Source organism: Panicum virgatum, chromosome 9K (genome assembly GCF_016808335.1).
Source record: "Panicum virgatum strain AP13 chromosome 9K, P.virgatum_v5, whole genome shotgun sequence".
Taxonomy (NCBI): Eukaryota; Viridiplantae; Streptophyta; class Magnoliopsida; order Poales; family Poaceae; genus Panicum; species Panicum virgatum.
This window is the reverse complement of record NC_053144.1, coordinates 69095510-69164580: the sequence shown is the minus strand read 5'-3', so window position 1 is coordinate 69164580 and position 69071 is coordinate 69095510. Positions and strand designations below refer to the sequence as shown.

The following is a 69071-nucleotide window of genomic DNA, read 5'->3' as shown; positions in this document are numbered from 1 at the left end:
TCGCTCGGTCCTGTGTGTTTCTCATGCGCATGTGTACGAGATACTATGATCGAGCTGATGATCGGTGCGTCGTCGTGTGCATGACCGTGGAAAATTCCTACAGAATCTAGGTAGCTCTAGCAATAGCTCTCGCTGAAGAATAAACTAAAGGTGGCTGTTGGAGCCTGCCTGCTGTTCGGTTCGTGGCCTCAAGGATTTGGGCTTTGAATTTAGGTAGAAAAGGAGCTTCAGCCTCTATGATATGCAGGGAAAAGCTAATCGCAGCTGATTTCTCCTTTTGTCTCGGGAACACCAAAAGGCTACGAGCCATGCATGCATAATTTAAAGGAGGAGCGAAATCTGTCACATGATAGATGGTGGTAGTGTATATATCAAGAGCAGCCAGGCATGATGATGATGATGATGGAGATCAGGGAGGTGACAAGTCGATCGTATCACCTTAACCCTAACTACACACGTATTGATTGGTTTGTGCATATGTATTGTTATGCTCCCTCCTACCTAAAATAATTATTTGCTTAGCATTCAAATTTTATGCACAAAGAGTGTTTTTTAGATTGTAGTAAAGTCCATCTAATTAAAGAGATATCAAATACCAACTACTATATGGTAATTTTCTGATTCCAATGCATTTGCATGTATTGAGGATATATATGGAACCAAATTAAATAAACAATGCAGTCTTCAATGACAACCGCTATAGTTAATTAGGGATAATAATATTGTCATTTTCCACCACTAATAATATGTTTGAAATTTTCAAAAAGAACATTTATTTTTATTTTGAAATGGAGGAAATAAATAAAATTTGTTTCATACGATAGAGATAGCTCTAGATCTCTGACCGAATCCCTGGTACTTAAAAGCTATAGGGATCGAGCATAACCGCGGATGATATCAGCAGAGTGGGTGCAGAAGTAAGGGTAGGTTCAGAGAGGGAATTTATTTTCTGGTCACGTCGTGGCAGCAGGACGCAGGAGGACAAGGGAACAATCAGAGATTAATGGCGCGTAAATAAAACCTTTTGAAACCCGGCCTGAAGCTGCTGATCCATGGGGATCGGCAGGATCGGAGGTCAGGTCCCCCCCCCCCCCCCCCCCACCCCCACCCCCACCCGTATGCTGCGTGCACGTACGACATGCGAGCCCGGCCGATAAATCCGACGGCCAAGATGCATATATTTTTCTGGGCTCACACAAGAAGTTATATGTGCCGGTCAAATCGTAGCACCCATTTGCTCCTCTTCGTTCCGCTCCCACAAGGTATCTTTTTTTGGGCTCACACAAGATATATGTGCTGTCGTTTGATGTGAGAGAAAAATACTAGAGTGAAATGGGTTTCAATTCTGTTTTTCTTTTCTGTCAGCGACGATAAAAAATCGGTCAAACATTTATTTAGCCGTCCAACCAAGGTTACTTGTGGTAAAAGGAAAAAAAAACTCGTGCTAGAGAAAAAGAAAAGGTTTGGAATGAAGACACGTATATTGCAGAAAGGGGAGAGTTGACAAGATAGATGTGGATCGATGCACGCACGGCCGGGCACGGCGCATGGCACAAAGGATCGGGGGCGCCGGGTTGGGCGGGCATCATGAGCCGTATGATCCGCTTGTTTTCGCCTTGCATGCAATGATGTCGCTGCTGGGCACTTGAGCTCGCTGCATGCCTTCTGCAGTTTCTGTGCGTCGCTGTTCCCCTCCTCTACTCCTCCCACCGCTGCTGCATGTCTCTGCGCTCGCGTGTGTCTATGCGCGTTTGGAACGTACACTCATGAGATGAGCCGCCTCCTCCTCCTCCTGCTCTGCCTGCAGTGGATCCGTTCCCTCCCTCTGGTCTCCTCTCCTCTCGTGCCGGACCAGATCCATCGGCATGCATGCCGATTAACGGGCGCTAGCTGAAGCGCAGTAGCATCACTGCGCGTGACACGTAACGTCACAAAGACCATTGTACAGTGTGTATATATATATGGATATATATATACATGTAACAGCCCTATGTTGATTAGCTAGTTAAACATGTCATCATGTGCATCATTAAACATTAAGCATAATTAACTCACACTTAAGGAGTGAATCAACACTTAGGATAATCCACTGACTATAGTAGTGGCGGACAGTCCGCCCCTATACGGCGGACGGTCCGTGACCTTGCCACGTGGCCGACCACGGTTCACCTTGGACTCATCGACTTCACTGACACGTCACCCCACCCGCGGACAGTCCGCGACTCACTCGCGAACGGTCCGCTAGTGCATCTCCGCTGCGTGTCATGCGCGCAGAGTCTGGGCGCCACGTCCCACCCTCGGGCCCACTCGTCAGCCCGAGCTCTCCACCTCCCCAGCACCCCTCTGCTCTCTCTCCCCCTCCCACTCTCCCCAAACACCCTCTCTCTAGCAAAGCCATGTAGGAGCTCCCCTTCCTCCACTCTCACCATTGAAGCTCCACCTCGCCGGAGCACCATCGGAGGACGCCGGAGAACGACGCCGACGAGATGCACCACCCCAATCTCCTCTTCTTCCTTGGGGAGGAGCTTTCCCCAACGAGTTCTTCTTCTACTCCATCTCCTCCTTCAAGCCCCAAGTAAGGAAGACGACCTCGAGCTACTCTAAGCCTCCCCCGACGACTTGAAGCCCTTGCCGGTATCCTACTCGACGCCGGTGAGTGTTTCCACTCCCCGATCCATCCCCCATTGTCCTAGGATTGAAGCCAAGGACTCACCTAGAGCCCAATCACCATTGTTGACCTAGAGCTTTGAGATCCTAATGCATGTGTGGTTTAGCTACCAAAGTAAACTCTCTAGGCTCCCAGGAACCTCTAGGATCAAACCCCACCCCAAACCGTGGCCGGAATCGCCGGCGGCGAACTCGCCGGTGAGCCTCGGCCGTGTCGCGGACAGTCCGCCCGACATGGCCGGACGGTCCGCCAGCTCCTGACCAAATCAACAGAGCTTCTGCACGATTCTTAGCCTTTCACAAATTGAGAGGCGGACAGTCCGCTCATCCCACGCGGACGGTCCGCGAGTTAGTCAGAGAGCATGTTTTCACCCAACACGGTCCGCACCTGACCTGCGGACGGTCCGCCAAATGGTCCGCCGTTTAGAGCCGGACGGTCCGCTGCTCCCAAGCCGGACGGTCCGCATTTAGTTGTTCTTTACCCTTACACTTAGCTACGATTAATCCACATATGTACTACATGTCTAGCCCCTTTTATCATAGTTTTGTAATGTTAAATCATACCTTCTCATACCATTTGCATACCATGTCAATCATTCATGACATATTTATTTATCATGCATCATTGCACTCGTGTAGAGACCGCGATGCCGGAGCAAGAGGAGCTTGAACCGGAGATCGTTGGAGACTCTATCCCCGTCGAGACTCAAGGCAGGCCCCTAAGCATTTCTTACACCATATTTTGGATCAATGAAGTATATGTGTCTTGTTTGCGCATGAGTTACTATATATATATATCATTGATTGCGTAGAACCTATTTGATGCATTATCAACCTTGATTAGGATATCATCTTTAGATGAGTATGCTTGAATAGGTATCACGAACTATATGCTTAGCCATGCTTAGCTACGGTACAAGACGAGAGGTGGCAAGGTCACCACCACTCGTGAGCTATAGGATGTTTGATTAATTTACATGATTAGTCAAGAATGGATAAGAGTTGAGCAAATATGAAAGATGATTCGGACTTGGGCAAGTATGATAGGGTCATGTTGGGATGGAGCTCACATGGTTAGTCTTGCTTGAGTTGATTAAGGACCGATGCGTAATCGCTTTGATACTTGAGCACCTTTCCGTACAAACCACATACTATATAATGGTACGGCAAGCCAACTAACATAAGTCACACCTTGCCTTGATCGGATTCGGTGCGAGTTGTGATGGAGTGCGATCGGCGTTTCCGGTGCACTTGTCCTTCTCGACCGTTCGCTTATAGTCGGTTGTGTTTGTGCGAAAGGTTGAGGTATGAATCAACACTTATCCTTGGCCGTTGGTCTTGTTCTCGTGTGGAAAAAGTTGTACACCCCTGCAGGGTTTTCAATCTATTGCAATAGCCGCGCTCTCAGACATTGAGCACGCTCTTGTACTTTGACTTTAACATAGACTTACCGAGGAAGTTCATGAAAGATTGAGCTTATGATTTATAAACACTTTACTTATGCAATGGTTGATGCATGCTTTAGAGATCATAGATGCTTTGTCTTTTGCTTATTACAACTTGATCAAAGTTAGATGCTTTTATGCAAAAGTTAAATACCGTACTCTATCCTTGCTACTAACCAAATGCATTCTCCTTGAGGTCGGTATATTATATACTCATATTGGGTAAGCCCTGCGAGTACCTTTTGTACTCATGGTGCTGCCGTTAAGTTGATGCAGGTGAGGCGCAGCCGGAGGCCGTGTTCGGCTATTTCTACCCCGCGGACGGAGGTGCGGGTGAGGAGTAGATGGCCGGTGGCTTAAGAAGGGCACTATCGGCATATAGTGTTTACCTTCTATTTTGCGTTATGTATGGAGTGCTTATGTCGTAGACTTTCCGCTGCAAATTATAAAAAGACTTGGTGTATTGTATCTTGAACTTCTGTTGTAATATAACTTGTGCGTTGGACGTGCCTATGTGATGGTGTTACTGTTGTGCTAATGGAGTGTGTTTAAATCCTGGGCGGTGCTTATGACACATTCCAAGGACTACCGGGGTTGGTTCCCTCTAATCAAGTTGATCAATGGACGATGACTCGATTAGGCGGGATCAACTTGGGCTGGTTCCTTACAATATATGTAGCCACGTCTTTTCTTTGCTCAAGGGGAAAAAACAACGTACTGGGTAATTAAAAAGCACTTCGAAGCTTCATAGTTTCACGCGTGCATGGAGGGAGCGAGGTGAAAGGAAGAACAGGGGGTCATTCTGTTGGTGTGAACGGTGATCACCAGTCTAAACTGGTGAGCCGTTATTTTTGACCAACAATTAATAGGGGCTTGATTGGAGCCCCCCAGAATTCTCCAGGGGTGTCCCCCCAGTGTATGGTGCTCAAATATATAAGGGGATGAAACCCCAGGGCAGAGACACGACACATAGACTGCCCTAAGCCTCTGCCCCTAAAAACCCAATCCACTGAGCACTACAAGCACTGGGAAGGGCTCTCCCGTGCCCTAAGGTGGCTAGAAGAAGGAAGAGAAGAAGAACAGAGGAATAAGAGGCGATGGGAGCTCAAGATCGATGGTATGAGATCCTAATCCGAGCCCTGTTTGTGGTTCTCTCTTAGGCTAGTGATCCTAGAAGTCTAACAATGGCACCAGAGCCATCTAGACCTAAGATTGAACCCTCTAAGTTTCAATTTCACTTTTCTGTTCATGTTCTTGCCCCAAGAACAAGCCCAAATCATACTGTCCGGCCGTAAGCATAAGAAAAGAGCTAGGGTTTCTGAATTAAAGCATGAAGGAGGAGGGGAATTGAATCAATTAAGCACTAATCCTAAGAAATTCCCCAAATCCCCAAAATCGGGAACCCTAGCTACAGTGAAATCCTCAAATCCCCACTGCACAAACCCTAACCCTAAAGAAAATCCCCAAATCCTAAGGAACTCTAACCCTAAGATGTAAAGTAAGATGTAAAGTGAATGGCGGGGACTTACCTAAAGGGCTGTCATGGCCGCCACCATGGCCGTCGGTAAAGGCGAGGGAGCGCTCGGGAGTTCGTCCCGAGCGGCCTCGCAGGCCCCGAACCGGCCGGCGCCGACCCCACGCGCGTGCCACGAGGCCGCGGTGGCCGGCCGCCAACCGGATCTGACGCCGCCGTGCCGCTGCTCGCCGTCAAAGCCGCGGATCCGGGGATCTTGCGCACGTGGGAGGCGGGGCCTTAGGGCACCGCGAGCCATGCTCGACGGAGCTGCGCGCCGGCCACGGCCGCGCGCACCTCCGGCGAGCAAAGCTCGGCGGCGCCGCTGCCTCTCTCCGCGCCGGCGAGCGCTCCACGCCGCCGTCGCCTTCTCGCTCGCTGCCGCCGCGCTATCGGGTGAGGAGAGAGAGAGGGAGGAGAGAAATGAGGGTTAGGGTTCGCGGGGGACGCGGCCGGCCGCGGTTTTGATCGCGACGCGCGCGATGACGGCCGTCGGATGCGTATCCGACGGCGCGCGCGCGTCGGCCGCCGCCCGGGCCGTAACAGGCCGGCGGGGAGGCCACTTTACCGGCCCAAGCCCAGGTTTTTGGGCCTGGAGCCCGGGAGAAGAGGCGGTTCGGCTAAATGGGCCGGGCCGAAAGATGATGGGCCAAAAAAAAATAATGGGCCAAATTTATTTGTTATTTTTTCTGAAAAATTAAGATATAGATATTGGGCTGCATAGTGTCGGGCCTAAAATACTTATGGGCTGAAATAATGTTGGTTTAGGTTATAAATATTGTTTTATTTTTAAAGTTTAAAGATATATCTTTTGGCAAACAATAACAAGAATTATGATTAGAATTGTTAAGTAATGAAATTTTCTCATGTTTATTGACATTTACATTATGACTATTACTTGAAGTTATTGTTATAAGTGATATTTTTATATAATAAGGCCAAAATTATGTAAAATTATGGTAAATTTATGTAATTATGAATAATTAAGTTTTGCCTAAATAATATTGTTTTGGGCCAAACCTTATGGAAATTTTCTCCATTAATGATTAAGTATTTTCCTTATGTTTATGATTAAGTATTATCATTATATTTTAATGCTTCACTTTATTTCTAAGGCATTATATATATATATATATGTTTTGCCTTATTGCAATTTATGTTATCACTAAAAATTATGAAATACTCTCCAATTAAATTGGGATTATTTTTTGTGAAATTTTAGATTTAGTTTTAAGTCTATTTGAAGTATTATTTGAAATATTTATGATCCAATTATGATGATGAATTATTTTCATTATGAAATTAAGTTATCTGCCACATACTTATGTGCCACTTGAATTGAGGCTTAATTATGAAGCATCGTATGTCCCATAAATATTATCAATTATGTGAGCATATTATACTCACAAAATTGATATGCCCATAAGTGAATCATAAAGTTGACCCATTTTGGGAAAAACTCAGATAATGACATCTTTCAATGGCCAATTTTCTAAGAAATTAAATAATGGGCCGTATTTGTTTGATGTCATTAACACTTTTGTTTACGTTTGGAAAATGTGCATTCCATTAATAACACCACTAAGGAATTATCTATTATAATGATTGGAATGCACAAATTCCAATAATTAAGTGGCTTTAACTTATAATTATCTCATATTGGAATCAATCCAACGGGATATTTTGATTCGAGATCAAAATTTTAATGGTGATTCGTGGTTATATTCTAACCAAAGTTGTTTACAATCATGGATTATCATGATTTAATTCATTAATAAAGTATATTATTCTTAAGCCAGACATACTTAATGAGTCCAATTTTGGACATAAATCTTAATAGCTGGTTTTTTGAATATTTTCTTAGTTGAGCCACAAATAACGTTGATAAGAATGTCAGGGAAATACTAAGTTTTCTCTGATAAGTGGGAATTTGCTCAAAAGAGTTTTGGCATAACGTAACCGATTATATGACTTGTGACTATACATGTCATTCTTATCCTGAAGATTATGATTAATTTTGTGACTCATGACTATATTCTAACCAAAGTTGTTTATGGTCATGTGTCGCTAAGGTTGGTTGAGTAACTAAGTTGTCAGCTCTTGAGCAATATTGGGCATAATTATAAAGTAAGTTTTATCAGATTAAGCTAATGCTGAATGATATGAATAATGAGAAATTATGTCAATGCATATGGGTTATTTTCAATAAAATTTCCGCTGCAAAAGGAATAACACTCTGATTAAGTGTAGCTTACATTCATCATTCTGGCCAAAGCTAATTGATGAGTGTGTGACTACAAAATTTTGTTATTCCGGTTCATCTTCTGGCCAAAGCTGATTTTGAATCGGAATAATGAAAAGAGTTCATATCTAAAACTAAGTGTGGCTTGTGATTATCATTCTGGCCAAAGCTGATTGATAAATACATGTCCACAATATTTTTGTTGGTCTTAATCCACTTCTGGCCAAAGCTGATTTGGGTTATGATTCAACAAAAGAAGTTTTTTGTACATGATATTAAGTGTGGCTTGTACCTATTCTTCTGGCCAAAGCTGATGAATAAGTACTAGTTCATAAAATTCTATTGTTCTTTTCCATTCCTGGCCAAAGCTGATTTGGACTGGTTCAATAGAAGAAGTTTGTGCTGATGCTTGCTAAAATATTATATAAAGCATCACATGCCTCTAAAGATCAAAACTAATGAGTGGCACTAAGCAATTACATGAAAGTATCTATACCTCATGGAAAGAACATCCATTTATGAATGTAAAATCAAACTTATGAATTATCCCTATTGATGATAAGTATTAATTAAGTCATAAGTTCCTAAGATTATTTAAGATATCACTATCAAATGTGAAGTGGTTTTATCTGCACCTCATTAGTTCTTAAGATCATAACTAAGACGGCACATACAAGTGTCATAAGAGGTGCAGTTCCCATTAGAAAAGTTCAATATTAAGGATATTAATGAGAAATTAATGATTTTATTGATCATCAATACCTAATGGGAAAATATTAAGATAAGTCACTTATGGACAAATATCAGAATAAAGGGAAGCAATCCCTCAATTCTAGATAAATGTAAGAATCAGGGGGAGTGATCCCCAAGATAAGTATTTATTAAAGCACATTTGATATTAGTGGTGAATTGTTTCCTTCATTTCAATGAAGGTAAGATAATATGATGTGCATCAAGTCATGATTAAGCTCAAAGGAAATAAGACTAAGCTAAGGTAATAAGATGAGTCTCTAAGTAATAAAGTTTTAAAGAATTGTATTTATGAAAAGGAGGATAGCGTCATTAGATTCTATTAGTATAAAATTATGTTTATTTCTAATGTATACATTCATGTTACTTTTATATGTTGTAACAAGGATAAACAAACAAATAAATAAAGGTTCTTCGAAATATGGTCCTATTGCATAGACCACATTTCGAGGGGGAGAGTGGAACCTTCACTAAGAAAATTTTTTCCACCTCTTTATGTCAGGTAAAGAATTAAATATTGAGAAAAATATAAAGATAAGGTTATCATGTGTTATTTTCTTATGTGTCATTTAATTGACGTTATTCTTATTATGAGCTATATGCTAGCCTTAGAACTAAATATTATTTCAGTATCATATCTCACCACTAATGTGGCTAAGTTGAGAATTAGATGGGAGCTTTAAAGCAAGGAAAAATAATGTTAAAAAAATAAGCTAAGCTCATTTATGAATACTTGCTTTAGCTCCTTGTGGTGCTTTTGTGCCCACATGAAGATCTTTGATCAATCCTACTTAAAGTGAAAAGGAATATATATAAGGAAAAGGGATTGATTATGTTATATAAGATATAAAGAATTAATGATATGTGTTGCTCATCATTTGAAAAACTATTGAAGTCCATAAGTGATACATAAGTACAATGAGAAATAAGTTATTTAATTAAGTTTTAAACAATAGGGATATTGTGTACATAAAATCCAGACTTTCTTTTATCTGGATACTAAGATTGTCTTGGTGATATTTCTTAAGTTTTGAACAATAATGTTCACCAAGATAAAGGTCCAGGAAATGGGTTGATTCCCATTAAGGGCAATAAATTTGCTTATGTTATGACAGACGTAAGCATTATGTATTTAATTAAGTTATAAGATTGCCCTAAATATCCTTAAAGAACCGGGATATCTGGGAAATAAGTCCAGGTCTGGACCCCTGGAAAAATCAATTTAGAACACTTCGCCTTATTGGCATAAGTGTAAAAGGTGTTATGTTACATGCCCACAAATAAGGAGTCCAATATTTTGGACAATTATGTTACAAGAAGTGTTGATACTGAGAAATTCCACATAAAGTATTATCAACACTCTTGTGGGAGAAGTCATATGTGGAAGGCTTCAACCAATACTTTTCATAAAGGCGTCATTAAAGATGCAAGTTAAATTGTGGCATGTTTTGAATTAAACACCGTCAAATATGGATTTGTGTCCCTGATCCATATCATTTTAAAAGATAAGAAATTGCTTTAAGCAATTTATCCCGGAATTTATTAAATGAAAGAGTGCAATTTTGGATCGAGTAACATGTCGAGAGGTATTCCCAGACCTAAGACATTGTGAAAGATTGAATCCAGAATCAAATATGAATATTCAAGGCCTACATAAACTCTGTTTAAGACTAAGTGGTGCTTGACAAATTAAGTATGTCATAAGTGTTGAGCATCAAATAAGTTCTAAGATTTTGGTGCTCAATATGTAAGCATTAAGTGATGTGACATAAGTTTTTAAAGATTGAGCATCATGTTTAGAGGCTTGCCTAATAAATTGCCGGCATAAGAAATAAAAGGCAGCCTATTAATTAAGGGACAAGATATGATTCTGGAAATACGTTGTTTTCTTCCTCCTTTAAAAGGTGCATGCACATAAGAATAAATGTGTGAGGACAAAATATATGTTTAATGTATATAAAGGAAAACCAACTGCACTCAGAGACTATAATAACCCCATCTCCCCATAATCCTAAGTGGAATCACTTTGATTTTGAATGGGAACCATGATCACTTAGTCCTGTGGTACTTAATTGACTGCAGTGATTGATTGATCTGGTGTACCATCTTTTGAGAAGTGAGTCCGTAAGTTTTACATAAGCATAAGGAATAAGTTTTGGAGCTGCTAAGTTAAAGAAGTTCATTTGATATAAGATGTCGTACTATAGCAACTGGGTTCAATGATATGTATAATTCACCATTGTAATCCTTTTGTCTTGGTACGTCATTTCATTGAAAAGTGAACTTATAAGTTTAGCCTGATGATCAAGGGGGAGAATGTTGGTGTGAACGGTGATCACCAGTCTAAACTGGTGAGCCGTTATTTTTGACCAACAATTAATAGGGGCTTGATTGGAGCCCCCCAGAATTCTCCAGGGGTGTCCCCCCAGTGTATGGTGCTCAAATATATAAGGGGATGAAACCCCAGGGCAGAGACACGACACATAGACTGCCCTAAGCCTCTGCCCCTAAAAACCCAATCCACTGAGCACTACAAGCACTGGGAAGGGCTCTCCCGTGCCCTAAGGTGGCTAGAAGAAGGAAGAGAAGAAGAACAGAGGAATAAGAGGCGATGGGAGCTCAAGATCGATGGTATGAGATCCTAATCCGAGCCCTGTTTGTGGTTCTCTCTTAGGCTAGTGATCCTAGAAGTCTAACACATTCTTCATCAGAGTGGTGGGATCTGTGGTCTGCCCCAATCATGAACGTTGACTCCTCTTCACCACAACCAGTCGCTATCGTTAAAATTAAATAGGCGAGCAACGGTCAAAGTTGGTTGGGATCCAAAAGCCATTTTGGTGCATGGGTGATCATGTAAAGTCGTTGCAAAGGAAGAGAGCATCTTGACGACCTAGCGGAAAGTGGGGGCAGATAGATAGAGCTAGCGGAGGAATGATCGAGAAGATGAGGCGAGACGAAGCACTACAGCAGCAGCAGCAACTGCAGGATGAAGGAGAGGGAGCATCATTGCACGGGGGGCGCGGAGGCCTGACCGCCTCAGGACTAGGCGAGCCGAGCCGAGACGGTGGATATTAACGCGCGCGCCCCAGCCTGGTCGTCTCTTCCGGCCGGCGAGCGGCGAGCCCCCTGCCGCTGCCGCTGCCGCTGCCGCTGCCAGTGCCATGCCGTGCCCCCACGACCATGATTCTGTCTCCCCCAACTTTAATTTCGTCGCTCGCGCACGGTGGTGGACCGCCCGAGACGGCGAGACCTGCCGGCCGGCCGGAATAGCGCCTGACATTTTCGTCATGGAGCTAGCTAGCCCCTGGAATGGAACAGTAGAATCAAATAGAGGAGGAGGAGGATCTCTGTTAGTTTTCGCCGTGCCCATCATCATTCCGCTCTGCCAGCCCTAATACAACTTTGGGCGCGCCACACACGTCGCTGCCCGGCGCCTGCCTCTTCTGCCTCTGCCTCCTCGCTAGTAGCGTAACCAGCCACCCGGCCGGCCGGAACAAGGAAAGAAAAACGAGCCCGGCCGGCGCATGCATGCCATGCGCGATCGCACATGCGGCGCTCGCCTCGCTGCCGCTGCCCGCGGCCCGGGCGGGCAGGTGCACGGACCCCGGCCGCGCTGCCGAAATCTTTGGCGACGTACGCGCCCCTTCTCCTGCCCGCGTGCCTCCTCGCCACGGGCAGCGCGCCGTCGTCATTGCGCTGCGGCGCTCGGCTCGTCCGCCGCCGGCGCCGGCGCCGTCGTTTGGCCTCTCGCAGCGCGCGCGCGCGCGCACAGTTCACGACTGTTCGCCAATCACCGGCGCATACGGCTCCGCGCGCGTGGACAGGATCGGATACTATGGAGAGTCCAACAGGGATACACGCGCGTATGGCGACAAAGGTAAATCGACTCCTGGGCGTAAACACAGTCAGGATGAACAGTATCGGCGACAAACCACCAAGGGATCCAATGTTAGCTTCGAAAACAGATTCGCTACTACATGCCATCTCGAACTGTGTGGGTAGTACTGGAAGACCGTTCGAGGAGCTTGAATCGGTTTCTGTCGGGTCACTTGTTTTCCCTGAGTCAGAGATGCTCCTACTCAAACAGGCAAGCACTGCCACCTTCGGCTTTGAGCCACATATACAAATGTAGTCAGATCCATGGTACACACGCGGACGAAATTTGGCCCAAAGCGTTGAAAACCAAACGATGGCATAGACATAACTGGAGCGATAGATCAATGCAACATGGCACGATGATGACACGTACACGTAACACAAAACTAGCAAGGTGCCCCACGCAAATAGTGTGGGTAGCTAGCGTTTTTTTTTGCCAACATTTCAGCCTCTTTTTACTTGAAAATAAATTATTTAAATAATCTAGTTTTGTTTTTCATGATAATGGTTTCTCCATAATTATCATTTGTCACGTCTTTCGCTGTTTAACGCGGGGAGTTTTTAATCCATGTAGATGAACATGATGATTTATTTATTTATTTCAAAATTAATGTACTAAAAAATAAGGTATGAGTATAATAGTTTTACTTTAATATATATATATATTAACATATTATACATGGTCTCTTTATTTAATTAATACGCTTTTTCTAAATATCAGTTTAAACAAAAATACATTTTCATTTGTTTCTCAAATTTAGTTATTGATTATTAGTTGATTTTGACACGAATTATTTATTTTGCTATTTCGGTTCCAATTTAATATAGATTACTGCTAATCTACCAACTATTTTAATTCTAAATTTAGTTATTCATGATTTATCAATTGTATTTATCATGTATTCTTAGATAAACCATTAGATTATCATAAAAATTAATGGTTTATTTTTTCATTATTATTATGTTAATTATAAGTCCTAATTCAAAATTTATCTATTAATATATCATATTATACATTGTCTATTTATGCAAGTAATTAGCTACCCAATCTAAATGGAATTTAAAAGATAATTTTTATTTTAAAATTCCAAATCTTAATCATTCATTAAGTGTATGTGCTGGACCCTTTATTTAGCAATTTTACTTCCCAATTTGCATCAAATGACCTAATAAATTTTTATTTCAAATTTTGATATTTATTAATTGCATTAAATTTGGACTCTTTGTTCTACTAACATTTTTCTTTCTCTAATTCCAAATGTATTTGTTTGTTAATTGGACTCGACATTGCTTCTTTGGATTTTTTAGACCACTGAGTCATCATAAAACTTAGTAGTGCTTATTTAATAATACTTTTTACTGAAATTGTAAAAATATATTTCTAGGCTTTGCACATGAGATTGGTATTCTTTGTATACTACAAATCGGTATTCTTCAGCATTGTCACAATACTATCTAGTCGGACTGTTTTATTTCTTGCAACTTAACCGGAGGAGTTTTGATCCCATGGATTCAGAAAGAATTGTTTCTCTCCATGTGCATAACCTGAAACTTCCTTTCCTATTTTCACAATGAAACAAAGCTGCTCACCAAAGAGAACCCTTTCATCTAATCTATCATCTTTCCTCGCCGCTCAATCTACGTGACCTGCCACTCCACTACAACACACTTACCAATATGAAAGAGCTTGCGTCTAAGTATACCAAGCCCACCGGGTACAACCATCTTAATGCACGGCTTGTCACATCGACAGTTTCCTTTCATGATTCACTGTTTTCGGTTAGTGGCTGTGCTTGGGCGTGTTGAATACTAATTCAGCGTGCAGCATGTTAAATAACACACCCTATATGTTTTATTTAGCGGAATACATTGGCATTTTTTCCCACTTTGGTTACTGTAATTTTTTATTTATTTTTAGCCCATTTGACTGACTAATGCATAAATTGGTCCACTTCAGACTTTTGTCATCTTGTCGATGTATAGCTCCAAGCATATCTTTGTTTTTGTTTCTAACTCTTTCCTTTGACTTCATTTTTCTGAGCTATTTAGGCCGATTTCTTTGTCTTTAATTTTTCCCTCCATATATTTAAAATTAATTAGTGTGTTTTGTATTCGGTGCACCTAATGGAGAAGTTCCCTGTTTAGTTCAACTCAATTGCTAAGTTTAGATTATGCCTTAGAGCTTGCTATATTGTCTGAGCGAAGAGGAACAATGGCAGCCACTGGTTTGAATCATTTATTATGTATCATAGGCTATCGACTTAGGGCTAGTTTGGCGGGCTCTAGCGGTGGCTGAAACAACTCTGGCTGTAGCTCCTCTAATGGAGTGACTTCTCTAATGGAGATGGAGCCGTTTTGAAAAATATTTGATGGAATGACTTCTACTTTTTTAATGATTACTAGGTTCGTGCCCGTGCGTTGCTACGGCCTACGGACAATAAAAATCATAGATAAATAGTATTATAATTTTCTTGGAAAGCAAACAATTCAGTAAATAATGTAATTACACTTAGACTATAACTGATGCATGGCATTATGAGGAATATGTGCAACGCATCTAATTTTGTTCATGAACGGTACAATGCATCTCATATTCATTCATATTGCGGGTTAAAAAAAAGCCCTCAAGGGGAGTCATCCACTAAGTTATAAAAGGGGTTCCCCATTGCCATGGAATTTTTATGTAGAGTGTTGCGGTGCAATTCTCCACGTGCTTTGTATTGGTCCTTTTTTGCTTGCTTTTGTTTGGGCTCCATATTATTACAAGCATTTTGATGATCACATATTATATTGCTTACCTCTGCTTAGGTGTTATATTTGCATACGGTGCCCTATCTTTTGCATGTCTTGTTTCGATTTGCTCAGCTGTTAGTTTTTATCTCTGGTCTACTGGCTTGTTAGCATGAAAGCACTGCATCGGGGGCAACCATTTTCCCTAGAATGACAAATTTTCATGAAAATGTTTTAGTTGTTACTATAAGACTGATCGAATTATAAAAATATAGTAAAACAAACTATGGCAATGTAGTAATAGATATTCATAGCAGCTTGCAATCGAAAAGAAAATTTGCTTCATCAATACTCCCTCCGTTCCAAATTATAAGTCATTCCAAGAATTTTGGAGAGTCAAATTTTTTCAAGTTTGACTAAATATATATAACAAGATAATAACATTTATGATACCAGCTAAGTACCATTACACTGTTTGCTAGCTATATTTTCATAGTATATCTATTTGATTTCATAAATCTTTGTATTTCTCTCTATAATTTTGGTTAAACTTTGAGATAGTTTGACTCTCCAAGATTCTTGGATTGACTTATAATTTGGAACGGAGGCACGCAAAATAGTCTTCTCCAGATTGTGCCTATGATGCATTTCATTCGTAGATAGCCAAATATTATTTTTATCAGAAGCAATATTTCATTCGCTTCCCATCATACTATGAGCCTACGAGGATCGAATAGATAGATGATGGGAAGCGAACCTTGCCGAAGTCTGCGCACTGTGCGGCGTGGCGAGCGGCACCGTGAGTTTGGTGTCAGGGACATGCAAGTTGGCTAGCACGGGCGAAGGGCACCCTGCGTACCAGCGACGTATCCGACTTCTTGCGCAGCGCTGAGGCAGACATGCTGTTCTCAGTGACGCCGTCTGGGCACTCGCTGAGTCCCCGTGCCGTCCGCACCGCACCGCACCGCACGCAGGATGCCAGCGTCCAACGAGTGCTTCCTCACGATCCCGGCTCCATGCTGAACATCCTTGTGTCACAAGCCGATGATGAACAAGATGGCACCGGCACCGCTGCGTTGCGGCTCGCTATGCCTATTTGGGAGTCGCTGGTGTGAGATGGACGAGCTATAATCTAGAAGGTGATGCATATAAGGGAGGAGCGCTGGATTCACGGAGAGGAAAAAGGAACGCTGGTTTCACGGAGAGAAAAACAGATTCTACGGAGAGAAGAGAAGAGATCTAAGAATGATCAGAATGCATCACGCGGCAGCAAAGCGAGACGGAATGACTATCGGACGGATGAAATGGTCGCATGGCAGAGCCACCACGGGAGAAGGGCTAGGGTCGCACCAAGGTTTTTGCTCCCAATCGTCCTTTTTAGTAGCAGAGATAGAGATAAGGAAGATGTCAAATGTCCGTTGCACTGCTAACTATATGACTCGTTATACAGATGAATTTATAATTTTCCTACAATTTATGTCATATAATGATATAATTATAAAATAATCATTTATTTACTGATAAGGGTGAGCATATTTGGGTCAGCTCGATCAGAACCTGATCAACCTGACTTTGATTTGGTAAAAAAAATAGGCATGGCCTTTTTTATATTTCCTCTTTTATTTGCACCTAATTAGGAACGAATCGGTTAGATCACCTTTCCTTTTTTTTTCATTTAAACCTGACGGGAGACATATTACGGAAAGGAAGAGTCCAGTTCTTTTTACGTTAGAAAAACTAATAAAGTCTACTTCTAATAGGAAATACCAAATTAATATCAACATACTATTTGGAATAATATAGACCATTAGATTTTTATAAAATCTGACGATGCAGATCTTTTTCTTTTTTAAATTAATGTGGGAATTTCTATACCCTCTCGACGAACATGGTGGTTTTTTTAACACTATTGTATTAAAATAATAGATAATAGATAGATTGCTGCACAGCCACAGCCCAGGTAAAGCGGCTATGTCTACATGACCTACAGCACAAATTAAGTAGGTCTGCCTACATATCAAGGGTCCACGAATTGCATTCAAAACTTCAAGGCGTCATTCAGTCATCAAGCGTAAGACAGTAGGTTTCGTTATTCCATCAAATGAAACTTGAAGATGCCCATCAAGGAGAAAAGGTGGAGGGGGAGAAGACAACAGTTAACTTTATGCCAAATTCAACAGATGTTTGTTCATACAACAAACATTCAGGATTCTTGCACAATGCCTCTGCACGCTGTGATAACCAGCAGACCTGTACATTCCAAAACGAATTCAACTGGTCAATACAACTGAACAATAAGCATGAATCACTGAAAACTAAAATCAAAGCGAGTTTCAGCACTGCCATCAGGGGAACAAACAAGACAGCAAAATTATCCCAGACGAAACATAGTGAAACAGTGTTATGTTTGGACGCTGCTTCAGACCAAAAGAAATAATAATAATGCACAAAAGCACCTGAGCCACCTAATAGGCTGATGGGATGAAGATTTTTGCTCATCATCTGGCATGGCCCCCATGGGCAAGGTATCAAAGGTCATAGTGATGCATTCACATGGGAGACAAACAAACCAAAGGGTCCATATAATCAAAGTCATGAAGACTATGGTTTCAGATTCCAAAATAAAAACAAACTTCTATGCCTACTCAAACTGTAGCTCAAAAACAAGAGATGTAGCTATGTAGCTCCAGCTAAGATGTGCGGCAACACCATTATTTCTCACTCCGACTATGATATATGAACAACCTAAAGGAACATATTGGTTTCATCATACAGTGCCAGCTTTGAAAAATATGGTAGTTGCCAAAAGGTTCACCAAAGAGGGTCATAATTCGTAACTCTGAAGATGTACTTCATAAGCTAAGTGTAGGGAGTCCCTCCAAGCAAATATCAACAAAACAAATAAATATCATCGAGCCAAAAGGGACTAGTTGCACTACTGCTACGATAATTATGTCGTGTGTTTCATGTTGTTTGTTGTCACAGCTTACAGGCTACAAACAGAATTATCAGACAAGACTTCAGAAAAGCTAACAAGACATGCTTTACAGTGGAAAGCTTGTGACCATATGATCCAGACCATACCCAAAAGATTCCTTAAATATCACATCCGATGTTTTTCAACCTATCATGCATCAGATGTGAGATGTGCATGGGGTAAACCTGCTGACTGACAGCAGCTATTGCTCACATACTTACAGTCCCTATGCCCTGGTTTTCATAACAAATGCTAGTGTTCGTCAGATGAGTTACTGAAACTACACTGAATGAACTTGTAGACGGTCACAAGACAAGGAAAGCTAAATAGTAAAAGAAATAGAACTAATAATTAGTTATGTGTAGAAGATGGAAATAAAACATGTACCAGCACTTATCCACTTAACCAACCACACTATGCTTGTAACTAAAAACCCCATTACAATGAACAAGTTCAACCAGTCATGCAGTTACTACCTTAAGCTTGTTAGCCTTTTTAGTGTATGTGTGTGAATTAGATACAATGGTGATGAATTTAGGGTGAAAGCTCAATTTCCACTACAAGATTAATGATTTCACTGGCTTTCAGGATTTCCCCAGCTTACTACTGGAGGGATAGCTGCCAATAGTCAAGGTAAGCCCAGCAGCTAGCCCTCTACAATAGGAACATGTAAAATACAGCAAATGAATTTATGTTGCTCATATAGGAACAGCGAGTGTGGTATATTATATGATATGATCATATGTGCGCTTGTTGCGGCCCACAGAAAATTCAGCATTATGCAGCTAGCTCAGTTTTAAACATGAGATTACATTTTCCTGCTATGTTATGGCAGCAGGCTGGGCCTGTATGGGCTGAGTAGAGCTCAAAAAGGAGGCCCCCGGCCAGGCATTCCAATCTTCCTGATCTAGTCAATCCATAACAGTTATGCTATGAGAAATGGACCCAAAAGAAATATAAAACTTAAGGCATTTTTCATATTGGCAGATGCTCTGTTGCTTTTAACCTGATTAAATTGAAAGAACAGGGAACTAGTACATAGTATTCAAGATCGAACGCTACGAAGTACAAGCAGCCTGTTCAAGACTTGCACTCAAAGGGGCTGGAGATGCTGACCCTAGACCCTAACCATTGGCACTATCAAGCTTAATGTCTAACAGTATGGAAGCTTTTTTTCCCCCTTTGATGCGGCCTAGCGTGCACCCCTGAAGACCATAGGCTTACCCTCATCCACCCAAACGACATAACATTCTGGAAAGAGCTGCCTAAGGTGCTAGGTGGTGTTACATTTAAAAAAGAACATTGTGATTATGAAATGGTATCTCCATTTATTTAATAGATATGACACCTCAATACATTATAAATGGAATCTCGGCAGGTTCCTTCAAATTCAACATTGTCTGCAGCAATCTGTAGCCGGTAGATATATCCTATACAATATGCTGCACATTGGCATAGGAAAGCTCACATGACATTTATTATTGCAGATTTTGATTGAATTTGACGCTTCAATGCAATTAATGTGTTTTCACGCCCAAGTAGCTAAACTAACCTGCTGGCCCAGTAAATTGTCTGCCATAGTCAGACAGCTTCAGATTTCAAAATCGGTCGTATAAACCAAAATCTAGGCCTTGATAAAGTACTGTTCCTTCCAATGGCTGAAGGAGCTGTGAGCCAGAATGTGAGTTCCCATTCCAATATAACCAAACAGACCATGAGCAAATTTCAGGTTGTTTTGCAGCTGCAAAAATTCAGATTGCAAGGCGGACATCATGAATTCAAATTATGTTGCCTACTAACTAGATTGGTCTCTGAACATTTTAGCACTGTTTTATGCTCATGATTCATGAACATCACAATTGGGGATATAGGAACCTACAGATTTACAGCATAAACTTTGGAACTGCAGTAAGCACGGGGCAACAAGGAAATGACATCAGGAGTGATCTGAGATGTCCGTGTACATAAACATATTGTGTTTCATGTCGAAGTCTCAAATATTCACAGCAAGCTTGCATAATGTTACCTTCAATCAAAGTCACATTTCTACATTTTACCCCAAATCAGTACTCCTGAGAACAATAAATATTCATTGAGCAGCTTATTACTATCGAGTGCCCACAAATTAACCCAATGTCCACGCAAAAACTGAGTAATTACCCGATCAGTGTTGCTTCCCCTAACAAAAGGGCGCATGATTCGACACACACGCAATTAAAATTCCTAGGGACCTAAGACGAACGTCAAAATCCAGAACAAATTCGAAACGGCGTGACGGGATCGGAGCTCACCTAAATCAACCGGATCGGAGCGGGGCCGGATCAGGCGAGCTTGGCGGTGGCCGGGATGAGGCCTATGGAGGCGCCGCCCTTGACCTTGGCCTCCTGCGCCTCGCGGATCCTCTGCATCTGGAGCATCCGCTCCATGACGAGCTCGTACTGGCACTTCTCGTAGGCGTGGCGCTCGGGCTCGCACTTCCATGGGAGGTAGAACTCGGAGACGCGGCACTTGTTGAGCGGGATGAGGAGGTGCGCGCACTGGTCGCGGTAGGCGAGCGGCACCCGGGCCTCCGCCATCTCCTCCTGCGTGGCGATCTGGGGCTTGGAGGAGCCGAGCTGCACGCCGGCCGCTGCCGCTGCCGCTGCCGCCGCCGCCTCCATCTGTCACTGTCTCCCCTTCTCTCTCGCCGGCGACGTCGTCTCGTCGATGGACGGGCGCTGCGGGTTTGGTGCGGCTTGTGGTCGGGCGAATGGCGAGGTGACTAGTGTGCTTTGGATTTGGGGGCTTTGGGTATGGGCTGAGCTGGGCCCTCTTCTGGTAGCTTCTTCTGGCCCATGGTTGTGTGGTTACGGGAGTCCGCCAATCCTATATATCTTCCGGTAGATTTTTTCTTCCACGTCTTCTAGTGTTTGAGATTCGTGCAACCCTTTGCAACCGTTGGATCGACACAACCAAACCCTAACTCTCACCCTCTCTCACTCAGGGTTTTATTTCCCAACCGGTTTCTGGTAACCGCCGGGCTCCGGTTCCGGTTTACCGGACCGGTTTGACCGGTTACCGGTGGAAACCGGTTGAATTCAAATCTAAATTCAAATAAATTCAAATTTTCCCGTGCAACCGGTTCCGACCGGTTTACCGGCCGATTTGACCGGTTTACCGGCCGGTTTTACCGGTTTACCGGTCGGTTTGACCGGTTTGAAATTCAAAAGCTCCCGTGCAACCGGTTTACCGGCCGGTTTTACCGGTTTACCGACCGGTTTGACCGGTTTACCGGCCGGTTTGACCGGTTTGATCGGTGGGCCTTCATGGGCCGGTCCATTTTTTTTCTTTTTCTTTTTTGATTTAACTTTAAATTCCCACAAACTATACTAAATGAATGAATTTTTGAGAAAATTTGACACCATTAGATTCATCACACCTTGAAGTATTTTTAGGAATTTTTTGGGAATTTTTCATTTTTTGAATTCAAATTTAAAATTTGAATTTTGGCCGGTTGGGTACCGGCCGGAACCGGAACCGGACCGGTTTGACCGGTAACCGGTCAAACCGGACCGGTTCCCACCGGTTTGGTTAACCTTGCTCTCACTTGCGCGCTCCCTCCCTACCCCCGCCGCCATCCCACGCGGCTCGCGCACCCCACTGCCGCTGGCGCTCCCTGCCCCGCCGCCCTCTTGTCCCGCACGTCGCGCCTGACTTGCCGCCACCGCTGCCCGCACGCGCCTCCGCGGCTCCGCGCGCTGAGCTTGGCGAGCTGCCACTCCCGCACGCTGAGGTCGCGCCCGCCTGTGCCGCCGCCGCCCGCCATGCTCGCCAGCCACCGCCGCCCGCTCGCTCGGGCCGCCGATGCACGCCGAGCTCGCCGGAGAAGAAGATTGCTCGTCGGAGAAGAAGCGCCTTCAATATTTTAATTTAGTATTTTCAATATTTCGCGCTTCCAATTTCAACATTTTCTCTTTACAGTTCCAACAATTTGAAATCAAATGTTGCTATTTATAACAAATGTTGAGTTAATGCTATCAAAATGTTAAACATATTTGCAGCAACTAATTGGGTCAAATGGACTTTAAAAATAGATAGCTTATCTATCTTCCACAAAATGCATATGAGCCCCCTACGCGAGCTGCATCAATCGGGCTCTTTTTTTTCTTTTTCTAAAAACAGGGAAAATCTGACGGTGTACATTCGTTATGGTACACGAACGGGTTTTGGTTTCTTGGCCCTAGTGTTGCATATTATCATCAACTTGTCAAGAGAACCGCAAGCGTTGACCCACGCAGCAGCAAATAGCGCAACGTTTTCTCGTGGGAGGTTTAGGGCGGCCAGGGTTTTGCCCCGCGGCGATTGCGGCCGCCATGGACGAGGGCCACGACGAGATCAAGCATGAGTCCGTCGATCTAGTTAGAATTGATTCGATCTGCGTCTTTTTCGTTCGTTTGTGGCGTTTTCGTCTTCCAATCGATCTGTCGATCCGCTTTGCAGTGTTGTTTTTGGTCAGATAGTTTTGAAGTTTTGAGATCGGCCTTCAGTTGTGTGCTCTTTGTTTCGATGTAATTAACAATGCGTCCACTTCGCAGGAGAACATCCCGGTGAAGGAGGTGTTTGTCAAACTCAAGTGCAGCAGCAAAGGCCTCACCACATCCGATGCCCAGGCACGCATCGCCATGTTTGGCACCAACAAATTGGAAGAAAAGAAGGTTAGATCATGATCGATCCGTCTAGTGTAGCTAACTTGATCTAGCTCCTTTTCTTTTTTTTCTTTCCCGTTTATGTGTATACTGTTTAGATCTGATTCAGGTTAGTTCACGTCGTGTGTGACAATTATATTGTGCCGTGCGTGCAGGAGAGCAAGGTGCTCAAGTTCCTAGGGTTCATGTGGAACCCGCTGTCGTGGGTGATGGAGATGGCCGCGGTCATCGCCATCGGCCTCGCCAATGGCGACCACAGGCCACCGGACTGGCAGGACTTCGTCGGCATCGTCGTGCTCCTCGTCCTCAACTCCACCATCTCGTTCATTGAGGAGAACAACGCCGGGAGCGTTGCCAAGGAGCTCATGGCCAACCTCGCGCCCAGGACCAAGGTGCTCCGTGACGGCCGCTGGAGCGACGAGGACGCGGCGGTCCTCGTCCCCGGGGACATCATAAGCATCAAGCTCGGCAACATCGTCCCGGCCGATGCGCGCCTGCTCCAGGGCGATCCCCTCAAGATCGACCAGTCGGCTCTCACCGGCGAGTGCCTCCCGGTCACCAAGAACCCGGCAGCAGTGTCTACTCGGGCTCCACGTGCAAGCAGGGCGAGATCGAGGCCGTCGTCATCGCCACGGGCGTCCACACCTTCTTCGGTAAGGCCGCGCACCTAGTCGACAGCACCAATCATGTCGGCCACTTCCAGAAGGTGCTCACGTCCATCGGCAACTTCTGCATCGCCTCCATCGCCGTCGGCATAATCATCGAGATCATCGTCATGTACCCCATCCAGCACCGCCGGTACCGCGACAGCATCGACAACCTCCTCGTGCTTCTCATCGGCGGCATCCCCATCACCATGCCCACCGTGCTCTCGGTCACCATGGCCATCGGCTCGCACCGCCTATCGGAGCAGGGAGCCATCACCAAGCGCATGACGGCCATCGAGGAGATGGCTGGCATGGACGTGCTCGGCAGCGACAAGACCGGCACGCTCACCCTCAACAAGCTAAGCGTCGACCGCAGCCTTGTTAAGATCTTTGCCACGGGCGTTGAGAAGGACGATGTCGTCTTGTTTGCCGCCAGGGCATCCAGGGTGGAGAACCAGGACGCCATCGACGCCGCCATGGTCGGCATGCGGAGTGATCCCAAGGGGGACAGGGACGGCATCGAGGAGGTTCACTTCCTCCCCTTCAACCCCGTCGACAAGCGCACCTGAGCAGGTTGTTTGTTTATCATTGTCTCCCACCGAAAAAAATGTCTTTAATTTCTTCCTGCACGGATCACATCTGTTACTAACCATGTCATGTATCCATATCCATGTAGATCTTGGACCTCTACAACTGTGGAGATAACGTCAGGAACCTGGTTAACACTGTGATCGACAAGTACCCCGAGCGTGGCCTTCGATCTCTTGCAGTTGCAAGACAGGCATGACTTATCTTTTTCAGAACGCAGTCAATTTTACATCTTCGAGTAACGTACTATGTATTCTGACATTTGCCATGCTTTACGGGTAGTCCCAGAGAAGAGCAAAGAAAGCCCTAGAGAGCCTTGGGAGTTCGTCGGACTTCTTCCTCTGCTTGACCCACCCCGATCAGACAGTGCTGACACCATCACACGTGCTCTCAACCTCGGTGTTAACGTGAAGATGATCACTGGTACATTCTGTCTTTCATCACCTAATTCTACTACTTCACACTACAGACCTTAATTAGAAATTGTTCGAGCAAGCTGACACTATTTTGACATCCTACAGGTGATCAGCTTGCCATTGCCAAGGAGACCGGGAGACGGCTAGGGATGGGCACTAACATGTACCCATCGTCAGCTCTGCTTGGGCAGAACAAAGATGAGGCTACCGCTTCAATCCCAGTGGACAATTTGATCGAGAAGGCTGACGGTTTTGCCGGTGTCTTCCCAGGTGAGCATTGCATTGTTGTTTTTTTTCAGTCAATTACACTGCAGATTTAATTTCATTGATGCAGTCTGACATAGCTGCATTTTGATGCAGAGCACAAGTATGAGATCGTTAAGAAGCTGCAGGAGATGAAACACATGTGGGATGACCGGAGATGGCGTGAACGACGCGCCTGCGTTGATGAAGGCGGATATCGGAATTGCCGTGGCTGGTGCTACTGATGCAGCAAGGAGTGCCTCTGACATTGTGCTTACTCTAGAAGGGCTCAGTGTCATTATCAGTGCCGTGCTTACAAGCCGGGCCATCTTCCAGAGGATGAAGAATTACACTGTGAGAATTGGATTTCAACTTGCTGCTGCATGTTAGGAGCATGCCTTCCTTTTTACTTTCAGCGACAATTACACTTATTTTCTGCTCTTGTAATTTCTGCAGATATATGCAGTTTCGATTACAATTCGTATTGTGGTAAGTTTTTTTCCTCGGGCTATAGAAGCATCAACCTGTAGCACAATGAATTTTATTTTATTTTATTATTGAGAAAAATCTAACCTGTTGTCGTCGTTGTGCGGCTTGGATTCATGCTGATTGCACTTATCTGGAAATTTGATTTCTCACCGTTCATGATTCTGATCATTGCCATTCTGAACGACGGTAGGTTTACAATGCAGATTCAGAGGAGAACAGAAATCTGAACATTCATTCAATACCGATATGCTGATTTTTTTTAAAAAAAATAAATGCGCTGAACTTTTCTTGCTGTATGATTTCAGGCACAACCATGACTATCTCAAAGGACCGAGTAAAACCTTCCCCACACCCTGATAGCTGGAAGCTGAATGAGATATTTGCCACGGGCACTGTGTATGGAACCTACATGGCCGTCGTGACTGTCATCTTCTTCAGGGCCATGAAGAGCACAGACTTCTTCTCGGTAAGCATGTCCTGCCACGAAAACGAAGCATCGCAACTGTTCTGCTGAATAACCTCGTCTTGGTTTGGACTGCATGCAGAGCACTTTCCACGTGAGATCGATCAGGGGCAGCGATGAGGAGATGATGTCGGCCCTGTACCTGCAAGTGAGCATCATTAGTCAGGGCCTCATCTTCGTGACTCGGTCGCGCAGCTGGTGCTTCGCGGAGCGCCCCGGCCTGATGCTGGGCGCGGCCTTCGTCATCGCGCAGATTGTAAGCAGCTAGCTGATCCTGCACACTGCTGCACAGGAGCATGTTGATGATCCTAATTGCCGTGGTTTAATTTCTTCAGATCGCCACCTTGATTGCTGTCTACTGGAAGTCTGGGTTCGCCAAGATGCAGCCCATCGGGTGGGGCTGGGCGGGCGTGATCTGGCTCTACAGCCTGGTGACGTTCGTGCCCCTGGACCTGTTCAAGTTCGCCGTCCGCTACGTGCTGAGCGGCAGGGCCTGGAACAATGTCCAGAACAAGACGGCCTTCACGACGAAGAAGGAGTACGGCCGGGAGGAGCGCGAGGCGCAGTGGGCGACGACGCAGCGCAGCTTGCACGGCCTGCCGGCCCCCGACTCGTCGGAGCTGCAGGGCGCCGGTGGCAGGGGCAGCTACGCGGCGGAGCTCTCGGAGATCGCCGAGCAGGCCAGGCGGCGGGCGGAGGTGGCCAGGTTCCGCGAGACGAGCACGCTCAGGGGCCACCTCGAGTCGCCGGCCAAGCTTCGGGGCATCGACATCTCGGCTGTCAAGTCGCCCTACTACACCATGTAAACGCATACGCATGCATTGTTCTGCTGAATAAGCATGTCCTGCCAAGAAAACGAAGCATCGCAACTGTTGTGCTGAATAACCTCGTCTTGGTTAGCAGAGCACTTTCCACCTCGAATTGTTGGCCAAGCTCCGGGGGATCGACATGTCGGCGGTCAATACACCATGTAAACGCATGCATGCATTGCACGGCGGGCCCGGCCGGCGGCGCGCTTCGTTGAATTGGCTGCGCATTTTTTTAGGAGCTCATCATGTACGAGGTGCACGTCGGTCCGGACCTCGTAGATCGTTTGTTTATTTTTAGACGTGTTTGTGTCCTATAGGTTAAAAAATTATTTCCTTTCTCATACGTGCGTCTTAGAAGTCCCTCTTTAACTTGTTTGCAACAGTTTTACTTGTTTGTGATGAACCCAAAATTTAAATCTTACATAGGTTTGATTCATGTCCTGGTCTGCTAATATTTATCATATTTGCTTCGGATTTAAACTGTTCTGTTCGATACCATTCTATCGGCGACAAGATAAAATGGTAAACACGACGGGGATTTGTGCTACCGTATATGTTTATAAATGTACTAAATAATGCAAAAATCACAACCGTAATCTGCAAAGGAAAAAAAGACAAGAGAAATATAAATTCTTTGAACCGGTTCTTCTCTACGCAAATATTTTTCATACGGATTTCAAAATCTGTTAGACTGATCACGCATGCCTTTTAGGTTAGATCGAGATCTAGGGATATAAGCTCTTCTTAGTGCACACCATAGGCATGTAGCGGAAACTTGGCTGCTATTACATCTGGGCCGTATGGGCCAAAGGGCTACAAGGACACCAGGCAAAAATTGTTATAATGCTACACCAAGAGGCCCACCTAGGCCCATACTGCACCCCTTGCATGGGCAGCACACGCCGCCGCGCAGAGGTCGGTCAATTCGACGATGGATGATCCAACGTGGAGAGCGACAGGTCGAGGCTGATCCGGCTCCCCGCCGACGACGTCGTCAGGCTGCTGCCCTCCTCACCGCTCCCGCCGGTGTCCAGCGCCAGGGACAGCGCGAGCGAGCAGCCGCGGTCGTCGTCGTCGTGTGCTTGCTTAGCGTTGGCAATCTTCATCTTGCTTGGCGGCAACTGGTTGCATATAGAAATGTCATCTGTTTCGCAAAAAATAATATCTTCATCCCAATTTTTTTGTAAAATGTGCCATCATTTACTGAACCAATGGACATGATCATCCAACACATGAACGAGTCCGAAGGTTCACCCAATAACGATGAACATGATGTTCCTAAAGTTTACGGGGGCACTGCTACTGCTAGTAGAGAGGACAGCGCCCTGCCTTTTCTCTTTAGGGTACTTCAGATACAGCTCAGATTGTTATGTTCGGTTGGACTATCGTCGCGCCGGCCTGGTTTTTAAGGTCAGTTTCACTGTCCACTTCCGTTACATGAGACGTTTCGCAAAATCTTCAGGAATGGCGTGTAAAGCAACAACATTGAGGAAAAAAATTGAAAGACTATGCAAAATGGATCAGATTTCTGGCTTGAAATCCTCCTCACAAGAGGAGGCATCACAATTGCGCACAGTATAATCACAGTCGATCATCTGGGGAAAGGATCCTCACTTCCATCCGAGACAAATCAAAAGATGAAGAGAATAAAGAGAAGGAAACGAAAACAAAATCAACAGATGAGAGAAGCAGAGATGTGCAAAGCCTAGAAACGCAGCATGCTTGCACCGCGGCGGCGAGCCGGCGAAATCAAAAGGATGCGTTGCGGCGTTGGTTTTACATAGAGATCCCTCGTGCAGGCCGACGAAACCCTAAGTCGCGAGGGATGGGCCACGTTGATCTGTCGCGGCCCATCGAACAGGCCCATTGGACTAGAGAAGTAGTGGTGCGGCGGCGGCACCTTGGGCCGGGGATTGCTTACCCAACAGCCCAATATGGCCTGTCAAAGTTTCAGCCCTTTTAAACTTTTGACCCACTCTTTTTCTTGAAAATTACTATTGACCCACTCTCAGACTAGCGAGGAGGTTTCCAAGAGGAAAGTCAGCGACGGTTGCGAGAGACCAGGTCACGCCCGTGCATGGCCGAGGATCATGTCGTGCGAGGCAGTTGCATGGCTCGCATAAGCCAAGCGACTGTGCAGGTGCCGTACCGTACAGAACCTGAAGTTTACTCGCTTGCTAAGTGAATATGAAACACAAGCACAGTGACAAAGACATCGTTTGTGTTTTTTACCATGCAAAACTTTATTTTATTGGAAGGAACAACAAGCTGCAACCAGAAGTCGCCAAATTAACTTACTGATAGTCTCAATCCCTAATGCTGGGGGGCATGTAAATTCACAGCCCAAATTAAACTAGCTATAGTAGCTAATCAATGGGGATTAATTGAAATGCGCCGTCATAAACACCGGCGTTCATGAACACAAAAAGATAATTAAGCAGCCCAAAATTAAACATGATGCCATCACCTAATCAGTCTAGTACGGATCAGCTATGGACAGACGTCGTCAGGTCAGGGATCAGGAACACACACACAACAGCATCGGCGCCCGCCGCGGCGTTCTCAAAAAGGGACAGCCGTGCGCGCGCCGGTGCATGCGGCGGCCTTGACAAGACCGGTCCGGCCGACTCCGTCTTCTCTCTACTGCCCCGCCGCCTGCAGCGACGCCATGAACCGGCCGAGGTCCCTGCTCACCAGCGCGTTGGACTTGACGGAGCTGTCGCCGGCCACGGCGTCCACCAGCTTCCTCGGCACCAGGCACTTGCCCTCCGCGGCCAGCCGCTCCTGCACGCTGCCGCGCACCAGCAGCGCGTGCATCTGCTCCTGCGCCATGGATGCCACCTCTTCATTCTGCACGCAATGCATGCGCTGAAGGAATTTAATTTGGACATCGATAGAGAAATTCGAGACTGAGAAATAAAATGTGGTGAATTATGGATTGCGTATGTATGTACCTCGGTTGAGCCGACGGTGCGCATGAGGGCGAGCACGCCGACCTGGGCCTGCAGGAGCTTCACGTGGCAGGCGGCCTCCTCCAGCATCTCGGTGGTGTTCATCTTGTGGACGCCGGGGATCAGCCGCGACAGCTCGGCCGTCTTCTCGCTGATCCGCTTACGGCGCTGCCTCGCCGCGGCGCTCTGCACGGACTGGGACACGTTGCCCGTGGCCTTCTTCGCGTCCGCGGCGGGCTCCGGGAGCTGCGGCGGGGGCGGGGGCGGGGGCAGCGGCAGCGGCAGGGGCAGTGGCAGGACGAACTCGTTCGGGAGCTCCGGCAGTGCCGACACCTGCGGGTTGCCTCCGCCATTGCTCTGCTGGCCGGCGCCGATGCGCGCAAGGCCGGCGCCGAGCCACGCGTCGTCGCCGCATGCGCGCTGCCTCTTGGCGCAATGCCGCTCGACCTTGCCGTCGCCGTGGATTGGGCGCCTGAGGAATGCGTCGTCGTCGTCGTGGGGCGGGAGGTTGAGGAGGTCGTCGAGCGCGGCGTTGGCGGGGTCGAGCGGGTCGTAGACGAAGCCGAGCAGCGCGTTGGTGACCTCGGGGTGGACGTCCTGGAGAAAGCTCAGGTCCGGGGCGTCGGGGGCGGGGACGTAGCAGCCGAACAGCGGGGCGGTTGTCGGGTGGAAGCTGAGCGCCATGGCCGGGGGTGATCTGCAGTCGATGCTAGTGTCTCGCTGCGGGTGAATCGAACGAAGCTCAACTGCCCAGGGCAAGACCGCAGGACAGGGGGAGTCAAGGGGAGGAGGAAGAGGAGGACGAGGCGGCGGCTGCTCGAGTCGAGTATAAACAGGCGCGTGCAGATTGATTAGCATGCAGTAACTGCCCCTTAAGAAGAGGGAGGCGGCGCCCCCACCACTCGGTCCCAACCGCCATTCTCATTCTCTCCCGCTGGTTTTCTTGCCCATTTTTCAGAATAACTAGAAAGGACTCGCGGCGTTGCCGCGCTGGGCCATTGGTGGTCCATTTGTTTTTGGCACATCAAAGCTTGCTGATCTATTTTCCCTGCGGTTTCTGAACACCTAGGAGTTGGAGACGAAGTTTACCAAAGTGGTCAAGTACGTAGTATGCGTAATTACATATGTTGAAGATATTTGAATACATGTATTTCGAAAATGATTGTAATATGTTGATGTAAGCTGTTTGAAAAGAAGTGTACAGCTTCGTGTCCTGTGCCTATATCGTCGCCTTGGCTGATCATGACAGCAGCTACTTCCTCAGCAAGACGCCATCCTTAAACCATCAGAAACTCATTTATATATTATAGGCATGACAAGGAAGTAGAATTGGAACATATATAATATATCGACGTTCATAGTAGTTTATGGTTTCGTACATAATAATATATCAATACATTTCATAAGAGGCACATTTAGTGTTGCAACTATCATGTAACCCAAGTTTGAAGGAACACAATAAGAAAAGTGGCATTATATACACCAAAATGAGTGCCACTGCAAAAGTAGTGTGGATATGAGTGTGTCCGGTTGGAAGCGACAAAAGCTAGTTCTATAGTAAGCACCAAAATAGCTGTTGCGTGGCCAATATCTGGGAAAAAAAAGAAGAGAAGGCAAAGTTAAAACAAAAGATGGAAAAAATAGATTGTAGGATTATTGGAGCTAAATTCACAAAATGTAAGATGAAAAGTTATATTTTAATATGGAATGCAGAAAATTCAGCAATTTAACATGGCAGCAAAGCTATATATATGTATTCCTCTTCTATCTTTCAAGCAGTAATATGCAACTCCAATATTAATTAGCTGTACAATATTATGCTAGTTCTATTGATTTTATTGAGTTAATAGGTATGTATAAAGTATTAAGTATTGAAGTACCTGTTGTAACTTGTTACTTCTTGCCTTTCTTGAAGACCTTCTTTTTGTCCTCATCCTCAATATCATCATAAGGCCTTCTTTTAGTTGCAAGTGGTGTGTCAGATGGTTTGTCATCCCAATTTTTGTAGTGGAGATGAAAAGTATTTTATTAGATTATAGATTATGCATTATCAAGTAGAGGTATATATGAGAATATGTGAGTGAATGTTTACCCTGGTGACTTATCAATGTCCATATCATCAAATTCTCCTATGGATTGAGTTAGCATTGCAAGTTTCTACAGTATGAATAATATATTAGCAATATATGCATAATCTAAAATGGAAGCGTATTCTGTTTCAGTATGATATCATCGGTGCTTATACAATGTTATCTAATCTGTTGGTGTTTTAGAAGATATAGTCATTAGTTCTGGTAGATCCTTGGTTGCAACTATAGCTGATGATGTTCCTTGTCCTAGTGGGGATGACTGAGTGCTTAATAATGGAAGTACATCCTGCTTTCCATGGCGTTCTTTTATCGACAGGACCTCAAATGACGGATGTTCAGTCCTCATACTCTTTTTATATAGAATCCTTACGACAAATGTGAACTTGTGGCCAATCCATTGTGAAATGTCGCTTGGAATTATATCTAGATCATTGTATTTTCTTAATGTTTCAGCACTCTTACCAATAAGTTCAACAGCTCTTCTTTCGAACATCATGAACTCAAGACTATATGTGTCGTCTGCAACTATAAATGGAATTTTGTACCTGCACATGAAAGATTGCAAGTATTTGTTTGATTAATTTAATTTAGTAGAGAAGTGAAATAAGTACAGTTTTATTTAGGTTTAGACTTTCTTACTTCCATTCAAATTGTTTTGAAGGGCAGCCTCCATCCTTTGTACACTGGAACCCATCAGGTGTTGATATCATCTTTGATGAGCATACACGACAAGCACGATAGCACCAATGTTATTTTTGAAGGGAAGTCTCCATCCTTTGTACACTGGAACCCATCAGGTGTTGATATCATTTTTGATGAGCATACACGACAAGCACGATAGCACCAACTAGTCAGGTTGGTGCGCTACGCGTGCCTATACAAAAAACGAGGACCTAAAATATTAATGGAAAGATATTATCTGCTATTATGTTCGAAGCAACATCGTATTGATGTATTGAGTTAAATCTAAAAATTACAGTAAAGCGGCATAGTAGTTCTGTGTCTGAGAGCGCGCCAATCTCAAGCATTGTAGTATAGAGGTACAGGTAATTTTTTCTTAGGATTTTTTTTGTGTCAGTAGGTATAATTTAATTACTTTAGTAGGAAAAAAATAAGATTAGAAATGAATGAATAGTTTAATTATATTTTGTGAATTTACGGAGGGAAATCCAAACCCAAGAAATAGTACAACTACGACATGTGAATATAGTATACAAAGTTTAGCTATTATTTTTGTATGTAGGAAGTAGTTAAATATATTTTGTATTGTCAAATAATGGAAGGAAAATATTTTTTTCCAAGATAAAGAGACTAACTTAATAGAATCATGGCCCCACGCGGGTCCCGCCTAAATAGTACTTGGGCCCATGTGGGTCCTGCCTGAATAGTACGTGGGCCCCATGTGGGTCCCGCCTGAATAGTATGTGGGACCCGCATGAACAGTGGACAGGCCCCACGTGGGGCCACGACTCATGAGCTTGTGCCGATTCTTGGCCCTTTAGTATATGTACTTAATGTTGTTTATCCGGTATTCCTATGATCGTTACAGTGCACTGATATCGTTCACCCTTTAAAATAAAGAAGTATAAGATTGTAGGCTTGGATATATGATATAAAAGATGAAAACAGTACATGACAATGAAGTTGTCAATATGTCGTTCAGTTGTAACATTTTCTTTTCTTCAAAAGCTACATCAGTCTGATCCTCATTTGGTAAATCAATTTTTTCAACAGCTGTTGCGTCCACTGGTAAGCTGAAAGATAAACAAAAATGATCATGAGAATATATTATGTGTGCATAGTGTATTTATATATTTTACAAATAACATGCATGCATAGAGTAGTAAGCACGAGTGACTTTAGAACTTTAAGGGTAAAAGTATTTCTGATTTAATTTGGAAAAAGGAAAGACTTAAGAGTATATGCAATTTTGGATGTGAGTATTACACTTGAATTAAGTTGTTAGAAAGGAATTCTTTGTGGTCTGCACTCACACGTACATGCCCAATGTCTGCAGAATCAATATTTATGATCCTTTGTCTACTATTATTGGATTAAAGTATATTCTTAATATTTGAGGTGAGTATACACAGTAATTTACAAATTATTTTACATCGAAGGAATTCTCCTTAGGTATTATATTTACTAACTGTGCAAAGAGAGAGATCACATTTTTACTGACTTGATGTATAACAGAAGTTATTTTACTATTTTTTATCTATATAGATTATATTTGGCTTAGTAGAAAAACCAATAGCTTCTCTGATGTGTGGTCAGGTTCAAGAAAGCAATTAAATTTATGTACAAAATTGCAGAGACATGTAAAATTAGTTGTAGGGAAAGTGTGTACCTTTTCTGAAACGCTTTTATTGCAGGTATATCATTCTCGTTGATATACCAGCGACAAGCTGCTGTTCCACTTAGAAAATGTGTTCCATTTTTATATTGTTTCATTAAGGTGCCAACGAAGATAGCAATTATATGATTCTTTTGTCCAATTTGAAGGACAGCATCACCATCAAACTCTAGAGCCCGCATGCCTGATAGAGATAAATCTATTGTATTTCCCTTGTTTAAAGTTTTGTTTGATACTTGTATTACTGATCATATTTGGGATGGAAATATTAGATATCAAATATTATGGACTGAAGATATACCTTAGGTCCTGCAGTTTTATTATTCTTCTCATCATGAGGTCTCCTGCAGTGTTACGCACTACTGCAGGATTTGAGACAGCAGTGATTTTTCCAAGTACATCTGAAATAATGTTTACATGTTAATGAACTATAAATGCATACATTTGTAGAATAAATAATTGTAAGAGGGTCATTGATGTTGAGAAGAGAATATACCTAGGAAACGTTCTTTATTTTTGACAAACTGTGACAATATTTCGATTGGAGTCAATGAGAATGTGTACTTTGGAAATTCCAGATCATGAGTATTTGATTTGACAATGGTAGTCCTTCTGTTGAGCCTTAGCATATATGGGTTCTGCACCACCTTATATCCAGGTTTAGCTTTTTCAACTACAAACTTGCCAATGAAAATGATTATTTTTTGCTCAGCTGAGGATTTAAAATTGGTATTACATCTGGTAGTATTTCAGCATAGATTGCATCACCCTGCATGTGGAAATTTTTGTGACATAGATTAGGAATGTTGGAATATACACATGCATATATTGGGTTTATATTAGTACTTGTATTGATCACGAAAATACCTTCAGGTCAATGAAAACCAAGTCAAGATGCTTTATATTTCCTCTTTCATTTCCTCCTCTGAATTCCCACATCCTTGATACTCTTACATGTAAAACAACATTTGTTGTTGATAGACACAGATCAGATATTGTACTAAGCTCACCCTGTGATTGAAATTTGCATTTTATAAAATATATATGTAATTGTAAAAAATATATGATTGGATATAGTATTTGTAGTACCTGTATTGGTATCATTGTCAATGATATAGCTACTCTGCAAAAGAATGAAAGAGATGAGCCTAGTTTATGTATGAAAACATTGATGTAATTTTTTTTAAAAAGAATTGCTAGACCATTTCTAAAATGAATAGAATTGCTAGAATATGAAAACATCGTGAGCATTCACATGCTTTATCCATATGCACTTCTTGACAGGCAATTTGTCAAGCACATGACAGGCAATTTGAGTAGAGGAGGGAGTCAGGGGCGTTCGTTTTTTGCAGTTTTCTCGGAGGATTGAGGCCGTCCGGGGACAGATGGGAGCGCGGCACCAGCAGGAGTAGCAGCTCGCGGAAGTCTCGCTCGCGCTCATGGGGACCTCGACCTCGTCGGCTTCTTTGAATCCCGCCGCCACGAGTCTCCGGATCAGCCCAGGAGCCGCCGCACGGAGCACCTGGGTGAGCTTCGGCCGCTGCAATTTGTGACTGTGCCGAGTCAGTATGCCCGCGGAGCACGCGCGTAAGCTGCCGCCGCCACCGGCGCAGCCTCCGCAGTAGCCCATGCGCCGCCGCACGGAGCACTCGGGTGAGTGGGCGCCGCTGCCACCTGGATTTGCGCCGAGCCCGCGCGCCCACAAGGTGGCGTTTCCCGACAGTGAGGGGAGGGGGAGGGTGGCGCATCCTCGGCGAGAAGAGAGCGACGAATGGCGCATCCATGTGAAGGTGAAGAGACAGGGGTGACGCTATCTAGAGGGACGGGAATCAGCAATGGAAAGGGACTGTCGCGGGTGCAGGCTGCCGCGCCGCCCGGATGATATGCGAGTGCAGAAGGCAGGGGAGCTGGGGGAGACTACATACCTAGGAGGTGGTGGAGCAGCGAGCTCTACTCCGCCCGGGTCGACGTCGGCTGAGGGAGTTTTTTGTTGGAATTCAGAAGTAGAAGGGGCGACGGTGATTTTCACTGGCTGGGAACTGGGATGCGGAAGGGGAAGTGTCAGGAATGTTATTTTTAATTGACTGCGGCTGTTCCCGATCGATGGCTGTAGAAACGGAAAGAGACATCCAGAGTAGGCGGGACGGGCGACGTGTTCACATCGGGCAGTGTTTAGTTCCATCCGATCGGAATCAAACGGTAGGAAAAAAATTGATGATGTGGCCTAACGGTAGCTCGGGGAATGAACCCACATTTCGATTCTTAAAGATCCCCTTAATTTGTTTAGCTGCTACATACTATGCCCGAACTCCTCCATCATCCAGCGTATCTAACCATCTACAGCACAGTAGATTGCCACTGATGAAATAATTATGTAGAGGTACATGTGGCGTGACACTGGTAGATTGGCCACATTGGAGGGATGATGAAGGCGGTCAGAAACTTAGACGGGAAACAATCACACAGGTTATTTCTTCTCGGGACTTGATTAATTCTGGATGATGTCAAGGGGTGCATTGCAACTGTAGCAATTAGCAGCAGCCTATTTCCGCGGCTACTAGCGATCTGACCACGCTGAGAGATGGACGGTGGATGCGGGCCCTGTCTCTGTTTTTTTCCCGTTTTCTCATTTATTATTTACCTGAAAATTCTTGCCTAGGATTCCCGACGTTTGTTAAGGACCTCCTCATTCGTAGCTCTCACGGACCCCACCACTTGATCCACTCGTGCAACCGCCGCATGCGTGTGGTTTCCTCCTCATCCCTCGCCTCAGGCACGCGCGTGCCCGTCAGCTATACTAGCACGGGCGCCGCAAACCGTGCGCCGTACGTGTCCAGTGTCCTATGGACCGGTACGAAAAAACGGCAAACTTTTTACCGGCCGTGGACCATGGCAGTTGGCACGACCAGCCGCAGTTCTGTGCTACAGTGAAAACGTTCGTGCTAGTGGGGAGGCAGGGAGCTGCCTGCCTGTGATTGGCTGTGGTAGTAAAAACTTGTGATTTCTTTCCAGCTGATGATGGTCTTTCAGATAAGAGAAGAGCATGTGCCTTCAGACTAGAGCTGCGAGCGTGTTCGAACTTGCATGGCCTATCGTTGTTGGGCTCCTTGTCCAGTGAACACAACAGTTGAAAGGGCCTAGGAATCAGAAAGGCCCACACTTGGTAGATAGTCGGGCCTCTTTTATGGTATACTAGAAAGCCCATCCTCCTTCCCCCAAAGAGCAAAGTGCAAACGGCCCATAGAGGTATTTCCGGCCAACTTGGCTCAGATCCGCCTCGTGACTCCCGTGATGTCTCAGCAAAAATGGCAAAGAAATATCTGTCCGCGTCTCGTCGTCGGAGTGGTCGTCTCACGGCAAGCACAAGCAGGCAGCGACGGCAACGGGAGTCACGCTCCCGCGACGGCGACCTCAGTTTGTTTGCGGACCAGCAGGAGGAGCAGGAGGGTAGTACTACCAGACATGGAAAAACACCGGAGACCGGACGACCGGACTGCCGCGGTCTAGCTAGCTACTCGACCATCGCCAAGCTGCTGCTGACTGCTGACCAGGCGTCTACCACTGCTTAGCTTTTCTCGAACGACTCTATTTAAAGGCCGGCCATGCGTGATCGGTCGAATAATCTGTGCCTGCTGCGTCCCCGTCGCCGATGCCGATAGATCTACCCGGGCGTCCGTCTGAACGCCGCCTCCGATCGCCGTCTGAACAACACGGACTCCCCCTTGCCGCCCGTGTCACGCGTGGGCCCTGCCCAGCCACGGTCGCAGCCTCCGACCAGTATGAATCTGCAAGGCTATGCTATTGTTATCTTAGGCCGTGTTGAGATGTTTTGTAAAAAATTTTTGCAATGAAATCTTATTAATTTGAAGTACTAAATGAAGTCTATTTACAAATGAGTTGTAAATCGCGAGACGAATCTAATGATGCTAATTAATCCATAATTAATTAATAATTAACGGATGGTTACTGTAGCATAATTGTTGTAAATCATGAATTAAGTAGGCTCATTAGATTCGTCTCGCGATTTACAGCCCATCCATACAAATTTTTTTTTTCAAATAGACTTCATTTAGTATTCCATGCATGTGTCGAAATATTCAATGTGATGTTTTTTTTGCGCTTACGAGGTTTATGGAGTGAGAACTAAACAGAATCTTAATTTCCTTGTCAGGTCGAGTCGACGACATTTGCTCATACTACTAATATACCTGTGGCAATAATTAGTCAATCCACCTCAGCAGCAGAGCTGCCTGCCTGCCCCATTGAAGTTGCCTGCGGCACTGATTAACTGGCGCTGTCACTTGCGTGTACGCGCGCCAGGTCGTGAGGTCATGTGTGTTCTTGTCCGCACGCAAGCCGGGCGGTGGCCGGCACTGATCGAGCTCAGCTGATTGGTTGAACTAGTCAGGTTGGCGCGCTATGCGCGCCTATACCAAAAACGTGGACCTAAAATATTAATAGAAAGATATTATCTGTTACTATGTTCGAAGCAATATCGTATCGGTGTATTGAGTTAGATCCAAAAATTACAGTAAAGCGGCATAATAGTTTTGTGTCTGAGAGCGCGCCAATCTCAAACATTGTAGTATAGAGGTACATGTAATTTTTCCTTAAGAATTTTTTTTGTGTCAGTAGGTATAGTTTAATTACTTTAGTAGGAAAAAAAATAAGATTAGAAATGAATGAACAGTTTAATTATATTTTGTGGGTTTACGGAGGGAAATCAAAACCCAAGAAGTAGTACAACTACCACATGTAGATATAGTATACAAAGTTCAGTTATTATTTTTGTATGTAGGAAGTAGTTAAATATATTTTGTATTGTCAAATAATAGAAGAAAAATATTTTTTTAAGACAAAGAGACTAACTTAATAGAATTGTGGGCCCCATGTAGGTCCCGCCTGAATAGTACATGGGTCCCACGCGGGTCCCGCCTGAATAATACGTGGGTCCCACGCGGGTCCCGCCTGAATAATACGTGGGCCCCATGCGGGTCCCGCCTGAATAATACGTGGGTCCCACGCGGGTCGCGAATAGTATTTGAGACCCGCATAAACAGTGCACGGGCCCCACGTGGGGCCGCGACTCATGAGGAGGCCCCAAATCTTGGCCCTTTAGTATAGTTACTTAATTAATCAATTAATGATATAAGTACTAGTACTAGATTAGATGAGATAGATTAGCGCACACTCAACACATGCCACACGAGCCGTATGTAACACTCTGCCTCGCGGACGGTCCGCTTGGGGCGGCGGACGGTCTGCGACGGCTCTGTTTCAACCACTCCGAGACCGAGGTTCGTCGGTCGCCGCCACGTGCCGACCGTCGAGCTCGTCCCCGGCCACCCCAGTACACCGCATTGAAGGCGCACAACTCCCCTCCACCCACCCGCGCCCACTCTTCCTCTCTCTCTCAGTTCACTCTTCCTTTCCCTCCCGACGCCATGGGGGAGCTTGAGCTCCTCTCGTTCGCCGGCCGATTTCGGGAGCTCCCCTCCATGAATTTCAAATCCACCGCACCCAAACATCAACCACCTCCTTAGCTCCCTCCTCAACCCCTCCAACCACAGGCACAACCCCCACCTCGCCGGGAATCCCGGATTCCCCGGCCGCCAGTCCAAGTTTCGCCCAAACTCGACCTCGCCGTGGAACTCCATCGCCCGGCCACCATTTCTTTCGTCCAAGGGCTCAAATCGACTGTAAGTGAGCCACTCAAGCTCGTGCTCCCCTCGTTCCTACACGTTCACATCGTTTCCACGCACATTCTCGACAAAAGATATGAACTGCGGACGGTCCGCCTAGGAGGGCCGGACAGTCCGCAGGTTAGGTTAGAAGTTGTCCAGAGATGTTGTTGTCTCTAATGGTTTCGCAGAATTGAACTGCGGACGGTCCGCTATTGGAGAGCGGACAGTCCGCTATTGGAGAGCGGACAGTCCGCCGTAGAGTTCGAGATTTGTCCAGAGACGATGTTTTCTCTGGTGGGTTTCGCAGGGTTGAACTGCGGACAGTCCGCCAAGGAGGGCTGGACGGTCCGCAGTAGAGTTTAAAATTTGTCCAGAGGCGTCGTTGCCTCTGGTGGTTTTGCGGAGTTAAAGTGCGGACGGTCCGCTTTTTAGGAGCGGACAGTCCGCAGTATAGATTTGAAATTTGACCAGAGAAGTAGTTGGTTCTGGTGGGATTGCAGAAGTGTGTTGCGGCCAGTCCGCTACTGAGGCGCGGACAATTCGCTAGTCAGTCTAGAAATTCTCCAGAGACGTTGGTGGTTCTGGTGGGTCTGCGAAGTTGAATTGTGGACGGTCCGCCATTTGGTTGCGGACAGTCCGCAGGATATTTCATTTTGAGTATAGTGATTGTATAGTTTTAGTTGCACTCAATCATTTCATATACATTCGTGTAGCATCCGCCGTTGAGGACGTCGTGTTTGAGGTGATTGCGGCACCGCAGGAGCAGCCGGAGCAAGCCCAGGAGGAGAGGCGTGAGAACCCGGCCCAAGGCCCGTCTGACCCCAGCTCTGAGCAGCAGCCCGAAGGCAAGCCCCGGTGCATGCCCTATTATTTCAAATTTATGACACATATATATATTTCTATTACTTGTGCATTAGGTTTAGGAATTATTTGGAACTCTAGTTGCATGATCCCAAGGTTCCCTGGAGTTATACTAGTATGTATCGGACGATAGAAATGCTATACTTAATTAGATCTCGGTAGAAGTCGAGTGATTTATGGTCACTCGCGAGATATAGGTTATCTCGTTATTTTGAGTATATGGAATATTGGAATAGGTTGGAGAAGACCGGGCGGGGAAAGGCTAGCCCCGTCTGTGTCGGTTAAGGACCGTTCGTTGTCTGGCCCTGTGATCGAGTTTGAATTGTACTAGCCGCATGCCGGGAGTAGGAGGTAGTCGAAACCGGTAAGCCGAGTACCGCCTTGCTTCAAAAGTACAGGAACCCGCACCCAACTCCTGGGGTGGTAGAGTAGTCGCGGAGAATTGGGGTTGCATATGTTTACTTTTGGTGGTCTCACGTTGAGCTCGACTGACCATATGTCGTTGGGCTGGTTCCCGTAGTTCGAGGCGGGGAGGGGAATGGTTGGTGCATGTGGTCCGACGGGGCATACGCGTGCCATGTGGGTTAGTTTCACCTTGCAAGGTTATAACGGATCGATTCGCCGCTAGTCGCTCTCGGATATGAGCACATTGATCGCATCACCGCATCATAGTAATGCTTTATGGAATATAAGTGATGTTTGGAAGTTGTTATCCTGGATTAATATTCTATGTTTGTTAGGGTTGCTTAGAAGATGCAAATACTAGTCGATGATTTAAATATATAGAATATGGTGATAAAAGTTGAAATTAAGGAGTCACTTTAGAGGATTTTTCTACAAAATAACCACCAGCCATATCCCTTACATATCTAGGTATGTGAGTTAAGTTATACCATTTGTCGGATAAGTCTTGCTGAGTATTAGTTGCTTAGGGCTTTTGGTTGAAACATTGTTTCAGGACACATAGACGTAGACTTCTGTCCCTGCTGCATTAAGTTCGTCCGTCGGGACGCAGAGGGATGTGAGGTTGTGGAGCCAGACACCTAGTTAGGGAACTCCTCGGTGTCCACTTGTGGTAGTTGTAGGTCCTCTATGCGAACCTTAGTGTCGGCAATGTAAAGTTGTAAATTATGTTTGTATTCAAATTTGGTTTATAAAATTTATGGCGGAGTCTTGTGCATATTGCTGTATTTTTGAATTTGTGTCATGCTTGTACCATCTGCGCTCACCTTCGCGTGGGACTATCGGTGTTGGTTCGATCGGGACGTGGGCTGAGAAAGGACTGTCAAATTAAACCATTAAGCTAATGCGCCCGATGTGTTCAAATGACGGCCATTAGGCTTAATTTAGAGTTTTAATTTGACGGTTCCGTCACAGCTGGTATCAGAGCCGAAACGCACTGAGGGTGGTACAGGCATGACTAATTTCAAGTTTTTTCCGAAAATATAAAAATGAATTTTTGGCGTAGGGCGAGCATGCATCATATTGTTGTTGTGTTTTGGGATTTTTCCCGTAGGAGTTGATGGGGGAGTGAGTTTAAGACCTTAAGGACCTATGTAAGATGAGGTTCGGGTCGTAAGATTTCATAGGCTTGCCGTGAAGTGTAGCGGAAGTGTCGTCGACCGGACCGGAGACACGGTCTGGTAGTTTAAAATCGTGTTCAGCGGACAGTCCGGTCATGACACGCGGACGGTCCGCCGGTCGTTAAGGAAAATGCGTAGAACCATTCTGAACTGGACCTTGGTGAAACAATGCAAAGCGGACGGTCCGCCTAAGCTCAGCGGACGGTCCGGTTAGCTGAATTCTTGTAAAGTGGACGGTCCGCCCTTGTACCGCGGACGGTCTGCCCTTGTACCGCGGACGGTCCGCCATACATTTTTCGGCTGGACCAGGGCAGCCCGGTCAGACTGATTGAACTGAGTCGGTCGGACCGCCTGGCCCCGCCTGCAAGTGTCATATATAATTGTTTTGAATCTCTATATTCTGCAATGTGCTATGTATAGAGAGATTAGTTACTATCGGCATTGTTTTAATAAATCTGTATGATGGAACTAATCTTGTCATGGTTAAATGTAGAATGGCAGCACCTCCGAACCCCCCTGATTTGGTCCAGGCCATTGCGGCCATGCTCACCGGACGCGACGAGCAGACGACACTCCTCCGGGAGATTGTGGAGCAGGGCAGAGCGCAGCGGCACGAGCAACACCACCAGCCAGCTGTCCCTGGCTATGAGCAGTTCCTAAGCACCCAGCCGCCGCTGTTCCACAAAGCCGATGAGCCAATGGAAGCAGATAGTTGGCTCCGGACCATCGAGTCCAAGTTCACCCTGCACCCCGTTCAATGATGGGGATAAGGCAGGATTTGCAGCCCAGCAGCTCAGGGGTCCCGCACGCACTTGGTGGGACAATCACGTGGCCATGTTCCCCGAAGGCAGTCGGTTCACCTGGGCCCAGTTTAAAGAAGCATTCAAGGCGCATCACATCCCTGTAGGGGTGATCAGAAGGAAACTCATGGAGTTCTTAGCCCTGAAACAGGGTAATAATTGTGTGATGCAGTATGCCCTGTCATTCAACACACTGTCTCAGTATGCCGGTTATCACGTGGATACTGATGAAAAAAAACAGGCGTGTTTCTGGCAGGGGCTTAGCAGCAAGCTCCAAGATCGCCTGGCCATGATCAAGTTTGACACTTTCAGTGAGCTAGTCAATGGGCCTATCATTCAGGAGGATGCTCATCTAGCTCACAAGGCGGAGAAGAAGAGAATGTCACCGGCCGTGGGGTCTTCTAGCAGTGCTCCTCAGAGGTTCTGCCTGGTGCAGCTGGGCCCACAGCGAGCCCCCTTTCAGCACCAGCCACAGCAGCAGTGGGGATATCGGCCACCCCAGTACACACAGCCTCAGGGGACGGTCAGGCCTCCTGTTCCTCAGCAGAGCGAGCAGAAGGTCTGGGTGCAGCAGCCGAGTGTACGCCCCAATTTGTTTCCGTGTTACAACTGTGGGCAGCCGGGGCACTTTGCACGGAACTGCCCGATGCCACCAAAGCAGGGCCAGCAGTTCGGTCAGTAGAGCCAAAAGCAGCACGTGGCTCATTTCAAGTCGGGGCAAGTGCACTACACCACCCTCGAGGGTATTCCGGAGGGAGCTCCAGTGATGGCGGGTACGTTCTTAGTAAACGATCAACCCGTTACAATATTATTTGATTCAGGGGCATCTCATTCTTTTATTAGCAAAGAATGTGCGGTTAGATTGGGGCTGAAGATAGAGAGCATGCCCAAGTCGTATCATATTCACTCACCTGGGGGAAAGTTGATCACTAATCAGTTTGTCAAGCAAGTACCCCTGCATTTGCATGGGAAAATTTTTCCTACAGCCCTGATAATGTTACCAACACAAAGGATAGATATTATATTGGGCATGAATTGGATGGAGGGTCAGGGAGTTATTCTGGACACGACCTCACAATCTGTGCACATCAAATCTTTTATTCATGGTAGTATGACCTTGAACTTGAGGGATCACATATCAGTGACTGCTACGGTGAATCAGGTTGAGGGCAAGACTTTGGCTGACATACCGGTGGTATGTGAATACCCGGATGTTTTTCCGGATGATTTGCCTGGCATACCACCGGATCGAAATGTGGAGTTTGCCATTGAGTTGCAACCGGGCACGGCACCCATCTCTAGAAGACCCTATCGTATGCCACCCAATGAGCTAGCCGAGCTAAAGAAACAATTGCAAGAGTTGCTTGATAAGGGGAATATCCGACCTAGCACTTCACCTTGGGGCTGTCTAGCACTCTTTGTTAAAAAGAAAGATCAAAGCCTCACGTTGTGTGTGTGGACTACAGACTTTGAATGCTGTCACAATCAAGAATAAATACCCACTCCCCCGAATCGACATCCTGTTTGATCAGCTATTCGGGACTCAGGTATTTTCAAAAATTGATCTCCACTCTGGTTATCATCAGATAAAAATTAGACCCGAAGATATTCCCAAGACGGCCTTCTCCACTAGATATGGGCTGTATGAATATCTAGTCATGTCTTTTGGGCTAACAAATACCCCTGCTCACTTCATGTACCTCATGAACTAGGTATTCATGCCTGAGCTGGATAAGTTTGTCATGGTTTTCATTGACGACATCCTTATATATTCCAAGAATGAAGAAGAACATGCTGAACACCTTCGCATTGTTCTCCAGCGTCTCAGAGAGCACAAGTTGTATGCTAAATTCAGTAAATGTGATTTTTGGCTCAAGGAAGTCCAGTTTTTGGGCCATATTATCTCTGAGGCGGGTATTTCTGTGGACCCCAGTAAGATTCAAGATGTATTGAATTGGAAGACTCCGGAGTCCGTTTCAGAGATTCGGAGTTTCCTTGGGCTAGCAGGTTATTATCACCGATTTGTACCAGACTTTTCAAAAATTGCTAGACCCATGACTGAATTACTCAAGAAAGGGGTGAGATTTAATTGAGATGACAAATGTGAGCAGTCTTTTTCAGACCCTGAGAAAGCTTCTGACGTCTGCCCCTGTCCTGGCTCAGCCGGATATTACTCGGCCCTTTGATGTATATTGTGATGCATCAGGTACGTGTCCCCACTGTGTCCTCACCTCTGTTTAATCCAGCCGACTATTATTCGGCCTTTGATATGTATTAAATGTAACAGGTACGGGCCTCGGCTGTGTACTCATGCAAGACCAGAGGGTAATTGCTTATACTTCCAGAGCCCTCAGGCGGCATGAGGAGAATTATGCTACGCATGATCTGGAATTGGCAGTAGTGGTGCATGCATTAAAAATCTGGCGCCATTATCTTCTGGGCAACCCTGTTCATATATACTCAGACCATAAGAGTCTCAAGTATATCTTCACCCAGAGCGAGCTAAATTTGCGCTAGAGGCAATGGTTGGAGTTAATAAAGGATTATGACCTGGAGATTCATTATCACCCAGGAAAGGCTAATGTCGTTGCTGATGCATTGAGTGGTATGGCGAAGTGCAACTGCACCTCAGCAACACCCATGCATGCAACCCTATGTCAAGAAATGGAAAAATTGAATCTGTCCATTGTGGCTGAGGGTACACTCACCAACGTTACCCTTACTCCAACACTTCGGGATCAAATTGTTGCTGCTCAGAAAAATGATGTCGGCATGGATAAGATCAGACAACGGCTCGGTGAGAGTGATCCTCAGGTTCAATGTTTTCATCAAGATAGTGAGGGGATTCTTTGGTTTAAAGATCGGATGGTGGTGCCTAAGGACTTTGAGCTTCGGAAACAAATTCTTGATGATGCTCATCTTTCTCGATATTCTATTCACCCGGACAGCAATAAAATGTATTAAGATCTGAAACAGCATTTTTGGTGGACAAGGATGAAGCGGGAAGTTGCCAAGTATGTATCAGAGTTTGATATTTGCAAAAGTGTGAAGGCGAGCCATTTGAGACCAGCCGGTCCCTTGCAGCCTCTGAGTATACCATCGTGGAAGTGGGAAGATATTAGTATGGACTTCATTGTGGGACTCCCTAAGACTTCAAAAGGGCATGACTCTATTTGGGTTATTGTGGACTGCCTTATGAAATCAGCTCATTTTCTTCCTGTGAAGATCATATATAGAGCACAACACTATGCTGAGTTGTATATCAGTCGTATAATGAGTTTGCATGGGGTACCCAGGACAATTATTTCGGATCATGGCGCACAATTCATTGCACGGTTCTGGGAACAATTTCATGCCGCCTTGGGTACTCGACTGATCCGGAGTTCAGCCTATCATCCTCAGACATATGGTCATACAGAAAGAATCAATCAAATTCTGGAGGATATGCTCAGAGCGTGTGCACTCACATACAGTCAAAAATGGGATGAATGTCTACCCTTAGCCGAGTTTGCTTATAACAATAGCTATTAGGAGAGCATCAGAATGGCTCCTTTTGAGGCATTATACAGGCGAAGTTGTAGAACCCCATTAAACTGGTCAGAAGCCGGTGAAAAAAATTTCTTTGGACCTGATATCGTTGGTGAAGCTGAAGAACAAGTTCAGGTTATTCAGAAAAATTTGAAGATTGCACAATCCCGACAAAAGAGCTACGCGGATAAGAAACGTCAATCGATCTTGTTCTAAGTGGGAGATCATGTCTACTTGCGGGTATCTCCAATAAAAGGGGGTCCAATGGTTTGGTGTGAAAGGAAAACTTGCCCCTCGCTATGTTGGGCCTTTTCCTATTATTGAGCGATGTGGGCCGGTAGCATACCGCCTGGAACTCCCTGCCCAATTATCCGCGGTTCATAATATTTTCCATGTCTCTCAGCTCCGGAAATGCCTCCGTGTTCCAGAAAAGTTGATTGACATAGAGAAATTGCAACTGGAGCCCGATCTTGTCTATCCCGAGTATCCAATCAAAATTGTGGATCATAAAACCAGGGTCACTCGGAATCAAACTAGTGAGTTCTATAAAGTGCAATGGAGTAATCACTCCGAGCGGGAAGCTACTTGGGAGACGGAAGAATTCGTTCTATCAAAGTGTCCTGAGTTGCAACAAGCTTATCGAGGTACCTAACTTTTCGCTTCCGTTTCAATAGCAACTTCACTCTAAATCTCGGGACGAGATTTCTTTTAGGGGGAAGGATTGTAACACCCTGCCTCGCGGACAGTCCGATTGGGATGGCGGATGGTCCGCGACGGCTCTGTTTCAACCACTCCGAGACCGAGGTTCGTCGGTCGCCGCCACGTGCCGACCGTCGAGCTCGTCCCCGGCCACCCAGTACACCGCATTGAAGGCGCACAACTCCCCTCCACCCACCCGCACCCACTTTTCCTCTCTCTCTCTCAGTTCACTCTCCCTCTCCCTCCCGACGCCATGGACGGAGCTTGAGCTCCTCCCTTCGCCGGCCGATTTCGCGAGCTCCCCTCCATGAATTTCAAATCCACCGCACCCAAAGCTCAACCACCTCCCTAGCTCCCTCCTCAACCCCTCCAACCACAGCCACAACCCCCACCTCGCCGGGAATCCCGGATTCCCCGGCCGCCAGTCCAAGTTTCGCCCAAACTCGACCTCGCCGTGGAACTCCATCGCCCGGCCACCATTTCTTTCGTCCAAGGGCTCAAATCGACTGTAAGTGAGCCACTCATGCTCGTGCTCCCCTCGTTCCTCCACGTTTACATCGTTTCCACGTACATTCTCGACAAAGTCGTTTTGACCGCCACGGGCCGCACGTCGCCGACTAGGTTAGGTTTGATTTCTTCGCGTGCATCAACCATGCCCGTGTGCGTCTCGTCCAGTAGATGGTGTAGTGCTGGCCTCGCCGTCGGTCGGGCTACCGTCGGCGGGAACGGCGCGCCGCGCTGCCGCGTCGGCATCACTGGTGGCGGCGCGCGGTGTCAAAAGATATGAACTGCGGACGGTCCACCTAGGAGGGCCGGACAGTCCGCAGGTCATATTAGAAGTTGTCTAGAGACGTTGTTGTCTCTGATGGTTTCGCAGAATTGAACTGCGGATGGTCTGCTATTGGATAGCGGACAGTCCGCCCTAGAGTTCGAGATTTGTCCAGAGACGATGTTGTCTCTGGTGGGTTTCGCAGGGTTGAACTGCGGACGGTCCGCCAAGGAGGGCCGGATGGTCCGCAGTAGAGTTTAATATTTGTCCAGAGGCGTCGTTGCCTTTGGTGGTTTTGCGGAGTTAAACTGCGGGCGGTCCGCTTTTTGGGAGCGGACAGTCCGCAGTATAGATTTGAAACTTGACCAGAGAAGTAGTTGGTTCTGGTGGGATTGCAGAAGTGTGTTGCGGAAAGTCCGCTACTGAGGCGCGGACAGTCCGCCAGTCAGTCTAGAAATTCTCCAGAGACATTGGTGGTTCTGGTGGGTCTGCGAAGTTGAATTGCGGACGGTCTGCCATTTGGTTGCGGACAGTCCGCAGGATATTTCATTTCGAGTATAGTGATTGTATAGTTTTAGTTGCACTCAATCATTTCATATGCATTCGTGTAGCATCCGCCGTTGAGGACGTCGTGTTTGAGGCGATTGCGGCACCGCAGGAGCAGCCGGAGCAAGCCCAGGAGGAGAGGCATGAGAACTCGGCCCAACGCCCGTCTGACTCCAGCTCTGAGCAGCAGCCCGAAGGCAAGTCCCGATGCATGCCCTATTATTTCAAATTTATGACACCTATATATATTTCAAATTTATGACACCGACGGCGACCTCAGTTTGTTTGCGGACCAGCAGGAGGAGCAGGAGGATAGTACTACCAGACATGGAAAAACACCGGAGACCGGACGACCGGACTGCCGCGGTCTAGCTAGCTACTCGACCATCGCCAAGCTGCTGCTGACTGCTGACCAGGCGTCTACCACTGCTTAGCTTTTCTCGAACGACTCCAATTAGAGGCCGGCCATGCATGATCGGTCGAATAATCTGTGCCTGCTGCGTCCCCGTCGGCGATGCCGATAGATCTACCCGGCCATTCGTCTCAACACCGCCTCCGATCGCCGTCTGAACAACACGGACTCCCCCTCGCCGCCCGTGTCACGCGTGGGCCCTGCCCAGCCACGGTCGCAGCCTCCGACCAGTATGAATCGGCAAGGCCATGCTATTGTTATCTTAGGCCTGTTTAGATGTTTTGTAAAAAAAATTGCTATGAAATATTGCTAATTTGAAGTACTAAATGAATTCTATTTATAATTTTTTTACAGATGGGTTGTAAATCGCGAGACGAATCTAATGATGCTAATTAATCCATAATTAATTAATAATTAACGGATGATTATTGTAGCATCACTGTTGCAAATCATGGATCAAGTAGGCTCATTAGATTCGTCTCGCGATTTACAGCCCATCCATATAAAAAGTTTTGTAAATAAACTTCATTTAATACTTCATGCATGTGTCGAAATATTCGATGTGACGATTTTTTTTTGCTCTTACGGGGTTTGGGGTGAGAACTAAACATGGCCTTAAATTCCTTGGCAGGTCGAGTCGACGACATTTGCTCATACTACTAAGGCCGTGTTTAGTTTTTTACATATAAAAATTTTGTGTTGGAATTTTGCTAATTTGAAGTACTAAATGAAATCTATTTACAAAACTTTTTGCACAGATGGGTTGTAAATCGCGAGACGAATCTAATGATGCTAATTAATTCATGATTAATCAATAATTAGCGGATGGTTACTGTAGCATCATGGATTAAGTAGGCTCATTAGATTCGTCTCGCGATTTACAACCCATCCATACAAAAAATTTTATAAATAGACTTAATTTAGTACTCCATGTATATATCTCAATATTCGATGTGACGTTTTTTTTTGAATCTAAGCATGACCTAATATACCTGTGGCAATAATTGGTCAATCCACCTCAGCAGCAGAGCTGACTGCCTGCCCCATTGCAGTTGCCTGCGGCACTGATTAACTGGCGCTGTCACTTGCGTGTACGCGCGCCTGGTTGTGAGGTCATGTGTGTTCTTGTCCGCACGCAAGCCGGGCGGTGGCCGGCACTGATCGAGCTCAGCTGATTGGTTGAATTAATCAATTAATGATATAAGTACTAGTAGATTAGACGAGATAGATTAGCGCACACTCAACACATGCCACACGAGCCGTCACACCGCACCAGGGATTAAAAACTACTAAACGTATCCGAGCAGATTGTGACGTATGATCCGCATGCATGTGTTCAGTGTAACTCCGGTGACGCGTCTTTTTTTTTTTTTGAAAGAAGACCGGCGACGCGTCTCTCTCTATTTGTCGAGCTCGCATCGAGCAACACATCAGGGTCCCAGGCTCCCCGCAGCCTGCCTGCCGGCACTGGTATTTTGCCAGTGGAGGTGGCATGTCCCGGATGAGCAGGCCAGATGCGACTGCACTGCACGAGCGGTTTTCTTTTTTATATTAAAAAAAAATTAAAATTTCAAAAATATATGTCCGTTTTCAAAAATTTCAAAAATATACCCCGGTCGCCTTCCATAGGGCGACAGGCCCAATGTGTATTTTTTTTTTAAATTTGCAACGAAGTCCGTGGAGAAAAAAAAACAAGCCCTGTCACCCGTTGGGGGGCGACAGGGGCCTGTCGCCCGGCCCACGGGCGACCGCCGCTGGGCCCGGCCCACAGTCGCGGCAGGGGGCCTGTCGCCCCCCCCCCGCGGGCGACCGGGGGGCCTGTCGATCCCCCCCCCCCCCCCCCCCCGCGGGCGACCGGGGTCTCCCCCCTTATAAAAGCCCCAGCCCTCCCCTTCCCTCCTCATTTGAGCCCGAAAATTCCACCAAAAATCCAGAAAAAAAGAGAGGAGTGAGGAGACTTTCACTGTTGGAGAACGGCTTATTAGTGCCGGTCACAGGACGTGTTAGTGCCGGTCCCTGTGGCCGGCACTAAATGGCCGGCACTAACGTGCGTATGTTAGTGCCGGTCCGTATTACCAGCCGGCACTAACGTGCCCGCCCCCGCCCGAGTTCTGACAGCAAGGTTAGTGCCGGCTGATATAACTAGCCGGCACTAAATGTTTTTTCTTCTTTATGTTTCTTTTCTTTTCATTTTTATACGTATGGCTATGCGTATTTCTAGCGTATGGGACTACATAGTTGTACTCTTTGCATTGCACAGTATTATTAGAACAGCATATTACACTAACATTATATATTTATATATATATTTGTCATGTATGGAACACTTAGGAGTTCAAAAGTACATGAGATATTACAAATTATTGCGCACATCAACTATAATAACGTATCGGCTTCCTCGTCGTCGGATCTTCTTGGGCGACGCTTAGACGGAGATCGCCATGAAATTCGCCCTTAGGATTTATGACTTCATCGAGTAGAAATCCGCATATAGCTTCTTGAATTGCCCTGATCCGAGCGATTTCAATGAGTTCTTCTTTCATCCACCAACGCTGTCACATTTTTCGATAAAAACATGAGAATAAAAAATAATGAATTAAAATAATGAGCAGATGTGATTGTGCTCACGTACATTGAATGCCTCCACTGTCATTTGCCCTTTTTCACTTGCAAAAGAGTTGATCCACTCGCATACGTAGTATCCACATAAGTTGTTTCCTTGGCCCTGTCTCCAACACTATGGACAAATGTGGGTTACGATATAGAATTTTTCTGATGTTTATTGCGAATGACATTAGTAGCGAGAGTATATTCATACCGGAAAATCAGTCACCCAATGAAGAGGCTCGATTTCACCTATGGGCAAGCCTATGTGTTTGTGGAGGTAGCGACTCCATGCAGTATTTACCACCTCGATGATATCTTGGTACTTTGATTTATCTTGCCTTAACGAGTCGTACACCAAGACCTTGTGCTCCTCAATCCGAATACAAAGCAATATCCAATGAAAGCTGTGCATATACATACGCATAACCAATTAATGTTGATTATAATAGTTATTAAATAGTATTATTAATACGAAGGGATTGAAAAAAAGTCTAACAAAGAACGACTCACTGATGGTTGTATGGCAAGAGAATGAAGGGACACATGCTATTTTTACGCAACCCCCTGTATATAACATTGACTATGTCTCCAGAATTTAGTGCTAGCGATTTCTCGTGTATAATATCGGGGTCGAAGAACCCGACGTTATGGAAGTTCTTCTTTCGGCAAATTTGAATTTTTGACCTACGGGACACAAGAAAAACGGGGATCAGTCAACACACAAGACTAAAATAATGAAACGAGAGACAATACTTACATGCACCATACACTGACGAGGCACTTGTGAAGGGCATCTTGATGGTATAAATCGTAAAGTGCTGCAAACTCGATATATACATCATCTCCCCCCCACCAGAAATGCTCATCTTTAATCCGAGCTGGGAACATCTCTAATTGATTAGCTTTAGATTGCACGGCATACCATTTGTGTAACTCGGCCATTCTCGTTGGTAGGAATGGTAGCAACTCTGGCCATATCAAAGGTTCACCAAGTACAAACTTTTTCTTGCCGCGTGCATTCTGTAGGGCCTCCCCAAGCAATTGAGCCCTTGTTAGATCAGTTTGCAATATCATCCCAGCCATGGTCAACGGATCTCTTGATTCATCGGGACATTCTTCACGCGGCACTATCAACGGAGGGATCGATTGTTTGGACTGCTCTCCGAGCTGGGGAACGGTCTTTGCATTAAGCCGCTGATTCTTGGGGTTGCTGTAGCACTTTCTGATCTGACGATCATAATCCGACTCCCTTTCTTTCTCCTTGGTGGGATCTTTAATGAAGTGTTTAATGAAGTGTGCCTTTGCACCCGGATCTATTTCTGGCTTCTTGTTCGCAGCCTCCCTCAGTAGCTTGCGCTTCAGCAAGAAGGTTTGAAACGATTCTTCTGCCTCTTCCTCTTCTGGAGCCTTCGCTTTCTTCTTTCTTTGCTGCTTATGAGATGGTTGGACCGAAGGTACCGTGTATGACTTCTGTCGCTGACTCTGATTCTGTTGTGCGGCTGGTGATGATGCCGGAATTGGCTCGCTTTGTGCGGCTGGTGATGGCGGATCCTGTGCGGCTGGTGATGGCGGATCCATGCTGGGGTCCCGTGCAGGCGGTGGAGAAGGTGGGCCAACACTAGGATTCCTGTCAGCTGGCGTTGGTGATCTTTGCCTTGAGCACCGAGCGGAATCTGTGGCTGCTTGCACCAATCTTATGTCGCGCTTTGGCCACGCGATCCATGTGTGTACGGCATATTGTAGTTCTGTTTCTTCAGGACCTATAGGGATCGGGAGGTCCAAATCTTCCCAGCGTTCTTCAATAATTCGGTCAACAAACACTCTGGCGAATCCTTCAGGAATCGGCTGGCAATGTATTGTCCCGCCTTCTTCTTGGACTTCCGCATAACCCTCAGCACAAACTTTGAGCTTTTTCCCATAAAGAACCAGAAGCTCACATTGGGTCCTAACAGTGATGTCATCAATGGGGTCCCTCGGCCTGTCGGCACCCAAATTAGGGTGCTCTGTGGAAGCAACACTACTACGACGCTGAGAAGAGGGGCTGATCTCGACATTGGCAGCAGGTTGGTCCAAGCGTTGCCCAACTGCTGCCTCAAGTGACATTATCCGGTTTTCTAGGCTACAGATCTTCTCTGCCACTACTGCCTTGCTTCTGCATCGGCTTTGGTAGGTTTCGAGATCTCCGGAAAAGCCATATTTCCATGGAACTACGCCCATGCCTCGGGTCCGTCCAGTGTGTTCCGCATTCCCAAGAGCGTAAGTCAGCTCATCATTCTCTCTGTTAGGCTGGAAGGTTCCTTCTTCCGTACGCCTCATTGCGTCGTCGAGTCTTTGGGCAGCCTCTCTTAGTACGTCGCTAGTCACAAACATTCCAGTGTCGGGGTCTAGTGTGCCTCCATGAGCATAGAAGTAATACCTTGCTCGTTTGGGCCAACTCAAGGTCTGCGGTACGATTCCTTTTGCAATTAAATTATTTTCCATCTTTTCCCATTTCGGAACAGCAACCTTATAACCTCCAGGCCCAAGTCTATGAAAGTTTGTCTTTTTGCTAGCATTCATTTTGCCTTGAATCGAGGCTGCCATGCTGTCAGCACTGTGCTTGTAATTCACGAAATCATTCCACCACTCTCGTTGCTTCTTCCAGACTTTATCAAAATCTGGTGTGAGGCCCTTGTTGACAAAGTTTGCCACCAATTTTTTTTTGAACGAGCCGAACTGAATTGCCATCTTCTTAAATGCCCATCCCTTTACTTTGTCAGCTTTGCCTGGGGGAAAGTTGAAGTGCAACGACACCTCTTTCCATAACAAATCTTTCTCTGAATCTGGCACGATATCTTCAGGTCGATCAGAGACTTTATTTCTCTTCCAAAGCTTGTACTTTATGGGGACGCTTTCCCTAACAAGATATCCCAATTGATTTACAAATGTTGTCTTAATTTGACCAGGGGCTAGTGGCTCGCCGGTTGCTTCGTTGATCTCCGTGATGGTCGTACATCCTACCATCTTCCTCTTGGAGCCACGTTTCCGTTTATGCTTCGTCGATCCTGATGCCTGAAAGAATCGCAAATTTATCAAACGGGTTGCTAGCAACTAGTGGACGTCGCGGCAGATATGCGTAACCTTCATAACCCGCAAGCAAGGGTTCCAGATCGATAATTATTGACTGAAGCATGCATAAGAATTTTTAGCTGGAGCACGACTGCTTACACAAGGACTGAAATCATCAACAAAGCTAGCAACATAACACAAATAGTTCGCAGCTGGGCCGCTTGTGTCACAAACAATATCTTGCTCCTAACATATATATTGACAAAACGTTTATCCTGATGCCTGAAAGAATCACTAAACTTTTATACCTCGGCTTCCTCGACATTTTCTTCTTCCTCCCCACTAATATCTTGCTCCTCGTCGCCATGATAATGCAAGTTTAAAAATTGGTTGCTATCGTTCTCGTCCTCATCAAACTCTGGAGCTATGTGCCCAGTACTACCACGAATGAGCTCGTGCATTAACTCATCCGTAGGATCCATTTCCACTACCTGAAACAATAAAAAAAACATATTGTATCAGAAGAGAGTGTAGAATATTTGCAAAAATATTGTATCAGAAGAGAGTGTAGAATATTTCATGGCTACTCAATTATTTACCAAAGACATGAACCGTGAGAGTGTAAAAATATTGTATCTTGCTGCTGAATTACTTGGCTCAATTAGTAAAAAAAACATAGCACAAATCACAGAGCAACTAACATATGATGGTATGAGATGATTTTAAATGGCAGAGCAGAGTCACGCACAAGTAGTCAAGCAAGCACTAGAGGCACATGCAACTAGCTAATTAACCACTGGAAAGTCGGTGGGTCAAGTCCGACTGGAAGAAGGATGAGAACATGGCTGGTGAATGGAACCACACCTCTGGGAAATGGAATGGAGATGCTGAGGACAAAGGTGAATGCACAATCCCTTTAAATACCTTGGAGAGGAAGATTGGTGATTTCAGTTTATTATGTACTGAACTGTGTTTCTTGTTGCAGGTATCCAGACCTCTGAGGACTACAGGTTCTATGCCATTTCGGCGGTGATGTGGACCAGAAGAAATTCGGTGGCGACACACCTTACAGGTAGCTTTGGACTCAATTCTCGTACTCTTTCACCCTATTTATCTTATAATGTAGTTAACTTGGTACTTCTTTATTGTAGCATTCTCATTGACAATGAAGAGAAGCAAACAGGCAGCGTCTACGAGCACTGGGACATTCTTCCCCCAAAGAAAATTAAGGACCCAGATGCTAAGAAGGTATAGCTATGATATTGGTTGCCCTCTTTGAACTTTCTTGTGTTTCTTCAGAAATAACAGTGGTTTTGTATTATAGCATGTCTGCTGCTACTAGCATTCGCAGCCCTTGTATGGAAATGTAAGAGAAGAGGTCCAAAGAAAATAGCTATTAAGAGACTAAGCAAGGGTTCTGGACAAGGCACGGAGGAATTCAGAAATGAAGTAGTCTTGATTGCAAAACTGCAGCACAAGAACCTAGTTAAGCTTCTAGGTTGCTGTATTCATGAAGATGAGAAGATGCTGGTTTACGAGTACTTGCCCAACAAAAGCTTGGATTACTTCCTCTTTGGTACATTCAGTTTCTAATTTTTCATAATGTTTACAAAACTCAACAAATAAATCTGCATATGTGCCTTGTTCCATAATATTCTTATCAGACTCTGCAAGAAAATCAATGGTTCAGTGGCCGACAAGGTTCAAGATAATCCAGGGAGTAGCAAGAGGAATTATGTACCTCCATCAGGACTCAAGATTAACTATAATTCATAGAGATCTGAAAGCAAGCAACATCTTGTTAGATAAGGAGATGAGCCCAAAGATATCAGATTTCGGCATGGCTAGGATATTCTGTGGTGACCAGCTCCAAGCAAATAATGCATAAGTGTTTAGGGGAAAGAATTCATTGATGTTTCTACTAGCAGGCAAACAACAAAAGAAGAAAGTCCAAAAGAAAATGATGCTAGAGTACTTGAGATCTACTGATGAAGCAGGGAACAAGAATATAAAGTTCCCATTTGTTGGCTTCAACGACATTGTTGCAGCAACAGATAATTTCTCTGACACCAACATGCTTGGCAAGGGAGGTTTTGGTAAAGTTTACAAGGTACTAGCAAAAAGTTTCACTTGATTGTTATATTGATAGAAAATTATATGGTTTGTAACTGTCTTTTGATGAATGAGGGATCATGCAGGGATTGTTGGGTGGTCAAATGGAAAGCTAGCATTTGCTCTGAAATAAACTTAGCTGTGGCGATTTATTATGATGTAAACCGTAAATAGAAACCAAGCCAATGAATCCTTTGCTCTGAAACTTAGCTGTGGCGAATGGATAATTTACCGTAAATAGAAACCGTAAATAAACTTAGCTGTGGCGAATGGATAATCAAACAAGGATCGATGGTCTGCTTACTTTGCTCTGAAACTGAGAGCTGGGTGCAGCAATACTGCTTGAGCGGTACAGCACTATTGCAGGGCGCGGCCGGGACGTCGACGGGGATGAGGAGGGGCGGCAGCGCGGACCGGGCGCGGCGAGGGGCGGCGCGGGCACAAGGACGGCGAAGCCGAGGCGGCGCGGGGGCAGCTGGCCGGCCAGGGACGAGCGAGGTCGGGGCCGGGCGGCGGCCAGGGCAGAGCGTCGAGGCGGGGGCCGAGGACGAGGCGCCGGCGCGGCGGGGGATGCGAGGACGACCTCGAGGATCCGGGGCGGCAGGGGCAGGCGTCGCGTCGGGGCTGCCGGGGACGAGACGCCGGCGTAGCACGCGCGGGGGACGCGAGGACGATGAGGCGTGCGGCACCGCGGGGCCGGAGGAAGACGCGACGCGCGGCAGAGCTCGCGGGGCGAGGGCCGTCGGGGACCAACGCGCGGCCGGGGATGGCGGTGGCGGCGGCGCAGGCGGGCGAGCGCGGGAGCAGGGGCACACCCGGCCGGACGACGTCGATCTGAAATTGGTGAGGTGTCGGAGAGAAGGAAGGGGAATAGTTGGGCGTGGTGGTAAGGTTAGTGCCGGCTGGCCTAATCAGCCGGCACTAATGTGCCCTCGATGACGTCAGCAGTACAGGTTAGTGCCGGCTGGTAAAACCAGCCGGTACTAATGTGAAAAGTTAGTACCGGCTGGTTTTACCAGCCGGCACTAACGTGTTCCATCTGGCGGGAACAAAAAATTTGCCCTATCAATTCCCTTTTACAATAAACTTTTAATATTGATTAATTTATTCGTAATAGGCTTAAAAATTAGAATAATATAGAAAAAAATATATCTTAATTTTTTTAGCATATTATTAATTATATCAACACAATAAATTGAAAACATTTCGTTTTGAAGTAAATATACGAATATGAAACCATTATCAATTATGTGTAGCTTATAGGGTTTATATGTGTATATGTTTTTGTTATTCGTTATAAATTGAAAATATTTCATTTTGATCCATGCAAAAATATTCAAAAAACTTTTCAATAGTAGCCTATACAATGATGTAATTAATTCGTATATTACTTGATTATTTATTTGTAATTTTATGTTTCAATGCTTCTAGTAATGCAAAATTAGTGAACATAAATAATATTTATACCATGCAAAAATATAATATTATCTGAAGATGATATTGTATCATAATTGGACAAATAGTATCGAGAATTGAGATAAATACGATGCGGTGCGTTACATTACATCACTGATTGAGAGAATTCAATATATAACTTATATAAAACTACTACTCATTATCATTATCTACTGGAACATTGATAATCTTCCTTTTGACGAAAGTGTCTTGAGCGTGATCACGGCGTAAGTAAGGTGTGTCCTCTTTGGATAAGAGGATGCTAGGGTCAACGTCAACTGAGAATGGAGGAAGGTCATCAATCTGGTCATAATCTTCCGAATTGTCCGAAGTATTCTCAATTCCAACAACTTTTCTTTTTCCGAGAAGAACTATGTGCCGTTTCGGCTCATTTCCAGCCTTGTCTGCTTCAGGCGTCTTATCCGACTTCTTCTTCGGTTTGCTCGACATGTCCTTCACATAGAACACTTGTGTCACATCCTTGGCTAGAACGAATGGTTCATCTTTATATCTAATCTTTTTAAAATCGACTATGGTCATCCCAAACCGGTCCTTCGTTACGCCTCCTCCAGCCACCCATTCACAACGAAACAGAGGGACAACTATGGGTCCATATTCAAGTTCCCATATCTCCTCTATAACACCATAGTAGTTGTTCTTTTCTCCATTACTGTTTACTATACACATACGGACACCACTGTTTTGGTTGGTGCTTTTTTTGTCTTGAGCTCTCGTATAAAATGTATACCCATTGATTTCATACCCTTGGTATTGCTGGACAGTGATTGATGGTCCCCTAGCCAGCCATTGAAGTTCTTGATCAACTGTGTTATTGCCCAATAATTTTCGTCTGAACCAGCCGTCAAAAGTTTTTATATGTTGGCGTGTAATCCAAGCAAGATTCTTCTGTGGATTTTCAGACTGTATAATATTCATGTGCTCATCAATATATGGAGCCACCTTGGATGAATTCTGAAGAACCGTGAAGTTTGCTTGGCTGAATTCACTACAAGGGATGTTCACATTACATTTCTTTCCTAGTGTGCCTTTTCCCTTTAGTCGTCCCTCATGGTGTGACACGGGGAGCCCAATCGGATTGAGATCAGGAAGATAGTCAACGCAAAACTCAATGACCTCCTCTGTTCCATAGCCCTTAGCAATGCATCCTTCTGGGCGAGAACGTTTACGCACATACTTCTTCAATACTGCCATGAACCTCTCGAAAGGGAACATATTGTGTAGAAAAACAGGACCCAGGATAGTTATTTCTGTCACAATATGAACTAGAAGGTGTGTCATAATATTGAAGAATGAAGGTGGGAAGACCATCTCGAAGCTGACAAGACATTCGACAATGTCTTTCTGTAGCTTTATTAGATTATTTGGATTAATTGCTTTCTGTGAAATTTCATTCATGAACGCACAAAGCTTTACAACTGCCAATCTCACATTTTCCGGTAGAACACCCCTCAGTATAACCGGAAGTAATTGTGTCATCAGAACGTGGCAGTCATGGGACTTCAAGTTTTGGATTTTCTTTTCTTTCACATTTATTATGCCATGTATATTTGAGGAGTACCCAGACGGGACCTTGATACTGTTCAAGCAATCGAATATACTTTCCTTCTCCTCTTTGCTCAGATTATAGCTGGCAGGTTTTAAATAGTGGCCTCCTTTGTCTCTCTTCTCAGGTTGCAAGCCTTGTCGCCCAGCTAGCTGCTGCATGTTGTGCCTTGCTTCCAATGTGTCTTTTGACTTACCATACACTCCCAGAAAGCCTAGTAGGTTCACGCAAAGATTCTTTGACAGATGCATCACATCAATTGCATTGCGAACTTGTAAGACTTGCCAATAAGGTAGGTTCCACAATATAGACTTCTTCTTCCACATTGGAACATGTCCCTGGTCATCCTTGGGAACAGGTTGGCTACCGGGACCCTTTCCAAATACTACCTTCACATTCTTGATCATCGAGAACACACGCTTTCCATTACGGAACAGAGGCTTAGGACAAGTTTCGGGTTCTCCTTTGAAATGCTTCCCTTCGGTTCTTAGGGGGTGATCGGTAGGAAGGAATCGGCGATGGTCCATGTATACGCACTTCTTACAGTGTTTCAAATAAATGCTATCGGTCTCATCATAACAGTGGGTGCAGGCCATGTATCCCATGTTCGACTGTCCCGAAAGTTTTGCAAGTGCAGGCCAATCATTGATGCATACAAAAAGCAAAGCTCGGAGGTTGAAAGACTCCTGTTTATACTCATCCCACACATGTACACCTTCTTCTTTCCAAAGCAGTAAGAGATCATCCATCAAGGGTTGCAGGAACACATCAATATCGTTGCCAGGTTCTTTTGGCCCTTCTATAAGCACCGGCATCATGATGAACTTACGCTTCAGGCACAACCAAGGAGGAAGGTTGAACATACATAGGGTCACGGGCCATGTACTATGAGCGCTGCCAAACTCACCGTACGGATTCATTCCATCCGCACTTAGAGCAAATCTTATATTCCTTGGGTCGTTGTCAAATTGAGGATACTCTCGGTTAAGGTTTCTCCACTGGGACCTATCTGCTGGGTGTCTGATCATGTGATCCTCCTTACGGTCTTCTTTGTGCCACCGTATCAACTTAGAGTTATCCTTGTTTTTGAAAAAGCGCTTCAGACGTGGTATTATAGGGAAGTACCACACCAACTTTGCGGGAACTCTCTTCTTTACCGGCTGCCCATCAACATCACCTGGATCATCTCGCCTGATCTTATACTGCAATGCGCTACAAACAGGACAAGCTTCCAAGTTCTCGTATTCGCCGCGATACAGGATGCAGTCGTTAGGACATGCGTGAATCTTCTGCACGTCCAATCCAAGAGGGCAAACCATCTTTTTAGCTTCGTATGTTGTTGACGGCAGTTCATTACCCTCAGGAAGCATGTTCTTTACAATCTTTAATAGCTCACCAAATCCCTTATCGGTGACACCATTAGTTGCCTTCCATTTCAGCATTTCTAGCGTGGTACCCAACTTCTTCTGCTCCGGTTTGCAACTAGGGAACAACGACCTTTTGTGATCCTCCAACATCTTCTCGAACTTTAATGCCTCCTTCACAGTTTCACTGTCTTTCTGTGCATCAAGCAACGCCTGACCTAGCTCGTCAGGTGGCTCCTCTTGTGCAACATTTGCTTCACCCTCGTCCATTGGTTCATCTTGAAAGCCACCTGCTTCATGAACCCATGCCCAATCTGGAAGGTTGTTATCATCATCGCCATTTTCTTCATTATCTTCCATCATAACTCCAACTTCGCCGTGCTTGGTCCAAAGGGTATAGTTACTCATGAATCCATTCAAGGCCAGGTGATTCCATAGAGTATCTCTTTTCCGGAATTCCTTTTTATTTTCGCAAATACTGCATGGACAACACATTAAACCCTTTGGCGACCTATTTGCCATTGCCGCCTTGAGAAAAGAATCTAAACCCTGAATCCACGCCGAGGTGCTCCGGCTGCCGTGCATCCATTGCCGGTCCATCTGTAATTAATTACCGTATAAAAACAAAAATCAATTCTACATATATCAAAACAAGTTACTATGAAGTATTTCGAATAAATTGATAAATCATGTTCATTTTCCCTCATCCTTAAAATTTTGCATAATAACATATAGACATGTCCCCATAAAATAATTCAAAAAAAAAATCTAAATGTGTCATACTCAAACTATATAGTAATCCTTCTCTAAAACACAATAAATCAATTCTATTTTGTTCAAATTAATGAACAAATTGAAAAATTATGCTCATTGTTACTCAACCTTAAAATCACTATTTTCTTTACCTAGAAAGCATGAAACAAAAGAATAAACACTGTGAAAGAAGAGTGGAAGAAGCTGCTAACCTTTAATGCACTTGGATGGACGAAATCCTCATAAATTTTGGAGAAAATGGGCAGCACCTCCCCTCCATGGTTGAGAGGAGAAGCTCGGCCAAATGGATGGGTCGGGCTGGGGAAGAAAGGAGGGGTCAGTATATACGGGGCAACTTAGTGCCGGCCAGTGAATTCAGCCGGCACAAACTGTAGACAGTTAGTGCCGGCTGGACCCTTCAGCCGGCACTAACCTGCACCGTGCCAAGTTAGTGCCGGCTGGAGGCTCCAGCCGGCACTAAATTGGCTCTGACCGTTAGGGCGCAGGCTGCTGACCGTTGGGGGTGACACTTTAGTGCCGGCTGTAGAGAATAGCCGGTACTAAAGTGACTGTGGTGTACTGTAGATACACGTTAGTGCCGGCTCCCTTGTGACCGGCACTAACGTGCTGGTACCGATAAGCGTTTCTCCAACAGTGTTTGTCCAATGTCCTTTGCCTGCTGCGACTGCACGGTGTCGAACCACTGCATAAAATCACAAAGAGGCGGAGGAGACTTTGTCCAACACAAGTTAGAATCATAATTCAATGTTAGGTCATATAGAAAAATAGCGTATGTTATCCTGCTACCTTGGCCCGGTCTTTGCCATATCGCTTAGGTGGATCATATTCGTAGTTCTCACACATAAAGAACCTCATGCCGTAGTCATCTCCTAAAACCTCAGATTGCATGAACTTGCATAACGAACCGCAGAAGCACATTGGCACATTAATTCCTTTGGGTACGGTGGCTTTACACTTGCTCCACGGAATGTAGGTTGATCCTGACGAAGACATTGGCGCTATAGTGTGGTGCGCCAAATAACAAACCATAATTTAAGCAATGCACATATCGTATACCAAATCGATGCGTGAAAATATAGGTACTGTTATAATTCTATTGTCTTATACTGCAATATCAATAAGGTACTATCATAATTCTATTCTAATGTATAATTATTTTATTTGAAAAAGTCTGTAATAGTACTCAAATTGTAATACTAAACCAGTGTTCTAAAGCACCAAATCTAATTCAGCTAATCTGCTAATTAAATTAAATTGTTATACAATATCAACGAATTTATACGAAAGTTACCGGTAGATCACAAGTGCGGAATTCGGCAGAGCTTCGCCGTTTCCCTTCTTCTCACCCCTCTCTTTTTTCTGGATTTTTTTGGATTTTTTGAGGTCAAATGAGAGGAGGGAATGAGGGGAGGGAATGAGGGGGCCTTATATGGGAGGCTGACCCGGTCGCCGGGGGGGGGGGGGGGGGGGGGGGGGGGCGACAGGCCCCCCCTGTCGCCCGCAGGAGGGGCGACCGGCCCCCCTGGCGGGCCCACTGGCCTGTCGCCCCTGGGGTGGGCGACAGGGGCCTGTCGCCCCTCCAACGGGCGACAGGCCCCCTCTTTTTTTTTCTCCAGGTACTTCGTTGCAAATTTGAAGAAAAAAAATTACATTTGAGCCCTGTCGCCCCCCCATAGGGCGACCGGGGTATATTTTTGAAATTTTCCAAAACCGACATATATTTTTGAAATTTATTTTTTTTTAAATATAAAAAAAAAACCGCCGAGCGTCCGGTGTTGTCCGGAGAGGCCCAACCCAACCCAACCCATCCCGCTGATTGAGCGCCGGGCAGGTTTAATCAATCCTGGCTCACGATAACTGGCTCTGGCTGGATGTCCGTCCCCCGATAATAGGCAGCAGATCATCATGATGATGGCGGCCTGCCCGCGCGCCCAAACTTAACATCGCCCGGCGTCTTCATTATATTGACCCCGCGCGCACTTCCACGGGAGTTAGTTGGCCCGCACCATGGAGTTGACGATATGACCTGTACAGTGATCTAATTATTTTCCACGGGAGTTAGATTTTTTTTTTGTTTTGCAACAACTTTATGTCACAATTGCAACGGATCGGAGTTGCAAATTATAAATAATAACTGTAGCTCTCGCTCGGTCAACTGAAGAAAGAGAGAGAAATTGATTTAATATTTTTTTTGGAACGATTTCTTAGATATTGATTGATGATGCATGGTCAGAGTTTAAACTTTTTTTTTTGAAACAGAGTCAGAGTTTAAACTTCGAAACCAAGAATCCTAAGCGAACTTATGCTAGGGGCAGAGGTAATAAGCTAGATAGGGCTATCCTCGATCTGGCATTGACGGAATTTCCAATCATACCCGTACCAGAGAAAAACAAAAGGCATTGTGTCATCATCAAGTCACAGATCATAACCCTGAACTTTACATGAAGTTCACGTACGGGGAGAACCCAATAAACTTCCTTCGTTCCAAACAACGAGTAAGATCGATGAAAAGTTGCCCAACAACTTTCAAACAAATTAAAGAAGACTTGAAAACTACTTAAAAAAAGCTAAGGTCAAACTAACTCCCATCATACGCACCGGCTAGCAGTTGTAGTATACTCCTGTAGTAGTTGTCAAGCAGAGGTTGAAATGCTCCAGAAATTGCAAGCAATCTGCAGATGAAATACCCAGAGCTGAAAAGAAGCTGCAAGTACGTTGAGACAACATTGTGGTATAATGTTGTTGTAGTAGTGGTTGTCAAGCAAAGATCGAAATGATCGAGAAATTGCAGGCAATTTGCAGATGAAATATCCAGAGCTGATCTAAAAGAAGCTGTTTTGACAATCTTACTTGCAGTATAATATAATGTATAGTAGTAGTAGTAGTTGTTGTTGTTGTTGTTGTCAAGCAGAGATTGAAATGCTCGAGAAATTGCAGGCAATCTGCAGATGAACTACACACGCAAAAGTCTCTTCCACCCGGTTATTCCAGTGCGGTGGTCCGAAACTCCGAATCGTGCATTCCTTTGCGAAAAGCATGCATGTGGTCGGTCGATGCTCACGGTCTCACGCCGAAGCTGATTTTTCTTTCAGACAGCGGCGCAATTGCAGAGACCTACACCACTAGCAGGCAGCAGCAGCAGCAGCTGGGTCTCCTCGATCGGTGGCTCGGCCCGGAAGCCATCCCATCGTCCCCGGGCGCATGTGGTTGGCCGACCGGCGACCGGAGCCGCCGAGACATGGACTCGAGACTGACGCAGGCAGGCAGCGGCAGGCAAGGCAAGCGGCAGCGGCAGGCCGGGTCGCGTCATCCCCCGTGTAAATCGCCCTGACCGGCTCGCTGGAACACGCGCGCGACTGCACTGCACTAGTATGCTGGGGGTCTTTGGTTTGGAAGATCTATCATCGAAAGCTCCATGCATGCAACCTTCAGAATGAAGTCAGGCTGCTGATCTGATCTTAGTTATTGGATTACGCGTCATGCATTACAGCGAAAGTCAGGCGAATTGTGGCAAGTTATTTAGGCCCCGTTTAGTTCACGAATTTTTTTAGATTTTGACACTGTAGCACTTTCGTTGTTATTTGGCAATTAATATCTAATTACAAAAATATGATGATCAACTTGCAGGAAGTCTACGATGGTCAAAAGGCTAGTGTACCCAGAATTGCAGTGCAGGTACTCAGTCCCATCGTCAGCAGCAGCCAGAGCCATTTCTAGACGAGAGAGTTGCTTTGTTTCTAAATGTATACAGAGTTCCGCGAAAATGGATGCCAAATTCCAGAGTTGACTCACTTCCCACCTGCTTAGCCTCTTTTAGCATTTTTAAGATACTTTTCATATGGTTGGTAAAGTAGACGTTTTGACCCTCTCAACTCTGCTCCAAGTGTTAAATTTATCTCTCAACTTTTAGAATAGCCAATTTAGTCTCTCAATCTTTATTTTTTAATCAAATTCGTCCTTATACTAATCTAGCACTCCATATTAGTATGAGACTAATGCGAAAAGTTCTCTTTAATCTTTATTTCTCTTCTCATTTTGCATATTGGGCATCACTGTGGAAAGTTGAGCAAACATATGCATGTCGTGTACATATATGATCGAGATCAAATTAAACACGAAAGAGAATTTCAACACATATGAGAGACTGCTAGCCAGGAGACAGAGAACATTGGATCTGCTGTATCCTATCATTGATTCATCACAACGATACAACAACGAAAGTTGAGTGTGGGAATGAGCCAAGGATAAAAGTAATTTTCACATTAGTCTCTTATTAGCATGGAGAACCACATCAGTCAGTATAAGGACAAGTTTAACCAAAAGAAGAGATGATGGACTAGATTGGTGATACGAACGTTCAGAGACGAATTTGACTCTCAGGGCAGATCAAGACGCCTACCACGTGCAGCTTCTTTGCATGAATATAAAGAGCATCGTCTAGAATCTACTAGCGCGAACTATTCAAGATAGAAATCAATAATAGTGCGGCTGGCCGTGCATGTCGGGATACATGCATGACGAACCAGCAGAGACACACATGTAATGTAAATGTAACAAAAGAGGATCTAAGCGCGATTGCACTTTCAAGGAACAACACATGAACACAAAGGTGCAGGGATCTATCAGGTGACTGTGGACGCATCTTATCGCATCACTGAATAGCACTGTCTGTGTGCCGCTCGGTCGACGATCCGGTCAGGACGCGCCAGGTACAGGCCACGAAGTGTGTTAGGTTGCTGCATTAGCCACGTGAGTGCTGTACATGCATGTTCTAGATCTCCAACAACCTGGCTAGATGATAGTATCCACGTACGTTTCAGAAGTTGTATTCTATCTCATATCATATCATATCCTAGTCAGCTAGCTTGACGACCGGCCGGAACGTTTTGGAAGAGGGGCACCACCAACTATATATCAATGCAAGCATTTACGTCCACAGCAGTATGAAGAGCTGTGCTACATACTTGGATGCTGATACGAACTAGTATAGTATGGAGCTGCAGAGCACGGATAGATGGGCACCCTGCCTGAACGCCCCAAAAGAAAAGGTGACAAACGTAACGGAGCAACCATGCATGCACACACCTGTCGCGCGCGAGTGACATGCATAGAATTCTATGCGGAGCCTGCATCACCATTGGAATCGGGTCAGTCAGGCCCACGCCGGCGACCTTTCACTGCAGCAGGCAGGCGAAACTAAAAGCAACTATATATCTACTATCTTATTATCTGACCAAAAAATAGTATAACTTTTAAGTAAAAATACAACGACATGCAAATTTTTAAATTTTCAATAATAGCCGCGCAAATACGCGGGCTATACGCCTAGTTATTTAATGTAATGAAAATCTAATGAAACTCCCGTTGCGACTAGCTTTATTTTTAAAGCTAAAAGCAACCATATATACATATTAATTAATTATTGCCTGAATTGAAGTGAGATCGATGATGGAGGTCGAGCCATTATTGTCGGCACGTACGGGGCTGATGGAACTGTCGCCATCATCAGCGCCCATTCTGTTTCCTCGCCATATACATATATCTTGGCTCTCGTGGCGCATGCATGTATGCATCTGTTGCGTACCGATTATCTTTCGCATCGAACGTACATTAGCTAGCTAGCAGCAAATAAGAAAGCAGATATTAATAAACCCGGCCGGTGTCTTGTCGCCAAATAAAGGAATGCTAGCTGCGCGCGGAACGGAAAAAAATATCAACCGTTTCGTTGTCATTATATTGGAGCAACCATACATATAGGAGCGCCCCTGGTTCTGATTGGTAGCAGGCCTTCTCCGCCTTTGGCTCCACCACCATCTGTCGTCCTGGGCTGGCTCCTCGACCACCATCTCATTCTCATCAGTGGGTAAAGTCTGCATCACTACTACAGAATAGGCTTTTGTTCCAAACTATTTGTCCCAGCAAACTTTGGGCCCGAGACAATAGGTGGCTTTTGTCCCGGGTCCAACGGCTAGCCGGGCCAGCGGGGGGGGGGGGGGGGGGACAGGAGACTTTTGTCCCGGTTGGAGGCTCCAACCGGGACAAAAGACCTTGGCCCCCTTATCTTCTTTCCTCTCCCCCCGCCCGAGCCATTCAGCTCACTTGTTTCTTGTTGTTCTTGGCTCGGGAGAGAGGAGTTCTTGCTCATTTCTTCACCACATTTGTGAAGATCTTTGATTCCCCGTCCATCCATCGGCGCTAAAGGTTTAGGTCTTGTTTTTCTCTTCTTCCTTGGCTTCTATAGCTCATTTCATGCTTTAGAAATAGAGAAAATGTGTAGCTAGCTCATTTCTTGGACATTTAGCTAGATTGCATATGTAGGTGTGATTTTCTTTTAGATTTAGATGAGTATGTGGATAATAGAAATTTTTAGAATGAGTGTAGACACTTCATGTGATGTACTTGTATATATGACCATATTGTGGATAGTTGATTTTTGTATTCATGAATGAATTAATGAAACGAGTATATTAGAATTTTTTGTATTATGAATGGATTATTTTGACACTAGTGATGTATTTATTCAGGCTCACATTGAAACCATCTAGAAGCTAAAAAAATCTTTATTTCGAAACAAGTATACATCGTTAATCTCCATCCAACGGTGATAGCACTACCTTTCGGGGATACACGATGCGCTATAAGGACGTCGCGAATCGGTTGGTCGCATCACCAGCACTTCCGATTGATAAGAAGACAATATTTGACGCAGTCAGCATAACCGTTGTTGTACTGAGAGCATATCAACGAGCACGCTGCCTGTGCCAAGTGTTGTGCCTATTAATCGTAAATGTTGGTGTTGCGACTGACCGATTGGTGACATCCTTGTACCGCACCGTGTCCCCCCGAAAGGCAATGTCATCACCGCAGGGTTGAGGTTACTGACATACATACATATATATATATATATATATATATATATATATATATATATATATATATTCAGAAATAAACGTTTATTTTTCTTCTAGAGGGTTTCTGGATATTGAAAAGAGTACTTCTGGAACTGAAGGGTGTCAAAGTAATTAGAAGTTATAGAGATTTCTTTCAATTAATTAGAGATTTCTTGAGGATTAATGATACATTTCGTCTTTTTTATATGATTTCATTGTTATTTGCAAGAGTTATTAATCTGATTATTGTAATTATAATAGTAAATAATTTTTGCATTGTAATGGTAAGAATTTATAATTTTGTGGAAAATAAAGGTATTTTTCAGTAAAATATGGCTTCAGCAGCTGGAGGGAGTGGCGCCGGTGGGGGTGATCGTTGTCCTTCTGGAGAGAAGGGCACAACTCGAGTAGGTCGTCGGTCCAAAAAACCTAATGCTT

At 45.2% G+C, this 69071-nt stretch overlaps 1 protein-coding gene, 3 long non-coding RNA genes, 2 other non-coding genes and 1 pseudogene across 7 annotated transcripts; 1 reads left to right on the top strand and 6 right to left on the bottom strand.

Annotated features, from left to right (window-relative positions):
• Positions 1-17234: 17234 nt before the first annotated feature.
• Positions 17235-20966, bottom strand: LOC120647437 (NADH dehydrogenase [ubiquinone] 1 beta subcomplex subunit 7-like). The gene is made up of 2 exons (XM_039924232.1): positions 20492-20966; positions 17235-17473 (listed from the first exon to the last, which is right to left on the bottom strand). The coding sequence occupies exon 1, from the start codon at positions 20858-20860 to the stop codon at positions 20522-20524; it is 339 nt and encodes a 112-aa protein (XP_039780166.1). The 5' UTR covers positions 20861-20966; the 3' UTR covers positions 17235-17473; positions 20492-20521.
• Positions 20967-22435: 1469 nt separating this feature from the next.
• LOC120647438 lies at positions 22436-26976 on the top strand (annotated as a pseudogene).
• A 750-nt stretch (positions 26977-27726) lies between these two features.
• On the bottom strand, positions 27727-27875 carry LOC120653098. Its single transcript, XR_005666783.1, has one exon. It is a non-coding gene; the product is annotated as a small nucleolar RNA snoR74 (small nucleolar RNA).
• A 180-nt stretch (positions 27876-28055) lies between these two features.
• On the bottom strand, positions 28056-28160 carry LOC120653041. The gene has a single exon (XR_005666737.1). It is a non-coding gene; the product is annotated as a small nucleolar RNA Z103 (small nucleolar RNA).
• Positions 28161-30811: 2651 nt separating this feature from the next.
• Positions 30812-31673, bottom strand: LOC120648913. The gene is made up of 2 exons (XR_005665121.1): positions 31584-31673; positions 30812-31082 (listed from the first exon to the last, which is right to left on the bottom strand). It is a non-coding gene; the product is annotated as an uncharacterized LOC120648913 (long non-coding RNA).
• Positions 31674-31931: 258 nt separating this feature from the next.
• Positions 31932-32422, bottom strand: LOC120648912. The gene is made up of 2 exons (XR_005665120.1): positions 32221-32422; positions 31932-32004 (listed from the first exon to the last, which is right to left on the bottom strand). It is a non-coding gene; the product is annotated as an uncharacterized LOC120648912 (long non-coding RNA).
• Positions 32423-33233: 811 nt separating this feature from the next.
• LOC120648911 lies at positions 33234-35966 on the bottom strand. 2 transcript variants are annotated; one of them, XR_005665119.1, is made up of 6 exons: positions 35863-35966; positions 35027-35060; positions 34805-34948; positions 34434-34706; positions 34239-34338; positions 33234-33335 (listed from the first exon to the last, which is right to left on the bottom strand). It is a non-coding gene; the product is annotated as an uncharacterized LOC120648911 (long non-coding RNA). The 2 variants fall into 2 exon arrangements; XR_005665118.1 differs by lacking the exon at positions 35863-35966 and having other exon boundaries at positions 35027-35253.
• Positions 35967-69071: the final 33105 nt, after the last annotated feature.

Bases quoted from the DNA above. Each gene is read 5' to 3' on its own strand.
- LOC120647437 (XM_039924232.1), bottom strand. From the start codon at position 20,860: ATGGAGGCGGCGGCGGCAGCGGCAGCGGCAGCGGCCGGCGTGCAGCTC.